A 61325-nucleotide genomic window follows, 5' to 3' on the forward strand; every position below is an offset into this window, starting at 1 on the left:
GCAGCAGTCCATATTTCCAAATTGGTACGCGCAATGTGTAGAGTTTCGAGATTAGGGAAGCCGCCGCTTTGAGTTTCCCAACGCCCTCCCTTGAACGCCATCTCCTTGAGCTTGAGCCCCTCCAGACTGTGCAGGCCTCCCAGTATGGTCATCTGGTTCCAAGCCAACTGAGTATTTGACAGCGTCAGCATCCTCAGATTCGATGGGAGATTGTGAAGTGGAGGGAATCGATGCAGCTCCTTCTTCTCCCCCATCATGGAGAACGGGTCGTGCACTAGCTTCAGCTTTTCAAGATGTTCCAGTTTCCCCAAGTAGGACGCATCCACTAGAGTGTTTAGGTTCCCTCGGATCCCCAAGTTCCTGAGGTTTAAGATCCTGCTGAACAGCTTTGCGGTGCAGGATTCGGCTGACAATCTGCTCAGTGTTTGTAGATTATCTCCGCCTCTTCCTTTCAATCTCATTTCCTTGAGACTGATAGCGGCTTTCGTCTTCAGATGCCTTAGCTGCACCATCTTGGAAATATCCACTCTGACCTCCAATTCACGTGACGTGGTGTCAATCTTGACGGTCTGTAGATTCCAGAGGTTGGAGATGCCTTCGGGTAGAGCCTTGAATTCGTTGCCGGAGAGAGCAATGTACCTCAAATGTATCAGCTTGGTGAGTTTAGCGGGGAATTTGGTGAATTTGAGTGGAGTGGCGTCTACAACCCGAAGTAAATCGAAAGCGTTGGTGATTGACTCAGTGTGCTCTGTTGGCAAGCCGATTGTATCCTTGGAGAAACAAACGAACGAGCGGACTCTAGGGCCCTTGGGTTTGTTGCGGAGGAATTCCATCATGACGTTGTAATGAATACAGAGGCGGCGGCGCTTCACTATCTCGGTTATTGCAGGATCCAACACCCCTTGCCTCGTCTTCTTCACCTCCTGGAACAGATTCTTGTTTGCAGGCGAGGCTTCGTTCTGGCAGAACTCGCGTATCATGTCGTGGACACGGCAAGTTTTGACGGCTCCATTGGCCTTGGTTGTCTCGGCCATGACTAGGTTCCTGGCTACGAGATCGCCCAGGTTGTCCTCCGCCACTTCCTCCAAGCTCCTCCCCTGCTTTTGTTGTATAAATCCTTCTGCAATCCACAAGCACGTGAGCTTCCATGCCGAGATCTCGGTGTCCTCAGGAAACATCCCTAGGTAGAGGAAGCAATCCTTCAAGTTATGTGGCAGTTTGTTATAACTCAATGAGATGATGTATGTTGTGCGCTGATCTTCTTGAACGAGAGTACTCACACTCTTGGACACCTTCTCCCATTCTCTCCTGTCAAGTTGTTTATCGGAAAGAGTTCCTCCGATCACCACCACAGCTAGAGGCACTCCCCCACACTGCTTGGCTATATGCTGTCCGGTCCCCTCCAACTCCTTAGGACAACTATTGCCCTTACCAAATGCCTCCAATTGGAGGAGCTCCCAACTTTCCTCGAACGACATGAAGCGTAGCTTGTGGGGTTCTCGGTTATGGTTTGTTTGTTTAGCTACTCTCTCGTAACGGCTGGTTATCAAAACCTTACCCAATTTATTGTTCTTTGGCAGGGCAGCTTCGATTTCCCTCCAGTCTTCGTTAGTCCACACGTCGTCCATGAAGAGTAAGAACCTCTCCTTCTCCAGATGAGACCGGACTAGTCGGGTCAGTTCGATGTTGTTATTGCCAGACATGTCTTGGCGGGTGAACTTCTTGAGAATGGTGAGGAGCACCTCTCTCACATTGAACTCCTGAGAAACATACACCCAAATCAGCACCGGGAATTCGAATTCGATTTCGGGGTGACGGTAGATTTTATAGGCAAGAGTGGTCTTGCCAAGACCAGGCATGCCCACAATGGAGATAACATCAAGTAGCTCAGTTTTTTCACTCAAATATTCGAGTAGAATGGCTTCTTGGTCTGCAAAACCAACTACATTGTCTTCTCTCAACACCAATGCAGTCTGCATACAAACCAATAAATAACCCATCAGCTTACAAACTCATCCTAGACAAGGAAAAGAGTTGGAAATGGAGTGAGTATTACCTTTTTGAGTATATTGTGATGGGATGTTCCGAGGGCGGAAGCAGATCCATCGGCGAGTGACTGGGCGGGGCCTTTCAAGTTGGACATGGCCATATCAAATGTAGGCTTGAGTTGGAGCCGAAGTTCCTTGACCTTCTTGGCCAAGTCAAGAGTCTTGAGGTTGGGAAGGCCACCGGGTTTGGATTTAGATTTGGCCTTGAGGGTGAGGCAGGTGTCGAGGGCGTCTTCGGCGTCGTAGATGGCCTCCCTGATCTGCTTCACCAACTCCATGAAGATGGGGCCATTGTCTCGATTGTCGGAATGCTCGATCAAGAAAGCATTCATCAGCGCCAGGTCGTTCTCCAGTTGCTTCAGCTCCCCCTCCGCTCCCTTTATCAGACTCGCCTGCTCCACCACCAGCTTCTTCACGTTCTCCAGCAGGAATGTTACTGCAGCATCCGCCATTTTTCACTATTCTCTCTCTTTCCTTTATTTTTCTACATTCATTCAAACTAAAACTACATATTTATAAAGCTCAAAGCCAGCAAGAAACTACACTTCCAGTGGTTCTACCGCGTCCAAAGTGATCACTCGTGCTTCCACGAAATTTCCTGACTGAATACTTTAGGCGACGACCCTAAAACCAAGTCTTCGTCGTCGGTAAGAACTAAGAACGTTTGCTGGGCCCATGCTGACACCATTGTTTGATTTAGCATTTCAATTTTGGTTCTCATTTTCGCTACATCCAAACATAAAAACCTTCTCTTACATTTAAATAAACTGAAAGCTATTTTAGTTGAAATGTCACCTCTACTCCAACCATTTACATTATACTCAAACTTAAAAGAATATTCTCTATATTATATTTTTATACTCATAAAATTTGTAAAACTTTTGGGTTTAGATTTAGTGTAAACCTATTTTTATTTTTTTCTCAAAAACTAAAAATGAGATTGGTTTTGGAGTACTATCGAAATAAATTACCTATCCCATTTTAGGTTTTAGTTGTACCCTTGAAGATGGTCTAACAGTCATACTCCAGTAGTCATTATTTTAGAATCAAAATCAAATTGAATAAAAAAATATATTTTTTTTTATTTCTATTTTTGTCTCAAGTTACTGCAGTTTTTTTCACCAAATTTAAGAAATTGATGTTTAATAAATAGAGAAAGATAAGGTATGATACGATGCGCTTATAAAAATTTCTGTAACTATAATTATTTTAGTTATTCATATTAGCAATATTTTTCTCTTCATTTGGTTTAATAAATTAACAAAGTCAGCAACTATAATTATTTTAGGCATGATAAGACGCGCTTACAAAAATTTCTCTCATTATTTTATGCCCTACTTCAATTTGGTTACTTCTGTTCTACGTAATTGATCATTTATACTAAAATCATTTTCGTTCCTTGTTAGAGTCGTTTCATTTTCTACGATTATTTTGTTACCTTCATTCCATAATAGAAGTTACATTTGGTGTGAGCACGAGTTTTAAGAAACATAAAAAATAGTGGGCTAAAAAGTTAGTGGAATATGAGGTCCACTTTTTTATATTAATTTTATAATAAAATGTGAGTAAAGTGGGTTAATGGAATGCGAGACATACTTACCAAAAGTGAAATGTGACTCTTACTGTGAGACGAAACAAAATGGAAAAATGTGACTTTTATTGTGGGACGGAGAAAGTAATAAATGCTAGTTAAAATGGAGAAAGAGTAAAGTAAAAGAGAGTACTTTTTCTCTATTTTAACTATTTATTCTTATTTTTTAGAAACTAGTGTAAAAAATAAAACGCTTCGATTAAGGCATAACAAATGGAATATTATTTTACTAAAATAACATTATTCATTATTTGCGAAAAAAATACTACTATATGGAACAATAATTAATGAAAAATTGAATAATTCCTTATAAATTAAAAATCTCTAACATCAACCAACTATTTGTTTTTTAATTTGAAAATCTGGAAAAAATCTTATTAATGTGGGACTTGGATCCCTTGTTGTAGCAAAATGGATGTTGTGCATATCATCACCCTCCATTTATTTTTATGAAATTATACAAATTTTTTTATTCACAAATCAATGGTAGTGATGTGCATAGCATCCCCTCATTTTGCCAGGGGATCCAAATCCAGAGCCTGGCCACTCGAAAACCTTTTTCTTGAATACAAAGTCATCTCATTTAAGAATAGATTCCAACATCAATCATGAATAGAGTGAACAAAAGAATAACAAAAGAAGGACCAAATCGACAACAATCGTTAGTTTATTGTGACCAATATAATAGCTGTCAGTCTGAATAATTTATAGAATTAAGATTGTAAACTTTCACCTCGAGATAATTCTATTCCGACCATCACCGCAACCTGAATAAGACTGATCCAAATTCGTAGTACTACTACAATTTAAAATTTTAAGCGGGCCGAACAGAATAATTTAAAGCCCACTGCCGTCTAATTTTAATAAAGCCCACTAAAGAATTAGGGCTCCCGTCTAATTTTACCCCAGATCTGCAACCATATAAACACCTTCATCCATTGTTTCGTCTCGAATTTTCCGTCCTTGCCTCACCAGAACAACTGGAGTTGCAGATATTTTTATTTCGTCCAGAGCTACTCAATAATCATTTCTATGCGCTCGTGTAATTCCTTTTCAATCATTTTGTCTTTTGCTGTTACCAAATGCTTACGGGAAATATTAAAAAGGCAATCGTATGTTTGACTGATGCGTTTAATAATCGATGAATCCATCAGCCCTTACTGTTGCCGAGATGTCTGGAGCATCATATGCTTGCGCGTGCTGCTCTTGCGGTTCGTGCACTAATGTGCTCCTACATTTCCAATGTTTTTCACTTTTTTTTTTAATTTTTATTATTATACTGAAATTTATTTATTTTTTTGATACGCTTTTATCGTCTTTACTCTTTACTGGGTATTTTTTCATTTTAAGTAATCCTTTCAGTGCATCATTTTGCCTTTGATTATGTTATTTTAAAAGATCGATTTAATTCAGATTAATTTTCTAGATTTTAATTTATTTTGCAAAAACTATAATATTGTTTTAATCACAGCTGGGGGTTTTCACTTTGGTCATTATTCCAAATGCAATGGAGGGACGCATTTGTAAAGCTGCCGATGATTTTTTTATTACAATTTTTATTGACTATCGAAAATCGATTTATAATTAACAAACTATAATTGACAATTATTAAATGCTAATTAAAAATCATAACTACTATAACTTGACAAAAAAAGAATTCACTGATTAAATGTTGATAGTGCAATCGCAGATTTGGGTAATTTTTTTAAGCATAATTGTCTTAATCGCGGCTTAATATTCATTCCCACTAAAATCTCAGTTATTATTGCAAAATTTTATGATGGTTTAATAATTTATACCCATAAAAGTTATAGCTCAATCTACAATTAATTAGCAATCATCTAATTGTTATCTTAAAAAAGTTGATTTGCAATCAGAAGAATCATAAGCTCTTCATATAGTAAAATTGTAACTTTCAATTTCAGAACTTGTCAATGTCAACTGTGATGGAGTACGTACTAAACAAGCCAGCACAAAGCCCAAGAAAGAGTATCAGTTCGGCATGACCAAAGAGTTCGGCCTCAGCCTACAGCTCAGTAAAAACCAACCAATCAAGCTCTGCCCTCAGGTCGGCATCAAGCTCTACTCTCAGATCGGCAAAAGCTGCTCGGCAATAGTTCAGCAGTTCGGTCTCAGCATCGGCAAAAGCTGCTCGGCAATACCGGACTGGGAGACACGATCTATCTAGTGGTGGACCCATGCAGGCTCTCATGACCTCCACGACATCCCCGACATAATTACTGATGATGTAAGCCACCGCCTAATTAGTGGCCATGCAGGATCTCATGACCTCCGTGACCTCCACGACTTAGGGTGGTGATGCAAGCCACGATCTCAGTTCTATATATAAACGGAACTTAGATCCGATAGAGGATTCACCAACTCTAGAGAGAGAATATCATATAGCAAGCTTGTATTTGTAAGCTGTAGAAAACAGATCAAGCAATACAACTCTGCCCTCTTTTCTTCCCGTGGACGTAGATTTACCTCAGTAAATCGAACCACGTAAATCTCTGTGTTGTGATTTCTACTTTCCTGCATTTACTACCACCAGAAATTCGCGGATTCATCACTGGCGCCGTCTGTGGGAAACAGAGAACCAAATCTGTGATAAAGCGAATTTTTGACCCTTTTTCCACTACAAAAAAAAAAAATGCATGCCAGATCGCGCAACTCCCGTGCCTCCGTCCGTGATGACCATGAGGAAACTAACCCAGCAGCCCATAGGCCTGGAAAGCAGCCTCGTGAGAAGTCTGTATCCAGTTCTCACGGTGAAGGAACAAGCCGCTCAAAAGGTCCACACACCGAGTCTTCCCAGCAGCCTGATTTGAATGAGGCTGTCAAGCTGTTCTTGGCTGAGAAGCAGGAGGAGTTCTTAACCTTCCTGCAGAAGAGCCAACAGCCGGAGAAGACAACGACGGATTCTCCCTCCTCGTCTAGGCATGAAAGTCACTACCGCAGTAGTGACGTGTCTTCCAGGAGAGAGAATCCTCAACCCCGACATGTTCCTGTTTCTCCTCGGCACCGGAATCACAGGAGAACTCCTTCTCCTCCGTACCGAAGAGATGTCGGGTTCGCCATGTACGGAGCGTTAAAGACTCCGTTCTCGGACGATATCATCCGAACTCCTTTGCCGCGGAACTACCGAACTCCGTCGATAACCTATGACGGACTCGTGGATCCTCATGACTTCTTGGGACGCTATCAGTATAATATGGCGAACCAGGGTCTCAATGAGGTCCACATGTGCAAGCTGTTCCCCGAGCTGCTCATCGGGAACGCCAGAAGGTGGTTCGACAGCCTTCCTCAAGGCAGCATTAGATCCTACCGAGATCTAATGGATGCTTTCCACAGGAGGTTCTTTCAGAAAGCGGAAGCCCGAATTACTTCGGCTCAGCTGCTTTCTATACGTCAAGGTCGCGACGAAAAGATCAGCGACTTCCTGACGAGATTCCACAAGGAATGCCTACAAGTAAATGATCTTAACGATCTACTTGTCATTTCGGCATTCCAAAATGGAATCCTGCCCGGAGCTCTCTACAGAAAGCTCGTGGAGTGCGGCCCGCAAACAGCTCAAGAAATGTGGGACATTGCGGACCAGTTTTCCCGTGCGGATGAGGCAGACCGTCGAAAACGGTCTTTAGACAGCTCATCCCACGAAGAGAAAAAGAAGCCCGATCAAAGCGGCCAGGTGCTTCCCTCGCCGAACTCCTTTTGAAAGAATTCAAAGGGCACCGGTACAAGGCAGATTGGGGCCACGGCTCAATCCTGAGAAGCCGCCCGCTCAGTTCGTACCATTAAACAAGTCAAGAACGGAAATTTTCGAACTACATTCCGATATGTTCGAAAAACCAAAGCGGATGACGAAATCAGCCGCGCGGCGACCTCAGGATCAATATTGCTCCTTCCATCAAGCCCACGGTCATGATACCGAGGAGTGCCGAAATTTGGCTGCAGGTATTGATGTTCTTGTGAAAACAGGAACGTTAAAAAAATACCAAAGCAAGCAGCCGAAAAAGAACAAAAAGCAGAGAGGTGCGAACTGCAATCCTCAGGATCCGAAAAGGCATGAAGATCCCGAAGACGACGACGAGCCGCAATATGATGGAGTAATCCAGACTATTGATGCTCTCCCTGCCGGGAAAACTAAGTCGTCCCTAAAAGCAGAACGCAGAGGTTCCAATCAAGAGGAGCCGACACATAAAAGGCTGAAGAAAGACGAAGTGATTACATTTTCAGATGCCGATCCCGTCCCAGCCATCTCTCCTCACCAAGACGCTATTGTCATTCAAGCCGGAGTGGCAAACAAACTGATCCACAGAGTATTTGTGGATACAGGAGCGTCAGTCAGCGTTCTTTTTAAAGAATGTTTTGATAAAATGGAAGTGGATCCAGCTCGGCTCAGTCCGGCTCCACTTCCTCTGAAAAGTTTCGCCCAGGAAGACACCCGCCCTGAAGGTATTATCAGCCTTCCGATCACGGTGGGAAAAGCGCCTACAAGCTCCAATACGATGATCGAGTTCTTTGTGGTAAAAGCTCGGTCCCCGTACAACATCATCCTGGGGAGAGACTGGCTCAACACAGTTCGGGCCGTTTGCTCTACTTATCACCTCACCATCAAGATCCCCACTAAAGGTGGGATAGCGGTCATCCGAGGTGATCAAAAGAGAGCAAAAGAATGTCTGCAGATTGCGCTTAAAAGTGCCGAGCAACCAGTTCGGCACCATCAAGCATAGCAATCACAGCAACCGGAGTCAGAGGCAAGCGAGATGACCGAAGTCACTTCAGAGCCGAACTCAATGACCGTTCAGTTATACGAAGATGATCCATCCAGAGTGGTCAAGATCGGCTTCGCAGGAACGCCTCTACTCCGGGAAAAAACCATCCAGCTCCTCAAGGAGTATAAAGACGTCTTTGCATGGTCTCCGTTGGACATGACCGGAGTGCCCCCCGAGGTAATCACTCATCGGTTAAATATTGATCCTTCGGTCCGGCCGATAAAACAGAAGCAAAGACTCTTTGCGGCAGAAAGAAGCCAAGTCATCCATGACGAAGTCCGCCAATTACTAAAAGCGGATGTACTATTCGAGGTAAAATATCCTTCCTGGGTGGCCAATCCTGTGATGATCAAGAAAAAAGGAGGAGGATGGCGGATGTGCATAGATTTTACCGATCTAAACAAGCACTGTCCTAAAGATTGCTATCCCCTTCCGAATATAGATAAAAAAGTAGAAGCTTTGATCGGCTTCGAAATTTTCTGTTTTCTTGATTTATACAAAGGATATCACCAAGTGTTGATGGATGAGAGTGACGCTCCGAAAACAGCTTTCATTACCGATTTCGGCATTTTCGCTTATAAAAAGATGCCATTCGGTTTAAAGAATGCCGGAGCCACTTATCAAAGGATGGTAGACAAGCTTTTTCGGCACCTAATCGGAAAGCAGGTTGAAGTGTATGTCGACGACATAGTTGTCAAAAGCAAAAGCACTTCGGAGTACGAAGACAACCTCAAGTCCACTCTCAACGTGCTCAAGAAAGCCAACCTCAAACTTAATCCCCAAAAGTGTACCTTTTTGGTAGATTCGGGAAAGTTTCTGGGTTGTTGGGTTTCAAAGGACGGACTCAAGGCAAACCCCTCCAAAGTTCAAGTCGTTCAGAACATGACAATGCCGAAGTCCATACATGACGTGCAAAGGCTAACTGGATGTCTAGCCGCACTGAATCGATTCCTTTCCCAAGCAGCCGAAAAGCAACTGCCGTTCTTCAAGGTGTTGAAAAAGGCACCAAAGTTCGAGTGGGGAGCCGAGCAGAAAAAGGCCTTTGACGAGCTCAAAAGTTATCTAGCCGAGCTTCCTATTCTCTCTGCTCCAACCGGAGCCGAAGTAATATTCTTATACTTAGCGGCATCAGATCAAACCATCAGTGCGGTGCTTGTACGAGAAGAAGGCCTAAAGCAGTTTCCCATCTACTTTACAAGCCGAGCATTAAGAGGTCCAGAAACAAGGTATCAACCTCTGGAAAAAATTGCTCTGGCGTTAGTAAATGCAGCAAGGAGACTGCGGCCATATTTCTATGCTCACAAGGTATGCGTCTTAACCGATCTGCCTCTTCGGCAAGTTTTGACCAAGCCAGAAGCATCAGGAAGAATCGCCAAATGGGCCATAGAGCTGGGAGAACACTCAATCGAGTACCTACCTCGGAAAGCCATCAAGGGACAAGCCTTGGCAGATTTTCTTACAGAGGCCAAGTTCGATCAAGCAATCCCTGTCATTGCCGAACAGAAAAAGTCTGCCAATGCCGAACTAGCACAGCCCTTGGAATCCGAAGTAGAGCCGCCAGACTGCTGGAGCGGATTCGTAGATGGAGCTTCAAACAAGATGGGAAGTGGAGCTGGTATTTTACTCGTCGCTCCCGACGGACACGAGGTAACCTACTCACTTCGGTTCCTATTCCCCACTACTAATAATGAAGCCGAGTACGAAGCCCTTCTTGCCGGACTCCAGTTAGCGCAAAGTCTGCTCGCCAAATCTCTCAAAGTCCATTGTGATTCACAAGTCATAGTAAATCACATGTTGGGTACAAGTGAAGCTCGTGACGAGAGAATGAAGAAGTATTTGGACAAAGCGCAAAGCATCAGCCGAAGTTTCTCCTATTTTCGGATAATCCGCGTTCCTAGAGCGGAAAATAGCCGAGCAGATACCTTAAGCAAGTTGGCCTCAGATCCGAGCTCAAAGGCGGAAGAATTAATGCATCGAAGCATTGATGAAGCCGAGGTACATTCGGTATCCAGCTCGCCGAACTGGATGACGCCGATCTTGCAGTATCTGGATCAAGGACAATTGCCCGAGGATAGGAGAGAAGCTCGGAAGATCACGTGCCGAGCACTTCGGTACGAACTTCATGAAGGAGTCCTCTTTAGAAAGTCTTACCTCCAGCCATTATTGCGGTGCGTAGGACCAGGAGAGACGGACTACATCCTCAGAGAAGTTCATGAAGGATCGTGCGGTAGCCACATCGGAGCCAGAGCTTTAGCTAAAAAAGTTCTGAGATGGGGATATTATTGGCCAACCTTGGTACAAGAAGCAGTGCAGCTCGTCAAGACCTGCCCGAAGTGCCAAATCCATGCAAATATCCCAAAGATGCCGCAGACCGATCTATCCACTATGCAGAGCCCTTGGCCTTTCATGCAATGGGGCATAGACATAGTGGGACCACTTCCTCAAGCTCCTCGGCAAATGAAATTCCTAATCGTTGCCGTGGACTACTTTACGAAGTGGGTGGAAGCTGAACCATTAGCTACGATAACGAGCTCGAAGGCATTGGATTTCGTCTGGAAGAACATAGTGTGCCGATTTGGCATACCCCACATCCTCATCTCGGATAACGGGACTCAGTTCACCGACAAGACGTTCAAGAATTGGTGCCAAGAGCTGAATATTCAACAGCGGTTCACTTCGGTCTCTCATCCACAAGCAAACGGACAAACGGAGGTAACAAATCGTATCCTGGTGAAAGGGTTAAAAGCTCGGTTAGAACAAGCCAAAGGACAATGGGTAGAAAATCTCCCTCAAGTCCTATGGTCCTACCGAACTACACCCACAACCTCCAGCGGTGAAACTCCGTACAGTCTGGTGTACGGCACTGAAGCCGTGATTCCGGTTGAGATCGGCGTACCCAGTCCACGAACTCTACATTTCTCCTCAGAAATGAATGATGACGGACTGCGAGCCGAGTTAGATCTGGCCGAAGAAAGAAGAGAATTGGCGTGCATAAAAGCAGCCAAGTACAAGGAGCAAGTAGCCCGGTATTACAACCAACGGGTGAAGAAGCTGCAATTTCAAGTGGGAGATCTCGTCTTGAGAAACAACGAAGTAAGCCGAGCAGAAAAGCTGGGCAAGCTCGAACCCACATGGGAAGGTCCGTATCGGGTGTCAGAAGTCCTCGGCAAAGGGTCTTACAGATTGGCTCACATGTCAGGAGAACAGGTACCCCGAACATGGCACATTTCCAACCTCAAGAAGTTCCATTTGTAAGAGACAGTCCGGTCGGTCAGTCAGTCTTATGTGCTTTCCTTGTTTTTTATTTTGCTCTCTTTGCCTATGTGCGTTTTTGTTTGTCTTACGTGCGTTGTGTCTGTCTATGTGAGTGTCGTCTCTTACAAATGTAACTGAGGTATCTTGTTCTTCGAAGGCTGATCCCCTTCTTAGAACGTGTACAAGCCAACGATTGTGAGTCAAAGCTTCTAAAGAGGATACAAGACCACAATTCAGCTTAAACAAGCAGTTCGTCTGAAACGAGCTGCAATAAGCCAACGATTGTGAAGTCCAAGCTTCTAAAGAGGATACAAGACCACAATTCGGCTTAAAAATCAAGCACTTCGTCTGAAACGAACTGCAACGAAAGTCCGATTCTCGCGATAAAACTTGCCTGAATTAGGACAAGGGAAAGTCCGATCCACGCGATAAAACTCGCCGAATTAGGACAAGGGAAAGTCCGATCCCCAAATTAGGACAACGGAAAGTCCGATCCGAGCGATAAAACTCGCCAAATTAGGACACAAGCTTAGTCCGGTCAAAGATGTTTATTTCATCAGACCAAAGACGAGTCCGGTCAAAGATGTTTATTTCATCAGGCCAAAGACGAGTCCGGTCAAAGATGTTTATTTCATCAAGACCAAGGACCAAGTCTGGTCAAAGAAGAGTTCACTTCATAAGACCGAGGACAAACATCAACTTACCCCGTACCATTATCCAGGATGCCGAAGTGATTCACTTCGCTTTTCGGGGGGGGGTAGTGATGGAGTACGTACTAAACAAGCCAGCACAAAGCCCAAGAAAGAGTATCAGTTCGGCATGACCAAAGAGTTCGGCCTCAGCCTACAGCTCAGTAAAAACCAACCAATCAAGCTCTGCCCTCAGGTCGGCATCAAGCTCTACTCTCAGATCGGCAAAAGCTGCTCGGCAATAGTTCAGCAGTTCGGTCTCAGCATCGGCAAAAGCTGCTCGGCAATACCGGACTGGGAGACACGATCTATCTAGTGGTGGACCCATGCAGGCTCTCATGACCTCCACGACATCCCCGACATAATTACTGATGATGTAAGCCACCGCCTAATTAGTGGCCATGCAGGATCTCATGACCTCCGTGACCTCCACGACTTAGGGTGGTGATGCAAGCCACGATCTCAGTTCTATATATAAACGGAACTTAGATCCGATAGAGGATTCACCAACTCTAGAGAGAGAATATCATATAGCAAGCTTGTATTTGTAAGCTGTAGAAAACAGATCAAGCAATACAACTCTGCCCTCTTTTCTTCCCGTGGACGTAGATTTACCTCAGTAAATCGAACCACGTAAATCTCTGTGTTGTGATTTCTACTTTCCTGCATTTACTACCACCAGAAATTCGCGGATTCATCAAACTGATTCAGTCAAAATCTTAGTTTGGCATTGCTAGAAAGAGTTTTTAATAACACACCGTTGCATAATGAGCACACATAAATATTCTTGGTACATGAAAGGGATAAGAGCTTAAAAGATAATTAGTTTGGCGGCACGAAAAGTATTGAGATAGTCGGTGGATTAGTTTGGTGTTGATGATGTGATGCATCCCCTGGAGAAGTTTTGAGCTTAAATCCACCTTTCTGAGCTCTTCCTTCCCCGCCTTGCATCTCATGTTTTTCCTTGTTGATTTTGTCGGCAGATTTAAGTAGCGACGCCGACACATGTTCGATTTCCATGAGCTGAAGGCTCTTCCCCTTCGCCACTGCAGATGGGATCTCTTGAAGCTTCTCGCAGTTCTTCAATATCAGATTCTTGATTTTGGGAAATGGATCACCAGAAGCAGTCCATGTTTGCAAATCACTGCGTGAAATGTGCAACGTTTCCAAGTTAGGAAAGCCGCCGCCCCACAACTAGAGCTGGCAAATCGTGCGGATTGGGTCATTATCGGGTCAACCTGATAATGACCCAACCCAATAAGGCCTAACCTGAACCCGACCTGTTAAGGAAACTGTAAATCCGAACACGAACCCGACATGCTACCTTCAAATCCGAACACGACCCGCACCCGACACGAACCCGTCATCGACACGATATAATATGGGTTGACACGACACGATAACAACCCGAACCTGATATTACACGATTAAAACCTAATATTACACGATTAAACCTTAATTTTTAACCTAATTTACACAATTAAAATTCATTTTATACTATTTAAACCTAATTTATAAGAAATTAAAAAATTAAAGTAATATATATATTTTTTAAATAATAATAAAAATAATAATATTATTTCTTAATGGGTTACCCGTATCCGACCCGCATCCGACCCGAACCCAACCCGAAATTATCGGGTTCTTAATGGGTCAACCCGATAAGGACACGGATCCAATAAGACTTGACCCTAACCCAATAATTTCGTGCGGATTCGTGTCGGATTATCGTGTCGTGTCGAAAATTGCCGGCCCTACCCACAACGCTCCCTTGAACGCCGTTTCCTTAAGCTTGAGCACCTCGAGTGTGTGCGGGCTTCCCAGTGTACTCATCTGCGTCCAAAGCAAATGTGTAGACGAAAGCGTCAGTATCCTCAGATTCGGCGAGAAACTTTGCTGATGAGGCACGCGATGTAGCGCATCGTCTGAAGTCGAGGGTAACATGTCGTGCACCAGCTTCAACTTTTCAAGATGTTCCAGCTTCGACCAGATTGGTTAGGTTCCCTCGGATCCCCAAGTTCTTGAGGTTTTTGGCCCTGTTGAACAGCTCCTCTTTGCAGCTTTCGGCTGATAATCTGCTCAGCGTCTGTAGATTCTCCCCGCCTCCGCCTTTCACTTCCTTGAGCTTGATGGCTGCTTTCGTCTTCAAATGCCTTAGCTGCAGCATCTTGGAGATATCCACTTTCACCTCAACGAGGTGTCTATCTTGACGGTCTGTAGATTCCAGAGCTTCGAGACGGATTCGGGTAGAGCCTTGAATTCATTGCCGGAGAGAGCAATGTACCTCAGATGTATCAGCTTCGTGAGTTTTGGGGGGAAATTGGTGAATTTGAGGGGAGTGACGTCTACAACCCGAAGCAAATCAAAAGCGTCGGGGATCGACCCTGTATGTTCTGCTGGCAACCCGATCGTTTCCTTGGAGAAACAAACGAACGAGCGGACTCCTTTGCCCTTGGGTTTCTTGCGGAAGAACTCTGCCACGTTGGAATGAATACACAGGCGGCGGCTCTTCACCATCTCGGATATTGCTGGCTCGAACACACCCTGCCTCGTCTTCTTCACCTCTTGGAACAGATTCTTGTTCGCAAAGGCGGCTTCATTCTGGCAGAACTCACGGATCATGTCGTGGACGCGGCATGTTTTGATGTCGCCGTTGGCCTTGGTTTTCTCAGCCATGACCAAGTTCCTGGCCACGAGGTCGTCAAGGTTGTCCTCTGCCACTTCCTCCAAGCTCCTTCCTCGCTTCTGCTGTATGAATCCTTCTGCAATCCACAAGAGTGTGAGCTTCCACGCCAGGATCTCGGTGTCCTCGGGAAATATCCCAAGGTAGAGGAAGCAATCCCTCAAGTTATGAGGCAGATTGTGATAACTCATGGAGAAAATGTTTTCAGTCCGCTTGTCATCCTGGACATAGCTACTGACACAATTCGACACCTCCCTCCTCCCATTCTCTCTTGTCTAGACGTTTTTCGATAAGAGTTCCCCCTATCACCACGACTGCCAGTGGCACTCCCCGACACTGAGTGGTGATGATTTAGCGAATTTTTGATGGGAATAAATGCAAGTAATAAATGAAGATCACAACACCGAAAATTACGTGGTTCGATTTACTGAAGTAAATCTACGTCCACGGGAAGAATAGAGGGCAAATTTGTATTGCTTGATCTAGCTTACAGATTACAATACTGACTTGCTATATGAGATTCAGGATCTAGAGAACTTAACCTTGGTCTATCTGACCTAAGTTCTATTTATACATTCGAACTAAGATCGTGGTTTGCAGCCCTGGTAGGGGGGTTGATAACTGCTTAATACCACTAAATAGATCGTGGGTGTAATGGAGGTCGTGGAGATCCTGCATGGGTCCACTATCTCCTTGTTCGGTCGAATACTGAGACCGAACTGCTGAACTTTGCCGATCAGCTTTTGTCGATCTGAGAGTTGAGCTCGATTGGTCGGCTTTTACCGAGCTATAGGCTGTGACCGAACTCTTTGGTTGTGCCGAACTGATACTCTTTCTTGGGTTTTGGGCTGATGGGCCGTCACTGCTTTTGGGCTCGCAATTATTGTTTAGTTGTTTAGTTCGTATCCCATCACCACCCCCCCCGAAAAGCGAAGTGAATCACTTCGGCATTTTGGATAAGTGTAAGGGGGAGGCTGACGTCAGGGGACGTGCTCTGCACGTGTCTGCATTAAATGTGACAGCAAATCCGGCCAGAGAATCCAGAAAAAGTGGGATTTGAAACGGTGCGACGAATTTGAAAAATATTTCCTTTCTTCATCATTGGAACACTTTTGCGATTATTTCTTCTGCATTCTCTCTCTTTTTCGTAAAATTTTCTTCCGCTTCTTCAAGAATTTCTTCAGAGACTTTCGACCATCAAAGAGTAAGAATCATGTCTTCTTCTTCTGAAACTGTTTCTGAATCAGGTAGTGGTAGGAAGGGGGTAAGGGATCTTCTGGCCGGAAAAAGTCCGGGGAGAAGACGGTAGAATATTTTCACAGCATTTTGAGTAAGGATACTGTGATATCCTTACAGAGAAAATATTTTCTTCCTGGGGGGTTAGTGGTGATTCCCGACGACACTCATAGGGCTAACTCGCCGCCGGAGGGTTATGCCACCGTTTACGAAGCCTGCTTAGAATGCGGACTTCGTTTCCCTCTTCCCCCCGCCTTTGTAGAGCTTCTTGATTTTTTCCAACTTCCTTTAGGTCAGGTGACTCTAAATTCTTGGAGGCACTTATCGGCCTTTGCTGCCGAGCTGCGTAGACTAGAAAAGGATCTGTCTCTGAGGGCAATCCTTAATTTCTTTCAGTTTAAGAGAAAGGGATCCTGGTTTTACTTGATCCCTTTACAGCCCTTTAGAGCCTTCTGTAAAACCAAATGGCCGATGTGGAAAAATCGCTTCTTTTTTTACAATAGGACAGCGGCTCCGGACTTTTCCTGGAGAGGGCCGAAGTCCGTAATTCCTCATCCTCGGGTAGAACCGTTGGACGAGCTCGAGGGCGGGCTCAATAAGATTCCCATGATTAGGAAACAGTATTTGGAATCTGAGCTCGTCAAGGGTGACTTCGTGTTCGACTCCTCGTCTTCGGACGAAGAGACTGAGGGTGAGGATTTCTTTTTTATGCTTTACTGCTTTAGCGGCGAAAACTAACTTTGTTTTCTTGCTTTTTGGCAGTGAACATGCTATGCAGGCTTGGTCGCAAATCCTCCGAATCAAAGGAGCCGGAGAAACAGAAAACCACCAGCTCGGCGTCTGATGCCGAGAAGAATCCGAAGAGGCAGAAGACCTCTTCGAGTCAGTCTTCGGATCCAAAAAAGCCGGGATCGACCTCGGCAAGGGGGAAGGCGAAGACTCAGAAACCCCCAAAAGCGCCAGAGAGAGACATTGTCCCGGGGGGTTATGGATCAGGAGTGGTTACGGCCACTTCGGAACATATCTCTGAGCCCTTTTTATGGCCAAAGGACTTTGTAGAGGTGAATTTTCTTCTTGATTTTCTGGCTTTGCTTCTTTCCTATATTTTTTTGTGGCCCCTCTGTTGACTTTTTCCTTTTTCCATTTTCAGAGGAACAATATGCTCTGCAAACTCGTCACAGTTGAACTCTCTAAAGCGTCCAGCGATTATGATGAGATGCAGAGGAATTTGAATGCTGCTCGTCACCAGGCCGAACAGGCTCGGGCAGACTTTGAGGGGGCAAGGGCCGCTATGATCTCGGCTCAGGATGAAGCCCAGCGTGCCAAAGACCAGCTCATCATCCAGAGAGAGCGGTCGAAACAGAGGGAGGCGGCTGCCGTGGTTGCTCAGGGGGAGGCTCTCCGTGTTTACACGGAGAAACTCTTTTTGAGCAATCAATTTTCGGCCCTTATCGGTGATCTGCTGAAATTGATGACCGATAATGTTGAGCAGGAACCCGAAGTCGTCTTGCCGCTGTATGGCCGAGAGATTGCAGCGCGTCTCCAGAGTCTGCCGCTCCTTGAGGAGCTTGCGTCTTCATCGGTCCTGCTTTCTGCTGAACGAGTCCGTAATTGCCGTGCTGACCGTGACGAGAACATGGAGGCCATCTTTGCCTCCTTGGGGCCTGTTTCACCCGCTTCAATTTTCAAAGAAGAGGGTGAGCAGGAAAATGAGGCCGGCAAGGAGACCGAGCAGAAGGATCAGCAGACCGGCGACGGGCACGCCGAGCAAGAGGTGCAGCAGATCGGCGATGGGGGCGCCGAGCAGGAGGGAGGGAGGAGGGAGGCCGAGGCTGAGACCGAGGTCGACAAGGAGAAAGAAGCTGAAACCCACAGGGAAGCCGGAGACGAAACTGGCGGAGTATGATTTCGTCTCCCTTCTCTTAGTTTAGTTTCTTTCTTTCTATTTGTAAAATGGCCTTGAAGCCCTCCTTGTGTAAATTTTTTCTTGTGAATGAAAAAAATTCTTCTTTCTACACTCGTGTCTTCCTTATAGCTTTTCTTAATCTCTTTTACTCCTATTGTGGTTTACTGCCTGCTCGGTAAACTGAAATGCCGAACTGACATAGCTGCTTCGTATTCTTAACTCTAAGGAGCTGGAGGTACTTCACTGGAAGCGGCTATACTCTTTGGCTTTAAATGAAGCTGAGAAAAAAGCTATAGATGACCAGATGAAGTATGATGAACTCTTGGCTCGTTTAGTGGAGCTGGAGTCCAACAATAAGGACTTAGAGTCCATAAAGAAAGATCTGGAGGCCGAGCTGAATACTGTCATCGCTGAGAGGACTGCATATGAAGATTTCATCTGCGGGCGCGGGGGAATGACTATATCTGAAGTTCAGAATCAAGTTGATGAACTGTGGGAGAAGCTTCATGTACTCCGGAAGAACAATGTGCTGGAGAGCTCGGCTTGCCAACAAGTTGTGAAATCGTTGCGGCGCTTGGCTTCTCTGTACGACATCATTCTTTCCCGGCGTCCCTCAATCGAGAGATTCCTTAGCCGTTTCCCGCTAACAGATGCTCACACTCCAACTCAAACCTCTAATCCACTTACTCAAAATTCTACTCCAAATCAGCAACAGACTCAGGAGCAACCGGAAACGTCAAGACAAGAACGCCCTGAAGTTCGTAGAGGAGTTGTGAATATGAGTGAGCAAGATCAGCGAATGCTTCGTGAAGAGACTCTTCGCCGCCGAGGTGCTAGAACTTCCCGGACTCAGGGAAGAGGCGGTAGGTCGATCAGAGCATCTCGTCCACCTACTTATTCTTCAACTGCTCGGAACGCCCGAACTCAGCATCATGAGGATTTTTCGGATAGGTGGCTCAACTTTAGCAATCGTAGACAGTAGAATAGTCCTTTGTAATGGTGTAACGCATTCTCGTAGGGCAGCGGAATTGTATGCCCCACAAGACTTGGTAAATGAAATTTTTTCATTTCGCTTCTATCACTGCGTATTTACAGTTCAGCGATTCCTTATTTCATTTATTGTACTCGTCCTCGGTCTTATGAAGTAAACTCTTCTTTGACCGGACTTAGTTAGTGTCCTTATTTGGCGAGTTTTATCGCTTGGATTGGACTTTCCCTAGTTAACCGGAGTGGTTTTCGGCTTATTGCAGTTCGTTTTAGACGAATTGCTTGTTTCTTAAGCTGAATTGTGGAATCTTGTATCTTCCTTAGAAGCTTGGACTCACAATTGTCTTTAATACATGATCTAAAAAAAGGGGATCAGCCTTTAAGGAACAATATACCTCAGTAACATTTATAAGAGACAAAACGCACATAACCCTAGGACCGAACTAGACACAAGAACAATAAAAATATGAAAGCACATAACCCTAGGACCGAACTAGACACAAGAACAATAAAAATATGAAAGCACATAACCCTAGGACCGAACTAGACACAAGACTGACCGGACCTTGTCTCTTACAAATAGAACTTCTTGAGGTTGGAAATATGCCATGTTCGGGGTACTTGTTCTCCTGACATGTGAGTTAATTTATAAGACCCTTTTCCCAGGACTTCTGACACCCGATACGGACCTTCCCATGTGGGTTCAAGTTTGCCCAGCTTTTCTGCTCGGCTTACTTCATTGTTTCTCAATACGAGATCTCCCACTTGAAACTGCAGCTTTTTCACCCTTTGGTTATAATACCGGGTTACTTGCTCCTTGTACTTGGCTTCTTTTATGAAGGCCAATTCTCTTCTTTCTTCGGCAAGATCTAGTTCGGCTCTCAGTCCGTCGTCATTCAGTTCTGTTGAGAAATTAAGGGTTCGGGGGCTGGGTATGCCGATCTCAACCGGAATTACGGCTTCAGTGCCGTACACTAGACTGTACGGAGTTTCACCGTTGGAGGTTTTTGGTGTAGTTCGGTAAGACCATAGGACTTGAGGAAGATTTTCTACCCATTGTCCTTTGGCTTGTTCTAACCGAGTTTTTAATCCTTTCACCAAAGTACGGTTTGTTACTTCCGTTTGTCCGTTTGCTTGTGGGTGAGAGACTGAAGTGAACCGCTGTTGAATATTCAACTCTTGGCACCAATTCTTGAATGTTTTGTCAGTAAACTGAGTCCCATTATCTGAAATGAGGATATGGGGTATGCCAAATCGGCAAACTATGTTCTTCCAGACAAAATCTAATGCCTTTGAGCTTGTTATCGTAGCTAATGGTTCAGCCTCCACCCACTTTGTGAAGTAATCCACGGCAACGATCAAGAATTTCATTTGCCGGGGAGCTTGTGGTAGTGGTCCTACTATGTCTATGCCCCATTGCATAAAAGGCCAAGGGCTTTGCATAGCACATAGATCAGTCTGCGGCGTCCTTGGGATATTTGCATGGATTTGGCATTTCGTACATTTCTTAACTAGCTGTACTGCTTCTTGTACCAAAGTTGGCCAATAATATCCCCATCTCAGAACTTTTTTAGCTAATGCTCTAGCTCCGATGTGGCTACCGCAAGATCCTTCATGAACTTCTCTAAGGATGTAATCCGTCTCTTCTGGTCCTACACATCGCAATAACGGTTGAAGGTAGGACTTTCTATATAGGACTCCTTCATGAAGTTCATACCGACGTGCTCGGCATGTGATTTTCCTTGTTTCTCTCTTATCCTCGGGCAGTTGTCCTTGATCTAGATACTTTAATATTGGCGTCATCCAGTTTGGTGAACTGGTTACTGAGTGTACTTCAGCTTCATCAATGCTTCTGTGCGGTAATTCCTCCACCTTTGAGCTCGGATATGAGGCCAACTTACTTAAAGTATCTGCTCGGCTATTTCCCGCTCTGGGAATGCGGATTATCCCAAAATAAGAGAAATTTCGGCTAATACTTTGCGCTTTGTCCAAGTATTTTTTCATCCTTTCACCACGGGCTTCACTTGTACCCAGCATGTGATTCACTATGACTTGTGAATCACAATGAATTTTGAGAGATTTGACAAGTAGACGTTGCGCTAACTGAAGTCCGGCAAGAAGGGCTTCGTATTCGGCTTCGTTATTAGTGGTTGGGAATAAGAACCGAAGTGAATAAGTTACTTCGTGTCCGTCGGGAACGATAAGTAGAATACCAGCTCCACTTCCTGTCTTATTCGAAGCTCCATCTACGAATCCAATCCAACAGTCCGGCGGCTCTACTTCGGGTTTCTGGGGCTGTGTTAGTTCATCATTGGTAGGATTTTTCTGTTCGGCAATAATAGGGATTGCCTGATCGAACTTTGCCTCTACAAGAAAATCTGCCAAGGCTTGTCCCTTGATGGCTTTCCGAGGTAGATATTCTATTGAATGTTCTCCCAACTCTATGGCCCACTTGGCAATTCTGCCTGATGCTTCTGGCTTAGTCAAAACTTGCCGAAGTGGAAGATCGGTTAAGACGCATACTTTGTGAGCATAGAAATATGACCGCAGTCTCCTTGCTGCATTTACTAATGCCAGAGCAATTTTTTCCAGAGGTTGATACCTTGTTTCGGGACCTCTTAATGCTCGGCTTGTAAAGTAGATAGGACGCTGTTTTAGGCCTTCTTCTCGTACAAGCACCGCGCTAATGGTTTGATCTGATGCTGCTAAATATAAGAATATCACTTCGGCATCTGTTGGAGCAGAGAGAATAGGAAGTTCGGTTAAATAACTTTTGAGTTCGTCAAAAGCCTTTTTCTGTTCGGCTCCCCACTCAAACTTTGGTGCCTTCTTCAAAACATTGAAGAACGGCATTTGCTTTTCGACTGCTTGGGAAAGGAATCTATTCAGTGCGGCTAGACATCCAGTTAGCCTTTGCACATCATGTATGGACTTCGGCATTGCCATGTTCTGAACAACTTGAACCTTTAGGGGATTTGCCTTGAGTCCTTCCTTTGAAACCCAACAACTCAGAAATTTTCCCGAATCTACCAAAAAGGTACATTTTTGAGGATTGAGTTTGAGGTTGGCTTTTTTGAGCACGTCGAGAGTGGATTTGAGATTGTTTTCGTACTCCGAAGTGCTTCTGCTTTTAACAACTATGTCATCAACATATACTTCAACCTCTTTTCCGATCAGGTGCCGAAATAGCTTATCTACCATCCTTTGATATGTGGCTCCGGCATTCTTTAAACCAAATGGCATCTTTTTATAAGCAAAAATACCGAAGTCAGTAATGAAAGCCGTTTTTGAAGCATCATTCTCATCCATTAAAACTTGGTGGTATCCTTTATACAAATCAAGAAAACAGAAAATTTCGAAGCCTATCAGAGCTTCTACTTTTTTATCTATGTTGGGAAGGGGGTAGCAATCTTTAGGACAGTGCTTATTTAGATCCGTAAAATCTATGCACATCCGCCATCCTCCTTCTTTTTTCTTGATCATCACAGGATTGGCCACCCAAGAAGGATATTTTACTTCAAATAATACATCCGCTTTCAGTAATTGGCGGACTTCGTCATGGATGACTTGATTTCTTTCTGCCGCAAAGAGTCTTTGCTTCTGTTTTATAGGCCGGACTGAAGGATCAATATTTAACCGATGTGTAATTACCTCGGGAGACACTCCAGTCATGTCCAACGGAGACCACGCAAAGACATCTTTGTACTCTTTGAGGAGCTGGATGGTCTTTTCCCGGAGTAGAGGTGTTCCCGCGAAACCGATCTTGACCGTTCTGGATGGATCATCTTCGTATAACTGAACTTTCATCGAGTTCGGCTCCGGTGTGACTTCGTTCATTTCGTCTGCCTCTGACTCCGGCTGCTGTGATTGCTATGCTTGATGGTGCCGATCTGATTGTTCGGCACTTTTAAGCGCAATCTGCAGACATTCTTTTGCTCTCTTTTGATCACCTCGGATGACTGCTATCCCTCCTTTAGTGGGGATCTTGATTGTGAGGTGATAAGTAGAGCAAATGGCCCGAACTGTGTTGAGCCAGTCTCTTCCCAGTATAATGTTATACGGGGATCGAGCTTTTACCACAAAAAACTCGATCACCGTACTGGAGCTAGTAGGCGCTCTTCCTACCGTAATCGGAAGGCTGATAATACCTTCAGGGCGGGTGTCCTCCTGGGCGAAACTTTTCAGAGGAAGTGGGGCCGGACTGAGCCGAGCTGGATCCACTTCCAGTTTATCAAAACATTCTTTAAAAAGAATGCTAACCGAAGCTCCTGTATCCACAAACACTCTGTGGATCAGTTTGTTTGCCACTCCAGCTTGAATGACAATAGCGTCTTGATGAGGAGAAATGGCCGGGACGGGATCTGCATCTGAAAATGTAATTACTTCCTCCTTCTTCAGCCTTTTATGTGTTGGCTCCTCTCGATTGAAGCCTCTGCGCTCTGATTTTAGAGACGATTTAGTCTTCCCGGCTGGGAGAGCGTCAATAGTCTGGATCACTCCATCATATTGCGGCTCGTCATCGTCTTCGGGATCCTGTTGCCTTTTAGGATCCTGAGGAGCGCAGTTCGCACTTCTCTGTTTCTTATTCTTTTTCGGCGGCTTGCTTTGGTATTTTTTTAACGTCCCTGCTTTCACAAGAACATCAATATCTGCTGCCAAATTTCGGCACTCCTCGGTATCGTGACCGTGGTCTTGATGGAAGGAGCAATATTTATCCTGACTTCGGCGCGTGGCCGATTTCGTCATCGGCTTTGGTTTTTCGAACATATCAGAATGCAGTTCGAAAATTTCCGCTCTCGACTTGTTCAATGGTACGAACTGAGCGGGTGGTTTCTCAGGATTGAGACGTGGTCCCAATCTGTCTTGTACCGGTGCCCTTTGAATTCTTTCAAAAGGAGTTCGGCGAGGATGTCCCTGATCGCTATGATCGGGCTTCCTCTTGTCTCCTCTGGAAGAGCTGTCTAAAGACCGTTTTCGACGGTCTGCCTCATCAGCACGAGAAAACTGGTCCGCAATGTCCCACATCTCTTGAGCTGTTTGCGGACTGCATTCAACGAGCTTTCTGTAGAGAGCTCCTGGCAGAATTCCATTTTGGAATGCCGAAATGACAAGTAGATCATTGAGATCATCTACTTGTAGGCATTCCTTGTGGAATCTTGTCATGAAGTCGCTAATCTTTTCATCGCGACTTTGACGTATAGAAAGCAGCTGAGCCGAAGTGATTCGGGTTTCAGCTTTCTGGAAGAACCTCCTATGAAAAGCATCCATTAGATCTCTGTAAGATCTAATGCTGCCTTGAGGGAGGCTATCAAACCACCTTCTTGCGTTCCCGATGAGCAGCTCGGGAAACAGCTTACACATATGAACCTCATTGAGACCTTGGTTCGCCATATTATACTGATAGCGTCCCAGGAAATCATGAGGATCCACTAACCCGTCATAAGTCACTGACGGAGTTCGGTAATTCTGTGGCAACGGAGTTCTGGTGATATCATCCGAAAATGGAGTCTTCAGCGCTCCATACATAGCGAATCCGACATCTCTACGGTATGGTGGAGATGGAGTTCTCCTGTGATTTCGGTAACAAGGAGGAGAAGGAACATATCGGTGGTGAGGATTCTTTCTCCTGGAAGATACGACACTACTGCGGTAGTGACTTTCATGTCTGGAGGGGGAGGGAGAATCCGCCGTTTTCTTCTCCGGCTTCTGGCTCTTTTGCAGGAATGTTAAGAACTCATCCTGCTTCTCAGCCAAGAACAACTTGACAGCCTCATTCAAAGCGAGCTGCTGGGGAGGCTCGGTGCGATGACTTTTTGAGTGGTTTGTTCTTTCACCGTGAGAACTGGAGGCAGATTTCTCCAGAGGCTGTTTTCCAGACCTACGGGCTGGACTAGCTTCCTCACGTTCATCACGGACGGAAGTATGGGTATTATGTGATCTGGTACGCATTTTTTGGTGGAAGAGGATCAAAAACTCGCTTTTATCACAGTTTTGGTTTTCTGTGTTCCCACAGACGGCGCCAGTGATGATTTAGCGAATTTTTGATGGGAATAAATGCAAGTAATAAATGAAGATCACAACACCGAAAATTACGTGGTTCGATTTACTGAGGTAAATCTACGTCCACGGGAAGAATAGAGGGCAAATTTGTATTGCTTGATCTAGCTTACAGATTACAATACTGACTTGCTATATGAGATTCAGGATCTAGAGAACTTAACCTTGGTCTATCTGACCTAAGTTCTATTTATACATTCGAACTAAGATCGTGGTTTGCAGCCCTGGTAGGGGGGTTGATAACTGCTTAATACCACTAAATAGATCGTGGGTGTAATGGAGGTCGTGGAGATCCTGCATGGGTCCACTATCTCCTTGTTCGGTCGAATACTGAGACCGAACTGCTGAACTTTGCCGATCAGCTTTTGCCGATCTGAGAGTTGAGCTCGATTGGTCGGCTTTTACCGAGCTATAGGCTGTGACCGAACTCTTTGGTTGTGCCGAACTGATACTCTTTCTTGGGTTTTGGGCTGATGGGCCGTCACTGCTATTGGGCTCGCAATTATTGTTTAGTTGTTTAGTTCGTATCCCATCAAGTGGCTATATGCTTTCCAACACCCTCCAAATCTCCTGGACATTTATTGTTGTTACCAAATACCTCCAACTGGAGCAACTCCCAACTTTCCTCAGTATGCAAGAACCGCAGCTTGTGAGGTTCTCTGTTGAGGTTTTGCTTAGTTACTCTCTCATGACGGCTCGTTATCAGAACTTTACCTGACTTATTGTTCCTTGGCAGGGCAGGTTCGATTCGTCTCCAGTCTTCCACAGTCCACACATCATCCATGAAGAGTAAGAATCTTCCCCTATCCAGATGAGACCGGACTAGTGGGGCAAGTTCCCAATCTTCCTTGACAGACATGTCTTCGCGGGTGAACTTCTTGAGAATGGTGAGAAACACCTCTCTCATATTGAATTCTTGAGAAACATACACCCAAATCTACGTGGGAAATTTGAACTGGATTTTGGGGTCCCGGTAGATTTTCCAGGCAAGAGTGGTTTTGCCAAGACCAGGCATGCCCCCAATGGAGATAACATCAAGTTGCTCTGTTTTTTCATACAAATATTTGATCAGAGTGGCTTCCACGCGGAGCGTAGTAGAGCATCAGCAATGGAGGTGTCAAAGATGAAGGTGTACAACTGACTGATTGGGCCAATGACGATGATGAAGCTGGTCCAATCCACGGCGTCGCCGCCGCCAACGTACGAGGTGGGGTACCTCACGATGAAGAAGCCCTCCTCCAAGCACATGCCGACATGCGTCAGACGGAGGCTCATATTCGACTCCAAAAGGATTTAATTGAAGAGTTGTGGGTGCGGATGATTGGAAGGCATTAGTTTTTATTTAAATTTATGTAATTTTTTTAAATGTATTTTTTTTAAATTATTGTACTTTTTGAAATTTTAATAGTATTATTCAATTTTCATGTATTTATGTCGTAAATTAAATTCCGTATGTTGCTACAATTGTAAATTAAATTTATATAATTGTTATTAATTATGTGGATAGGCTATGTGAAGGCTATTTGATATCCAGTTGTATGTCCAGATAATATGACAGGAGGATTTTAGTGCTGGATGATGTGGCAGTGGGAAGGTTATGTGAGGGCTATGGGAGGTCTTAGACCATTTTGTATGCTGTTAAATAAGTCTTTGTCTATACTAGTATTATCTACTTTGGTGGGTCCACGCGGACAGTGGCATTGCTTCCAGCTCTATGTAATCGACAAAGTTGCCACTTGCCAACAATTACTTTTATACTAGTCTTTTTCCATATTAAATAATATACGTGAAATTTTGTAAATGTATTTGATTTTGAATGAGAATATTAATGGTAAATCATCAAGTTTCAAAAATTGTCAACTGTTTCACGTTGATATTTTCAAGGAAAATGTGAAGTTAAATTGTTGCCCATATCTAAAATTTTGATGATGACAACGAATAATAACGTATTATCGTGTCAATACATGAACGACCAAACAACATCATTCTAAGCCTAAGAAACTATCAAACCCGTAGAGTAAAGCAAAAGATACTCCCTCTGTCTCGGAATATGAGTCATATTTAGTTATGACACGCGTTTTAAGAAATGTAAAAAAAATAGGTTGAATAAGTTAGTGGAATATGAGTCTTACTTACATATATTAGTTTTATAACAAAATGCGAGTGGAATAAATTTGTAGGGTCTACTTACTATTTATGGTAAAAATGAAATAGGACTGTTATTGTGTGACGTACCGAAATGACAAAATATGACTCTTATTGTGTGACGAATGGAGTATAAATTAATAAAAGCTCTAACCATTAAAACACCAAATAGTTAGAACAAACTGCTATTTGAATTCTGCATAATCATTCCCATCACTATTTCAGAAAGTAAGTATCACTATTATAATAAAACACGTTACGTGCCTTTAGGCTCTAGCCATTCGAAAATTATTCAATTTGCACAATCATGTTTCCACGAGATTTCTTTAACTAAGAGGAAGAGACGAGACGACCAAGACCAACAGCAAGGAGTCGAATTATTGTCATCTATTTTCTTTTATTCCAACTTATAAGTTTATTGATGACTCCATAAGTTAATAATGTAGTGTTTCCAATATAAATTTACTTTTGGTATGAATTTCCCATGTGTTGCAAACCTTTCTTCGTGTTCCTTGTCGAAGCCTTTCTACGAAATTTCACAATATATTTACATATATAGAATTGGTGGGAACACAAAATTGTGTACGAACAATACTCTATGTATTATAATTAGAAAAGAATCAAATGGAGTAGTTAGAAAAGAATCAGTAAAATAAAAGAAAATTACAACGAAAAGAACAAACACTATCTCCAAAACTGATGCATAATATTTTTTAAAAACTACTGCACATTTTATTAATTCAAAACTGACGCATAAAATTTTTTTTAAAGCAAAGCATACCATTCTTGATAAACTATAATTGAAACAAAACTAATTTTATCCGCTCGCTTTGCCTTTTTTTTACAATATCATAACTATTTCTATCTGTTCGGTGACTGTGATTTGCATATGTTCACCCTTTTTAGATGAGTGGACAAAAGTCTCCCTGAATTTGATTTTTGGAGGGATAAATTAGTCATTTGCGCCACCAATTCTAAATCAACAGTTTTACTTTTAATACTACTTGGAAATTGTGGAATGAATAGCGAGGGTTGGACGTGGACCCCATATCTTGGGCATGGCAGAAATGGATCATGAACACTGAACACATGATTTTGCAAAGAAATAACCCAAAAACATGGCATATCAATTATCAGGGAAGCTGAACAGTACACGTTAGAGTAAGTAAGATTATATTATCAATAATTCTATTGTAACAACTTCGGAAAATCGAGATATATTCATAAAAATAAAAATGAAAATGATTTAGAATTAAATAAAAGTGCCTAAAAAGATTACATTTTATTTACGATTAACCAATTTTTACTGATTAAAAGTATCGGGCCGGGATTGTCCGACATGTATACCCGTCGAGCCGATCGATCCAATCTCGTTTGAAAACCATTGGTTTTATTTTACCTCAGCCTCACTCGTTAAGCACTTACTCCAATGAAGCTGATGTTAGCTAGTTTGAGATTCAACATACTTCTATATTTATCATATAATCAAAAAAAATATTTAGTTTAATATTTATTAGAATCAAATCACTATTTCCCCACCTAAAAAGATCAGAATTTAACAATAGTCACTTTCTTAATTGAAATAGCCAATCAAATGAATTTTAACTATATACTCCTCTATATTAGTAAAGTGAAATTAAAGTTGATTAGGTAGCAAAAAGTTGGGTAAGATCGAGTAATTGAGAGAGAGAATTGGAGAAGAGAAATGCGCGCTTACTAACTAACCAATTCTCTATTGTTAAAAATATCTCTAAAATAGCGAAACAATAATGCCGAGCAACAATAAAGAGACTCCAACATGAGATAGAGTGCCTGTGCCTGTGCCTGCATTTTGATTTGGCGGCCCGCTCGTTTCCGAACCTACACATAATTTATACAGATTTATTGCTTACCAAACCTAGTTTTGTAGTACCATTTCTTACTGTAAATAAATATAAGCATCATTTTTTCCATGGAGCAAATCCTAGCTAGTAACAAATACTCCTAATTGCCATCAATTTGCGATTGTAGAAATATATGAATCCTCTTAACAAATTACTTTAAAACTTACTATTTGAAGAAGGTGCAGATGGAATAGATGATGGTGGACCAGAAGATGCAGCAGCCTCTGCCAATATCACAATAAAAGGAAGTGAAAATATTGTTCTAGTAAGTGAACTCAACTTCACAAGATAATGATTCACTTAATGACATTAAAAATTGTAAAAGTTCCCTATGACATAAAAATATTTTAGGTAAGAACCACAAGTTTAGCAATTTGGTGATGTTATTCACATTCATACAAAAATGAAAGCAAATTTTTGAGTAAATTGTCATGAAAACGGGAAAAAAAACCTTTAGAGCAAATGGATATATCAGCATTGGCACCACAAGATTTAACAAGATTGAGAGCATCCTCCTGCGTGACATTGAGGTTTTTCAAGAAGGCCTGATTGTTGAAGACGGCGCAGAGGCAATGGGCGTCGCTGCTTGCCATCTCTTTCAGTGGCACGCAGCACGCCACCGCCGGCGACAGAGACGCCGATCCCTTCAGATACGCCTGGCACGGCAACAGTTTCTGAATGCATGGCAGCTGCTCTCCGCCGCCGCTCACTTCACAATATCCCCTCAAACCTAAACAACATATCACCAAAAAGTTTAACAATAATAATTTAGAAATTTCCATCGAAATTAATACTATCTGTATATTTGGATTGTGGGGGTTAAGAGAATTTGGAGTCTATATATATAGGGTAATTATATGTGAATTTTTTATTCGAAAAATCCTTCTTAATCTATTTTAATACGTATTTTTTTTTAATTTTATGGAGTATATATACATCATAAATTATTTTTGGGATTGTTAAATCTACAAATTACATATATAATGACAAAAGCTCGGTTTATTAATCATATTTTACTTTAACTTAGAAGAGATAAATAAAAGAATGAATCAAGCTTGAATTACTAGAATTTACAAATTTGATGATTGCCGTAAATGGATGGTTGTTAATTATAATAGCGTATATATTTGTTATGAAAGTGCATATTATATATATCTGCGTATCAAGAGTTTTGGGAAATAATTGATCGCAAACGTAATTACAACCCTGTTTGAGTTAGCAGTTACGAATCTTTATTTGGAGCCTTTTTTGTAAATCTAATTTTCAACAGAATTCTCCGAGCCAAACTTCTTTTTAATTCTAGAAATTTGATGTGAAATTTAGGGGTGTCGATAGATTAAGCGAAATGGTCTTCTACATTTCGTTGCGATTTGCTTTATTGGATGATCTAAATATGGGGAAAATAATGATTATATATATGGGGATTGATTGAGACTCCTACATTAATATTGGTCATTCATTTTAATAAAACCAAGTATACTATAGGCCATAATGTTCGAATGCCATTGTTGCAAACATTGTCATTTCTAGCTTTATTATATGTATATTAAATGTAATAATAATACTCCATAAGGATGTCAATTCACCTGAAATTTACATCCTACTATTAACCTAAATAAATAAAAATATTACTCCGCAGTATAATTAATTTTTATAACCCAAAATCATAACCGGAATATTTGCCGGATTGCAGACCATTCTGATGAATTGGTGGTGCTTTATTTTATACAGAGTAAATTAAATGACAAGTCTTTATATTATAATGGAGAATTGTTTTTGCTTGGGATTAGGATTTTGGGTTGACCTAGATATATGTGTACCTTTTAAATTTCAGTAAAGATAAAATTATCAATATAGATTTAAACATTAGTTTTCAGTAATCTTATCAACACAGATGCAATGCTATCTTGGTCTTCTATCTTATTTATCAAATAATGTTAATAATAGTGAATCAATAGTGAATGACCACTCAACATTTTGTTTCACTCAACGCGATGACCACTTGTTAAGCTCGACACACAACAAGTCCTACCACTGACCAAAAACAATTCATCTGACATATTTCTTGTGGCTACAGTCTACGCCAAACCCAACCATCTGTAGTGATCTGAAAACTCTAGTAATCCGGTGATGGCTGCTGCTTACGCAGCTTTAGTTTCTCTCTACACCAAATTCTGCATCCACCTCCTCTCAATCAGATTATCATTCCTACAGACCAGATCGAGTCTCTACAGTACAAAGTTTGTTTCTTGTTGGATTCTCTTCAAACTTATTCCAGGGAAGTAGGAATTCAAGATTTGGAGAAGAAGATTGCAGAAGCTGCTAATGAAGCTGAAGATATCCTTGAATCTCATGTGGTCACCCAAATCCGAGACAAGTAGCCCATCCATAGAGCAGAGAGTAGTTCCGCGCTTTCACATCGATACCGTGGCCTGAATGGAGTTAAAGGTCTCCATGCCATGGTGAAAAAGTTGGGGAAGATCAACTACAAGAATCAGATACCAAGGGTGATAAAGAAGTTTCATTCACTCGAGAAAGAGGTGGTCAGGATCAGAGACAAGAAAGGCGTCGAAGATTTGCATTCGAATAACTCCAGCATGGCTACCTCATTCCCCACGGCCTCCCTCGATTACGGAGGAGACAATGGTTGGATTCAATGAGCAGTTGTTGCAAGTTATGAGTGCAATCACCACGTACGAACTGAATCGCCTGATCATCCCGATTGTTGGAATGGGAGGCATTGGTAAGACCACTCTGGCTACAAATGTATTCAACAATCCTACTATCAGAGATTACTTCCCTATACGTGCTTGGATAACGGTGTCCCAGGTTTATACTGCAAGAGAGATTCTTCTAGGCCTTCTGCATCACATTTGTAATATTTATGCAGATGAGCAGAAGAGGAGTGATGAGCAACTAGGAGAGTTACTGTATAAAGAGCTATTTGGGAGGAAGCATTTGATAGTTATGGATGATGTGTGGGATATTGAGGCTTGGGACAGCATAAAGAGGTTCCTTCCACCAAGTAATGATGGAAGTCGAGTCTTGATAACCACAAGGCTGTCGAACTTGGCGGCAGATTTTGGGAGTTGCAGCCCTTATGAAATGAAGTTTCTAGATGACGCACAAAGCTGGGATTTACTTTGTGAAAAGATGTTTGCAAAATATGGCTGCCCTGTTGAAATGGAGGAAGTTGGGAAAAGTATTGCTAAAAAATGTGGAGGACTACCCCTAGCCATAGTTGTTATTGGTGGGCTTCTTGCAAACTCTAAAATGACTAGAGAATATTGGGAATCTGTTGATGCAGATGTGGCTTCTGCCATAAACCATGGAAATGATGACCAATGCATGAAGATATTATCGTTGAGTTATAGTCACTTGCCTATATATATAAAGCCATGCTTTCTCTCTCTCTGTGTTTCCAGCTGATTTGGCAGTTAAAGTGTCCAAGCTTGTCAAACTGTGGGTTGCTGAAGGATTCATTAGAGCGACTAGCAATAAAACCTTAGAGGAGACCGCAAAGGAGTATTTGGAGGAGTTAATTAACAGAAATCTTGTTTTGGTTTGTCAGCATGGAAGTAGCGGAAAGTTGAAGAGCTGCAGCATTCATCATATGATATGGGACCTCTGCACGAGGGAAGCTCACAAAGACAACTTTCTGCATATTGAAAAGTTTGACAAACTGAAAATCTCACCACATATTGAAAGAGAGCGCCGCATCAGTATTCAGCCCTGTAGAAGGAAAGAGAAGTTAAATGTTCCCTTGCTACTGGCACCTCTTAACAGATCATTGTTAAGCAGCTTATATTGGGAATCCAGAAAAATTACTCGTAAGTTTCATTTGCTGCGGGTACTTGATGTAGTTGACTTCTACTCCATTGATGAGGTTTTACACCTGATCAACACAAGATATGTTGCTTGTGCCATGGATATGTCATTAAGGAATTTTTCTCTTTGGAAATCTATATCCCGACTTTGGAATCTGGAAACTTTAGTTATTGATAGAGAAGTCTTTCTACCTCCTCAATTCTGGCAGATGGCACAGCTTAGACATCTGAAGATGGAAAGAATCATCCCCAATGACCCTCCAAATGCCCAAATGGATGACCAAAGCTTTGTAGTTCTTGAGAACCTACAGACACTTTCGACAGTCCTAAACTTCAGATGCACTGACCAGATAATTCAACGAATCCCAAATTTGAAGAAACTGAGGGTTACTTATGGTTATAGAACCAATGGCTTTGAAACACATTACCTGTGCAATCTTGTCCATCTCGATAGACTCGAATCACTTGGCATCAGAGGTCATGAGAAGTTATCTGGGAACATTGACTTCCCGGGTTCCCTTAGAAAGTTGACTCTGGAAAATTGCTTCATTCCCTGGGAAGATATGTCCATGATTGGTTTGTTGCCTAATCTTGAAGTTCTCAAGTTGAGGACTAATGCTGCTAAGGGCCAAGAGTGGAATCCAGTTGAAGGAGAGTTTTGTCGACTGAAGTTCCTATCGGTTCATGGATGTGAGTTAGAGATTTGGGAAGCAGAACATACCCATTTTCCAGTTCTTCAGCATTTACATCTCAGAAGCTTGAAGCTGAAGGAGATTCCAATGGCTTTTGCATATTAACTCTTCGAATTATTGACTTGAAATACTGTAGTAGTTTTCTGGAGATATCAGCAGAAAAAATATCAGAGGAACGGGAGAGCCTTGGATATGATGACTTTCAACTTCGATTAAATCCTTCAGAGGTGAGAAAGATGAAAAACATATACTTGAGTACAGCTTTTGCTTGTCACTTTTCTTTTTTCATTTCAGTACAATAGGTGTAGGTGACAATCAGTTACATTAGTTTCTGACATATGATTCTGCTTCTTACATAGATTTCCTGGAGCCAAGAAAATGTAGTTGGTTTTGAAGATGAGGCCGACACTCTCATCAGATATCTCAATGAAGAATCGGAGAAGCTTGAAGTTATATCTATCACTGGCATGCCTGGTTTCGGGAAGACAACTCTCGCATGGAAGATTTATCAGGATCCAAGAATTCAGTATAAGTTCTCAACTCTGATTTGGGTTAACGTTTCCCAAAAGTTCAGCATGAAGAAAGTGTTTCTTACCATTCTAGAAAGGTTCACTGAGCTAGACATGTCTATTTTAACTGAAGGTGAGTTAGCTCAGACGGTGCAGTTCTATCTCGAGAAGAAAAATTTCTTGTTGTTCATGGATGATGTTTGGACAGCTGAGATCTGGAAAACTATTGAAAATTCATTGCCAAGGAGTAATAGAATGGGAAAAGTTTTGATAACAAGTCGAGATGAGAAAGTAGCAAGGCAAGCAAATCACTTGAGGGAACCCCACAAGCTACGCGTCCAAGATTCCAATGAAAGTTGGGAGCTTCTCCAGCTAAAAGTGTTTGGTAAGCTTGATGAATGCCCACCAGAGTTGGAAGAGATTGGGAGTATTATAGCCAAGCAATGTGAAGGAATCCCGCTTGCAATAATCGTGATAGCAGGAATTCTTGTTGAAAAATACCCGAAAACTAGTGATATGAAAATTCAGTGGGGGAATATATCAGCTAGTTTGAGTATGTACTTCAAGTATGACAGTATTGTTGAGAATATCATTGCATTGAGTTACGATCAGCTACCTCATTACTTGAGAAATTGCTTTCTCTATTTAGGTATGTTTCCTGAAAATGCAGAGATCCCGACCTGGAAACTCATTCGTCTGTGGGTTGCAGAAGGATTCATACAGAAAAATGCGGAGGAGACCTTGGAAGAATTGGCAGAGGACAATCTTAAGGACCTTATAAAGAGAAACTTAGTCATTGTTGATAAGACAGCGGCCAATGGCGATGTCAAAACATGTCGTGTTCATGATATGATACGTGAGTTCTGCAAAAATGAGGCTGCTGTTACCAAACACAATTTGTTTCTAGAGGTTCAAAAATCAAGTGGAGTCTTCTATCCATCTGTTTCTGAAATAAGGAACTATCATCGTCTCTGTATCCATTCCAATGTGGTCGACTTCCTCCGTAAAAGGCCAAAGGGTCCATGGGTTGTGTCATTTTTGTGTTTTTCCAAGGAAACTATCACGTTACCACCAGAGTACGCTTCATCAATTCCCGATTCATTCAATCTGCTGAGGGTGTTAGATGTGAACCCCATCAAGTTCACCAAATTTCCCTTTAAGCTTACTCAGCTTACTCAATAAGGTACATTTCTCTATGTGGTGACAACTTCACTGCACTTCCTAGTGCTGTGTTTGAGCTTTGGAATCTACAAACTATAAGAGTCGATACAGTGTCGCGTACACTTGAGATAGAAGCAGACATATGGAATATGATGCAGCTAAGGCATTTGAAGACGAAAGCAGCCATTGTTATTGATAAGGAAGTAAAAGGTGAAGCTGGAAAGAATCTACAGACACTCAGTCCGTTGTCGGCCCAATGTTGCACAGAGGATGTGGTCAACAGGGCCTTAAACCTGAAGGATTTGGGGATTCGTGGGCAACTAAGCATTGTTTTAGACACTAATCTAAAACAGTTAACTTGTCTTCAAAAGTTGAGGCTGGTACGTGATGTTTATCCTGAGATGAACTATTTGAAACCATTGCCTCGTCTTCCTCGAGCAGACAGATTCCTTCCTAATCTAAAATTCTTGAAATTGTCATCCACATTTCTGGATTGGAAGCATATGTCCACTTTGGGGGAGCTTCGTTATCTTGAGGTGCTCAAGTTGAAAGAAAATGCATTCGTGGGTAAGTTGTGGGATGTAGTTGGCGGCAGCTTCCCTTCTCTTCAATTCTTGCACATTCAACACACGGATTTAGAGGTTTGGACAGCGTCAGGCAATCCTCTTCCTAAGCTCAAATGCCTCGTGCTTAAGAAGTGCAAGGAGCTTGAAGAAATTCCATATGTGCTGGTGAAAAGCCTTGAGGTACTGGAGATTGATCGTGTTTCTGAATCTGTGGTTTCCATTGCCCGGAAAATGGAGCTGGAGAAGCAACGACAACTACGGGACAAAAATGATCGATTTAAGCTCATAATTAATCCCGGCGCAGAGTGATAGCTGTTGGATGTGCTTCTCCTTCTCTAGATTCCTCTCAACTAGGGAAGTAGCTTTTGCTATTACAAATACAATCTGCTATTAATCTCCCTCTCTTCTTTCTAAGTTACACTGAACTTGAATTCAATTTTCTATTTTTGTTTTCTTGTTTATCGAATTAATTAGTCTTTCTTTTTTCGAAGAAATTAGTCTTTCTTCTTAGATGAATAGATCTGTGGAATATTCCAATGTCACCCCTTAAGGATTTCCAAGATCTATGGTCACAACTAGTTATTTGAGGGTAAAAAAGACAAGAATAATGATACACTTCTAGCGAAATGGAGTCTAGAGTAACAACTTTTGCCCAGCCAAGGATACTTATACTTCGATGAGCCCATTTCTTACATACAGAAGGCATATCAACAATAATACAGACGAAAGATGGATATGCCAGAATTATTGGTCAAATAAATGCACCTAGGAAAAAGGAATCATATTCCAACATTAGAAACCATGTTCTAGTCCAGTATCTATACAAGCCATGTCTCCTCTCCATTCCCTTGTCTGTGAAAGGTAGAAAGACCATTCCAGCATTATCTCAATCCAAATACAAAATTCTTAGTTCCATGCCCTTTCATACCAATATCATGACATGAACATAAGACAGATTTCGCACATTTAGCACAAGTAATTAGTTGCAAAGATAGAGACTTTATCATCACATATGTGAAAACAACTTCGCATGAGTTTGCTTAAAAACAATAAGCTTCACATAAGCAACCAGAACAACATTCACAAACATTGCTACAATATCCATGTTAAATCAACTACAGGATACAAGAAGTTAGATGTAAGTGACGTTAGGTCGAAGGCTTCCCATTTGAAGTACTAGTTGTTGGAGTTTCTGCTGAAGAACTTGACCCTTTGTTTATCATTTCATCAAAAGTCGCAGGATCGAGATAAGATTGGTATGGTGGCAACCTACACCCCAGACAATAAACTTAGCAAATAATCAACATAAATTAAGGTATTGGGATGGGAAAGACAGTCCTTTCTACCTGCTAGCAGTAATAGTTTGTCCATCTATATTCATCTTCACATCGAATATATTGCCTGCAAGACAACAAACTGATTACTTGTAGCACTAATAATCAGGTCAATAATATTCCAACAATGAAATCACTTTCGGACTTTACTGCATCTGCAAAACAGTATGTATACAAATGATTTTTCTTCCTTAAGATTAAAACTTCCACACCATTCATGAAATGAAATAGATTATGTACAGAAAGAACCCAGTTAACATAGAAGATATCATGGGCCTTCTACATCATTCTGCATTCATGTCTTCTTTTAACCATCACCCTGTCGATGTGCTTATATTTTAACTACCTGAAGTATATTTTGAAGTCTAGCACTTAAAATTCCAAGAGGTTAAATATAAGGGACGACAATCATGAAATCAAAAAACGTAAACAGAGAGCTAGAGAAACACTTAACATAACAAGAAAATGAAGGTTGTGATAGGTATCGGTAAAGTCCTTCTCGCCTCTTTTATTATGTGAATAGGAAATTTAGCAGATAAGATCAAGTGTATAAGAGCAGACATTGCAACAAAAAGCATTGAGTGGCTTCCTCTACTATTTCTAATTGTATCTTATGCATACTTCCATTCACAATCAAGTTCTCTATCTATTATTAGTTGCATCAATATTTACCTCCAAAAATAGTCTTGTCTGAGAAGTATTTTGACATCAAATATTGCTTAGATTCAGCTTCATACTTCTTAAACTTCTCAATATGCTCTTTGTTGTCCATGAATCTGAAGGCGAAATATGAAAAGAGTTATAAAGCATGTCAGGTACACAAATGAAACTAAAGCAGAACTGTAACAAATTAATCAACTTAGAAAACCATTAACCATAATAAAGTGTAGTAAACTATAGCATAGTAACTCGATATGACTTTACAACGTTAAGTCGGCTATACATCACTACACAAATGAAACCAAAGAATAATTAACATAAATAAATAACTAATAAAATAATCAACTTTGTAAACCATATAAAGAAGTAAAATAAAGTGTAAAACTCATGGCTGTAGGTCAGCTTCTTTGATTTATTACACATTTCAGACTCCCAGACTGCTTCTTAACTAATGATATAAGGAAAGAGTTTTCCTTATGCAAACCAATGAATGATGGAATGCAAATCAAGTGTGAATTCTAGCTCCAAAACTTTACAGCACCTAAAGGCGTAACTACTTTCTAAGTGTAAATTGGAGCTTGTCCTTGAAAATTAATACTCCCTCTGTCCCAAGATAAGCGACTCGCTTCTTTTTCGCACTCGTTTTGGAAAAAATAATATAAAATAGTTGAAGTGGAGAAAAAGTAAAGTAAGAGTAAGAATTATGTAGAGAAGACTCTCTTCTACATAATTCTCTCTCTTACTTTACTCTGTCTCCACTCTAACTATTTTATACCATTTTTCCAAAACGAGGGCAAAAAAGAAGCGAGTCGCTTATCTTGGGACGGAGGGAGTAGTAAGTACTAATTTCTTTCAAACAAAAGAAGTTAAAAGACATGGTAGTGTATCTTCCTATGCATCCCTAACAAAACTAATTGCGATTTTAATTGCAAAATCTATAAATAAACTCAGCCAAATACCAAATCTGCATGCAGAAAAGAAACTGAATCAATTATAAGAAGACTTCGAAACTAAAAAACAAATTAGAACATTTACAATTCAATCATTTTAAGTCAATAATTCTTTCACGAAACCGGACATGCAATAAGGACCAGCAGACAGAGGTGACAAAAGACCATGGTCAACTAAAACTAACTCAAAACACATGGAGCCAAAAAATAAGAGTTTAAAACATTCATGAACCCGGAGTCTGGGCATTTTCAGAAAGCAATAATACATGGTATACACAATATAACTAAGAGCCAGAAAAAAAAAATACAAAAACAGCTTTTGTGTGATGCATCTGATGAAGCAAAAGTGAAGGGATACAAAGGAAAACATATGGCATAGAAGAGGAAAATTCAGATTAAGGTACAACCATCATATTGACCACTATGGCCTGCATTTTGGTATCAATGTAAACGTCCAGAAATGGATTCTTATCCAATGAAAGGTGTGTCAAGCCCACAGATGTGGCCACAACATGTCAAAAGGAAAATTCAGATTAAGGTATGTCAAGTAACAACTATTGTGTGTTTGTCCTTGCTTTGAGAAATGGCCAACCCACGTTTCTTAAGGAGTCAATCATACTAACATTTAAACCATTTGCACAAAATCACAAAATGAGATACTGAAATTTGATTTAACATCAAATCTATATCACTCCCCACAGTTTTGTGAACTAAAATTTAGTTGCCCTAATGTGCATCACTATATTTGGTGTTTACTTTCACTGAATTACAGTTATCTTAGGCAAAAAAAACTTATCGACAAATATACTTCGGTTTTGAAAAATATATGCAATTTTCAATTACTCCTATTGAGCATAACTATTCCTTTGCCTATGATAAGGGAGATTATGTTTTTCAATTTTCAATTATCAAGCAGAATTATGCCTTCAATTATTAACAAGAGTTTTCAGGCTTGCCCCAAATTATACCTAAAAAGTACTATAAGATGTTGGAACCTGCTGCTTGATAACTAAACTATTTCTGATAAGTCATGGGAGATTATGTTTTTCTTTGTTTTGAATAAGATGCCAGTTCTACTATCTAGCCTATCAACAAGTAGTTCAAGCAAAATCACGATGAGTCCATCTATCTAGGTGATTCCCAGTATCAGTTATCAAATTTAAACATTAAGGTTAAGATACTTCCACTTTCTAATAAGTTTAGGTATAGTTTTCTAACAACATCTCCAGGCCTTCTCAATTGAGTAAAGAAGTTTCGAGATGAGACGATAACAAACATTGATATGTTTCACGAATCAAGACAACACTCAGCAGAAGCTTAAATCTTTCCACATTTTCTCACTAACAAACACACTAACTTGAAAAACAAAATGAATGAACAGTACCGAATCGATAAGAACGGGGCGGAGGGCGGCGCCACGACAGAGAAAGTGCAGGGATGTGGGCTTCAATGGAGCAGCGACTTCGGGGCGGCGTCGCCCGCCGGAGAAAGTGCAGGCGATGAGGTAGAGTGGCGACTGGCGACTGGCGACTTCTACCAAATACTGTGTCTAAATCAGTCGGGTTTGGATTCAATCCGAACCAAAATTGAAAACCCAACTGAATTTGGAGGTTACAATACTCAGAGATTAAATTCGATGTTAACGAGTTAAACTATAATTTCATGTGAAATTACAGCATAAAATAAACTTCAATATTTGCACTTGCATTCCCTCAAAACACTATCGCAGTCATTAAATTTTGCATTTTTTTAATAATTTTTAGATGATTTTAGAAAATAGAAATTATTTCTTTCTTTTTTTTGTCTATTTCTTAAAAATTAAATCTTTTATTTTAAGAAAATTCTTTCTCTTTAACGAGATAATCAATTTTCTACTAAAATACATTTTCTTTTTATCTCTTACTTTACCGATTTTACATTAAAACTAGTGTCAGTTTCAAAGGTTCCTATTTTTAGGAAACGCATCGAGTACGGTACACTAATGAGTACGACTAACCATTGGAAGGCATTTCTGCACTCTCTCCTCACTTTCTTAAAAATCGAGTAAGGGTCAAATGTAGTCTCAAATATATGACGATTTTGGTCACAAACATTGCGTGTTGAATTATTGCATCCACACATTTAAACACAGGCCGGACTCAGCCCAAAATGGACGGAGCCATAAAAAAACAGACGGTCAATGTCTTTTAAACCAGTTTTGACCCAATTAAAGTTCAAAGTCATCCTTTTCTTCTCTAAACTTAATTTTAGTTTCTGTGCATTTTTGCGATGATAAACCGTAGTCCGAACGCCGAATAATAAAATGGCTACGGATTTAATTTATGGTTAAACTAGTTTAGCTTTGGAATTATTAAGATTGCATGCCATCTACATGAAGCTTAAGTTCTAAATTTGAGTAATCTACTTTACGAAAAAGAAAAAGCACCTTTTAGAGTTATTTTTAGTTTTGGATTACAAGAGATAACCGGACGTAATATAACCCAAAAGAAAAAATACAAAATGGAAAAAACTGAAACGAAATTACAACGGAAAATGAAAAGGAATACAAAATGGAAAAAATTGAAACGAAATTACAACGGAAAATGAAATAGTAATCAAAGCCAACATGTATAATAAAATTGTAATGAGACTCCTAATGACAGACAGAGAAAGTAGTAATTAAAGTCAACATGTATAATAATACACTCTTATATGCAAATGCCTTTTTAAGTGTTTTACTATTTAATAGAATAAAAAATTATTTAAAATAAACATGAAAAGAGTTGGCAGAAATGTTGCATTCAGTTTGTAAACTTGTGCGTTTTAGGCACCGCACACCCTGCAAACGCAACATTTCTGCCAATTGTTTTCATGTTTGTTTTAAACAATTTTTTATTCTATTAAATAGTAAAACACTTAAAAAGGCGTTTGCATATAAGAGTATTTTATTATACATATTGACTTTAATTACTACTTCATCCGTCCGTCATTAGGAGTCTCATTTCTTAATGATACGAGTTTTAAGAAATATTAAGAAAAGTAGATGGAAAATAGTTAGTGAAATAGGGGTCTCACTTGTATTGTATATATTAGTTTTATATGAAATGTGAGTGGAATGAGTTAGTGAAAGGTGATACCCTATTACTATTTATGATAAAAGTGAACCGGGACTCCTATTCGCTGACAGACTAAAATGGAAAAACGGGACTCCTATTCGCGGACAGAGGGAGTAATGAATTTAAATGCTAGAATTATAGTTAACTTTTTTTTTAATATTCACATTTTTTTAGATACTCTCACCACCCCAACTCAAGTGATTGATTGTTTTTTGGTACATGTTTAACGAAAATTGTACTAATAAATAGTTAAAGTAAAAAAAAGTAAAGTAAAAGAGATAATAATGTGGAAGAGATTTATTATTGCTTTCTCAAAACAACGGCCAAAAATGAATCAATCACATGAGCCGAGAGTATACCCAACTAAGTTGAGCCAAAACTTTTGTACGGAGAATAAGAAATTATGTTGAAAAGTAGAAGAGTTGGATAAAGTAGGAAAGATAAAAAGAGAGTAAAATATGTGATAAAATAAACTAATGATTGGATGTTTTGTTTTTTATAAAAAGTAAATGATTTAACTTAGTTGGAATATTAAAAAGAGGAGTATACGTCGTAACTTAGTTAGGACGAAGAGAGTATTATTTTAAATCCTTAGATACTTTGCACTTGAAATATTTGTATAAGCTTTTTTTAATAATTATGTTCTTTTAATTTTTTAAGATTAATAATTTCAGACGAGCTACACTTAGTGTTATAATTTGGTTGAAATTATTTTATACCTAATCCTTTTATTTGAGGAATGATGGTTCTAATTAGTTATTATTAGTAGTTTGTCACTTATAAATAGAATTTCTATATTTTTAATTGAGTTATATACTAGTATCATGAGTGTTCAAAAGAATAAAAAAGATGTGCCAAAATATTCAACAATCCTATATGATTCAATTAACAAAAATATAGGAACTCTAAATTCGTGGTTTTTAAGCACCGCTTATTAACTACTCCATAATTCTTTAATTTCACTAGTAATTAAAGTCTATGTATAATAAAATACTTTCATATTTTACTATTTAATAAAATAAAAAATTGTTTAAAACAAAGATGAAAAGAGTTGGCAGAAATGTTGCGTTTAGTTTGTACTTTGTGCGTCTTACGCACAGCATAACCAACCACACAGGGATCCTCCCCTAATACAAAATAACACTACTTTTTCAAGAGAGTATATATAAAGATTAGTTAAAAAAAATAAAAAATAAATAAAATTTAAAAAAAGCTTAGTTAATACTCTATTTAGTTGGGAATTAGTGACACGTAATGTCTCACAACCTCTGGAATTAACCTATAAAACCTCAAATTGTGTTTAATTATTATACCCATAAAACCAGAAAATTAAAAAGAGTATTTTCACACTATAGAATTCATTGCCTATATGTGAAGAGAGAGAAGAAAGTGGAGCTTTAGTCTCTTCTTCCATTAAAGGCTGAAGCTCTCCGTCCCCAGTCAGTAAATACTGTACTCCACACTCATAATTCCGTTCTCACTCGGTTTATTGACTTTTCTAGATCATTTCATCACTTGAATTGGAGCGAGAGGCGTTTGATCCAGGGTTTGACATGCGGAGGGGCCACCATGGCTGAATCACCGCCATCAACCTCTGAAAAACCCCCAATCCAGAAGGTGGGGTTAGGGTTTTTGCTCGAAGATAAGCCTCTGTCCGATCCGATCAATCCCGAGCCCGAATTTCCTGAACATGCCCCTGGTGGAGGGAGTGATCCGCCTAAGGCGGAGCTCGAGGAGGTGCTCGGCGAAACCGCCGTCCTCGATGAAGAGATGGAATATCTGAATGCAATTGAGAGAGAGCTGTGTGAGCTTACTATCCAGCAGGCCCACATCGAGGGGGTTAGCGAGATATTGTTGAGCATCGACAAGGAGGAAGGGGATGATGCTGGAAAACAAAATGATGGCAACGATTCGGAGAGCTTCGAAGGTGGAAATGATATTGATGAAGGTGATGCGGATAAGGAGGGTAATGTAGCTGTTAATTTTGGTGATGGAGCGTCCAAGTTTGGGAGATTTAATCAGAACAATAGCCGAAGGAGGATTAACTATCCTATGAGGCCGGATGCAGAGGATTGCGCCTTTTACATGAAATTCGGCTCGTGTAAATTTGGGTTGAATTGCAAGTTTAATCATCCTCCTAGGAGAAAAAACCAGGTCTGTTTGTGTAGTTGGATTGGACTAGATCACGCCAATAATGTTTAATGTACCGTTCATTATATTGTTCATCGTCGATATTTTAAATCATAAAAATGTTTGCTTTTTGCAGAATGTTAAGGAGAGAACAAATCACAGGGAAGAGAACTCAGGGAGGGGAGGGCAAACTGAGTGCAAGGTTATTAAAAGTTATTCTTTTGTCTTTTTTACTTTTGTGGGAAATGCTTTATTTGCTTTTCAAGTGGATGTGATCTTAATTCTTGATAGGGCCCATGTAAATTTGATTTCTTTAATATGGCTCCTGATAACTTATTGCTATTTGGACACTAGATGTATTGTGATAGTCTGAGTTTTTCATCTTGCTACCAAGACAAAGCTCTTTTTCGAATAATATCCTGCATTGGGTTTGGTTCATTTATAATCCAACATAAAATTTTCTCTTAGCCATTATCTATTTTCTTCCCTGATGCATGAGGCTTAATATTTCCATTATACACAGGTTGAGTTTTCCCTGTGATTTGTTATCTGATGTGGCAGTTTATTTGTATATAATGCAGTATTATCTGACATCGGCGGGTTGCAAATATGGAAAGGACTGTAAATACTCTCATGGTTCAGACAGAAGCTCCACAAGCCAAACGCCAGAGTTCAACTTCTTAGGGTTACCAATTCGAATTGTATGACTCTTCTGCAGAATTTGAAGTTTTCTTCATGCATATTTGGATTTTGTTCCCTTAATCTAGGCTTTGGTTTGATTTAAACGAATTAGTGGCATTTGATTGGTTCATAGATATATTCAGGATCAATAGTGAATGCAGCTAATTAAAGCTGAAAATGATGAGTTTTGTAAAATTAGGCACTTAAAAATTTAGAGTTCACTGTTAGTTCCAAGTAGCTACACACGGGAAAAAATCGACTGTCATATCTAGTTGTGACGCTACGGAGAACTTTAAACAATATCCAAAGCAAAGTTTGACTAGTTTCTTTTGGCTCGACTCACTCTGTTGGTAATAATAATCTTCATTACAGGGAGAAAAGGAGTGTCCCTACTACATGCGCACTGGGTCGTGCAAATATGGATTGAATTGCAGATTTCATCATCCTGAACCAGTCACTGTTGGTGATTCCTCTTCTGGATATGGGAATGGGGGTTCTTTTCCATCACAATTTGTTTCCTCGCCATCTCCCACTTCATGGTCTTCACCAAGAGCATTTAATGAGAATTCTCCATTCGTACCAGTTATGTTTCCACCATCCCCAGGTGCTCCTACTTCAAATCAGGATTGGAACGGGTATCAGGTAATTTTTGCTTATCATCCTACGGCATGGTTCAGTATTTTGGTATATGTCTTCTATTTTCTTTAAACCGTGCGCAGATACTATTTTCAGATAACCACCCACTACTTTTGTTTGAATTATTTGGTAAGATCTTTATTGTTTAGGTGGTAGTGTAAAATTTGTAGTTCTTGTTAAGGTCAGGGAGTGTAAAACTCTCTGTTACTGTGTCTGTTGTGGATGTGTTCTTTAAACTCACAAAGTAATCCGTCCTTCTAATCATTAAACAAGTGGTACTTGGTTCGTAACTGACCTCATTGATTTCTTAAAAAAAAGACCCGTTTCTTGGATAGTCGAAGTCATGTACTATTGAATATTATTGTTGCTCTTTGGTTGAATTGCTGGAGACATTTGAGGCAGGTGGGATTGATATTCCCAATGCTACTTGTTCTATCAGCAAGAGTTTAGTATATAGTGTATTCTACTTCATTAAGGAGCTACGAATATATCCGGATGTCCTTTTTGTAAGCGATAATTTATGCGAAAGTTGGGAATCTGCTGTGTCGCCTTCATTCTTCGTAGATATGCATACTCTGGGTGGTCTGCTTTTGTATCTGTTATTGTGTCGTAACGTTCTAGCAAATGAGTGGCATCACTTAGCTCCAAAAAACGCCAAGCTGCTGTATTTAGCAAAGTAGAGATTGTCAAGATGGTGGTCCATTTGTGGAATCTAGAAATTATACTAGCTAAATGGAAATGATTTAGTTTCAGTTCTGCTTGATCTAGTTTGCTTAGTTAGTTCCAATACATATACCGGTATTTTATTTATGAAGAATTGAGTGCATAAAAGTAATGTAAGTTATTTTTATGAATAGTATGAAAGTCTACCGGAAAGTAGGTTTGGTTCACAAAAACCAGAATTGCTATCCATATGTTTTGTTATTTTAGCTTCTCCTAAGATCTCTAATTTCATTATTGTTGAATTGAAACAAGATTGTTAATACATTTGTTAGTACTACTAGTACATGGTTAGTTTGGTAGAATATGGCAATATTCTCTAGCAAAGTACACACAAGTGAGTCTTCCTAGAGTCTCTGAAATGTAGTCAGCAAAATAGGGAATAACAAAGTGAATATGTTTATTAGCCTATTAGGTAGTACTACAATTTAGTGGAAATACAGTTCTTGTGGTTGATTCATTGGTGAATTCTATATAGTCTTGTTGTCTTTCATGCTCTCAGTAAACACTAAGCTCATGCCTATAAGCCTATTGTAAAGGTTGATGGATGAATTTGAGACTTAAGCATTGTGTCAGATTTCTTTATTTTGATTATTTTGTCATTTTGTGTCACCCGGATTTCAGTGAAAATACCTTCTGAGTTAGATTTGAAAATGGTGTTAACTGAAGAGTCCACAATTAGGTAAAAGATATGTAAAACAGAGGGCCATTTGTTAGATGAAAATTTAATTAATGATTCTTCAATAAATGGTCTTAACTTAGGAGTTCACTCCACAATATTATGATATATTGATAAAGATTAGATGGTATATGTTGTACTCCTAATCTCTCCCTTGAAGGTGATAGGATTATTGACTGACTGATAATTTTGATGTGTTAAGTTTTATAGCTTATCCGTATGATACCCACTTTAGCTCTGTCTTATCTGCTTCCATTTCATTCTTGATTTGTTTGAGGCTGCAACCTACTCCGCATCTGAGGGCCTGCCAACACCCCCAGCCTTTTCCCTGAACAATCTACCAGCTGAGATAAACTTCCCCATGCGTCGTCAGCCTGATATTCTAGTTGAAGAATATCCAGAGCGTCCTGGTGAACCAGAATGCAGTTTCTTCATAAAAACTGGCGACTGCAAATTCCGATCAAATTGCAAATTTCATCACCCAAAAAGCTGTGTGTTCAAGGGAAAACCAAACACTTACACTCTCAGCGACAAAGGCTTGCCTCTTAGACCTGTAAGATTTTTTATGTTCAATTAAATTTTCCATTTAGGGGCACACTAAGCAAAGCTTTCTTGTGCCTTTAGACAACCATCATCCAAGATGAAAAATAGAAGTTAGGTTTTGTTGGAAGCATCTTTCTCATTATCTCCAACTGATGAACGGAGCTTGCTGATAATATCATTATCTGTAAATACTTTTGATTGCACTTGTTAACAATGCAGGATCAGCCCATCTGCACGCACTATCACCGCTACGGGATTTGCAAGTACGGACCAGCTTGTAAATATGATCACCCATCAAACTTTGCCATCTTGCCGACTCCCTTTGATCAACCGGCTGTAATGCTGGAGCAAGGAAATGAAAGCTTAGAAGCTTGAACTAACTTAGAGAACTATTCACTCTTTTTGTCACGTTTTAATTTACTCCTTTCATGTCTCACTAGATTTTAAACTTTGGACATGCAACTTCTGCTTGACTCTGTTATTACCTAGATACAGTTTTGTATTTTAGCCTTATGAGATTATGAACCGACCCCAAGTACGCTAAATGTTTGCAGTTAATGATGATTTGGCCTGAATCCAAAAGATAAGAAAGATGTGGCGGAAATGAGAAATGTAGATTTTGTTTTTCGAATAACCTGATAAAATTATAGCTTGAAACCAATGGGTCAACCCGAGTAACCTGATAAAATTATAGGATTAGGATTGTCCCTAAAAATTATACTCTATGAGTATATATTTGATGTCCCTCGGAAGTTAGCATTTTTTCATTTTAAATCATTGCCTAATACTTCCTCCGTCCCCGATTAAGAGTCACTTTTTTCCATTTCGGTCAATCCCCGATTAAGAGTCATTCTTCCTACTTACTATATTTGGACATCAAAAATACCCTAAAAGTAAAAGAGGTCTCACATTCTACTACCTAACTCCATTTATTACACCACACATTCAAACACTTTCTTAAAACCTGTGCCCGGTCAAAGAGTGACTCCTAATTGGGGACAGAGGGAGTACTTGAGTATTTTAAAGTCTTGAGTATTTTAACTTTAAAAGCATCTCTTGTTTTAAAAAAAACCACTCATTTTCTATATAGCGAGACTCTTCTCTTGCTAATATTCTTTAACCACTCAAAACATATCCATCAACTATTTTCTTAAAACGTGTGTACGACAAATGTGTAAGTTTTGGAGGATGGTGGGTGTGGATTGGAATTTTGAGATATGCAAAGACTGTTGATAAACATTCCCTTATTGTAACGAAGTCATTTTGCCACTTTGATACGTTCCATAATAACCGAGTCATTTTCCTTTTTATTAAAAGTCAACACATTTCTTCTCACTTATTTTACTCTTTTACTTTATTCTTACTTATTTTCATTTCTTACTTTATTCTTTCTTTATTTTTGTACCTTTTTCATTTCTTACTTTATTCTTCCTTTACTTAACTCACTTAATACATTTTTTTCTTAAATCGCGTGCCAAAAAGAAACGTTTACGCGGTACCGCGGAACGGAGGGAGCACCATCTTGAGCTTATTTTGCTTAATTTAAATCTTATTTAAAGAATATGATTAGTAATGATGATAAAACTGTTGTCTTATCACAATTTGGAAAAGCAAGTACACTTCTTCGCAAGTTATACGCTAAATGCTAATGATAATAAGCTAATAAAGGCACTTTAAACTTTATTTAAATTTTTCATGATTTTACATGCAAGAAACATTCAATTCACAAAAAAAAAACTCTGTTGATGGGTTATTGTAAATATATATTCTTTCTCCAAATAAAAAAAGAACTAAAATTTTCTTCAACATAAGCTTAGCTATTCAATTCTTCAAAGACAGAGAAAAAATTAGGTATCTTAGTACACCTTCATCATCGATTTATTTATAAGTGATACTTGAATCAACTTAAAACAGTTGTGTGCATCTTCTCAATTTAAGCACACGTAATATTTGAGAAAAAAGTTACAATACCACAGTTTAAGCACATGCAATATTTGAGAAAGAAGATACTACAATACCAAATAAAAACATAATGATCATCTAATCAACACAACCAAGAATTGCTCGAGAATATGTATGTTCACATCGCGATTGAGTCAACTTGGCCAGCTACGTGACTTGAGTAAACGAACCTGCAGTAGTTCATTGCCATAGCTTTCTTGCTCTTCTTTGATACATTCTGCAGATTCCACCATTGTTGAGTTGCTGATATCAACTTCAATCAAATCCAGCGTTGGGTGAGCTCCAAAACCACATGGGATCTCCCTCAAATTATCGCATTCATACAGAGTTAGGCGCTCAAGCCTGGGGAAATGGGAGCTCTGTGTGATCCATTGAAGGAGATCAGTGCTGTCTACTAATAGCACCTTCAGTTGGCAGAATTCCCCTTCGGTTGTTTCCCATTCAGTTCCATAGCAGGCTCGTCGTTTCAGTTTGAGCACTTGAAGATTAGGCAGCAGCACTCCAATCATTCTCATATCCTCCCATGGAAATCTGCAGCCACTCAAGCTCAACTTGTTCAATGTCAATGGGAAAGCAATGTTCTGAGACAGATCATCCTTCAAATTTGGATACGGCTCTGCATACAAACTCAACTTTTCAAGCCTATGCAGATGAACAAGATTGTCCAACCCATGTTCTGACCATCCCGCTTCATATGAGTAAATGATTCCCAGCTTCTTCAAGTTTGGTATCAATTCAAGTAATCTTTTCGAGCACTTGAGATCTTTGATGCGGGAGAGTGTATGCAGGTTGTACATAGAAGGCAAACTCTCTGCAGATGGCTCAGGCAAAAAGCCATCCAATAGTATAACGTGCCTCAACTCTCCAAATTTCAAATTTCATATACCACTGATTCAAGTGTTCATCATCCAAACTTGAGAATTGCATCCCAACGCCACTCAAAATCCTAACTATTAGGGTTTGAAGATTGTGAAGCTGGTACAAGGACTCAGATACAAGTCTCAGCGGCTTTCTAATTGGTTCATGTGTCAAACTAAGGTATCTCAAGTGAACTAGCTCACCAACATATGTAACACAGCTGGGTGATATAAGTTTTACACTTAATCCATCCAAAACCTTGAGAAGTCTAAACTTTTTCCAAGAATCAAAGGCCCAGTGCTTGAAAAGAAGGATGGTATGCAAAGGTGAAGTCTCCATGTTTGGAATGCAACCGAAGACATTACAAACTATACTTAGGCGGTTTGAATTCTCAATACCTTGAGGAAAGCTGCCGGAGAATTCAGTAATGGTGCAAGAAAAATCATGATCCCGACATTTTCTTATGCAGAGGTCTCGCAAGAGATCATGGATCTTCACCGTTCTGATCTTGCCAGTGGATCCTTTCTCATGGATCAAAACAAGGCTTCTTGCAGCTAAATCTTCCAAATACTCATATCCCAACTCTTCCATGTCTTTTGATCCATTTGGTGTCAGAAAACCCTCGGCCACCCATAACCTGATGAGCTTTGACACATTGATCTCGTAATCTTCTGGGAAACACCCCATGTCCAGAAAACAAGGCCTCAGACAATTAGGCAAGTACATATAACTCAAAGACAATATTTCAATGTAATGCTCATCATTTGAGGAAACAAGCTTATGTACATTCCCAGCAATCTTTTCCCAAGAATCTTTCCTCTGGATAACCTCACGAGACACAACTCCAGCTATTACAATGATTGCAAGTGGAAGCCCTCGACATTTCTCTGCAACCACTTGTCCAATTTTCTCAATCTCGAGAGGGCAACTTTCCTTTCCAAAAACCCTCTCTTTCAGTAAACTCCAGCTCTGATCTACAGACATCAAACGCATTTGGTATGGATGGATGACAGAGATGATGTAAGAAGCTACATTCATCTCCCTCGTAGTTATTATAATCCGGCTCCCATTAATATCATCTGGACACATCCTTCGTAGATCGTCCCACACATTTGTATCCCACATCTCATCCATCACCACAAGATATCTCCTCCCTTTCAAGTGTTTATACACTCGTTCTTTCAGTAACTCCTTGTCCGAATACTCATATACTTCCTCATCATCCTCATCATCCTCATCCTCCTCCTCCTCCTCCTCCTCATCATCATCATCCTCCTCATCCTCATCATATTCATCCTCCTCATCCTCATCCTCACCATCATCATCATCATCATCATCATCATCACCATCCCCATCCCCATCCACATGCTCATATTCTTCCAGTTCCTCAACCGCGTTCTTGAATTCACTGTCGAGTGAACTCAGTGCATTAACAAGAATTTCCCTTAAATGACAGGTTTGGGATATTGTGAACCAAACACACAGATCAAAGTGAAAAACAGTCAAAGGGTCGTCGTATGCATACCTAGCGAGAGTGGTCTTCCCAATCCCTCCCATCCCAACAATTGGGATGATTCCAAGTTGAGATGATCCTCACAAAGCCGACTTTTTATCTCCAGTAAATCTTCATCCATCCCAACAACCGTCGTTGGATTTTTCTTGCTACTTTGGATTTGCATTGCTATTAACTTTTGCAGCACGTGGAAAAAAGTTTTGGTTTTTGGTGAACAGTGTTGTGATCAACTTCGCAATGACTTAACCTCAGAAAATTATTACTCCGTCGCTTTGCAAACACAATACTCGTTGTCATGCTTGGTATAATAAAATATTCCCGCCATCATTAATTAAATGTCTCATATCTAAATCTGCATGAGTTATAAGAAAATTATTTGATTTTATAAAGTAAAGTGAGTAGGAAATATTAGTGGTGGGATCTATTTTTATATATTTATTTTATAATAAAATGTGAGTGAAATAAGTCAGTGGAATGTAAGGTCCAATTATCAAATATAATTAAAGTGAAATGAGACATTTATTGACGAACGGATGAAAAAGGAAAATGAGACATTTAATGACGGACGTATAGAGTAGAATAAAGAGTGAATGAAATGGAGATTGACAATTTCATTCAATTATTGTTAAGCACGAGAAATACAAATATAATGGAATTTTATTTATTTGTTTATTGTATTCATATGTTTGATAACTACAAATAATATAGGAATATAGGAATAGATTGAAATATGAATAATAAATTATTTTTTAAAATTTAATTAATTGTTAGTATTATACACACTCATTAAATGCGAACACACATACATACATAACTTATTACATATACACTACACCACACACAATACGCACATTGCATGTAGTGTGTGTATGAGTGTGTTTGTGTGCACCGTGTGTGTACAATGTGGGAAATGTGTGTGTGGTGTTTGGAATTTTACTTTTCAATTGTTAAAATTTTTAAATTTTATTTTATTATAAAACTTTAAAATTATAATCAGATAATATTGAATTGAAATATAATATAATATGTTGTGTAATTTCGTTAAAATCTAAAATAAGAAGAAAGGAGAACATGGAATGATCATTCTTTAGTTAAATAGAAGGAATGAATATTCCTATGAGAAATAGAATGGTGATTCATAAAGAAAAAATATAATACCAAATAAAAGAATGAAACGAAACTAGGAATATCATTTCATTTCCATATTTCATGATTCATTATATCAAGAAGCGCCTTATATTTGTGCAAAATATTATAAAGGGACAAAAAAGAAAAACTAGATAAAAATAAAGAGAAGAAAAGAAAAAGGAAATAAATGAAAAAAATTCTATAAATAAAATAAGACCAACTTCACTGGACATAATGGAAGTACTACTTCGTCAGTCCGCTTAGGGCTGGCAAATCGTGCGGATTGGGTCGTTATCGGGTCAACCTGATAATGACCCAATCCAATAAGGCATAACCTGAACCCGACCTGTTAAGGAAACTGTAAATCCGAACACGAACCCGACCTGCTACCTTCAAATCCGAACACGACCCGCACCCGACACGAACCCGTTATCGACACGATATAATATGGGTTGACACGACACGATAACACCCTAACCTGATATTACACGATTAAAACCTAATATTACACGATTAAACCTTAATTTTTAACCTAATTTACACAATTAAAATTCGTTTTATACTATTTAAACCTAATTTATAAGAAATTAAAAATTAAAGTAATATATATTTTTAAATAATAATAAAAATAATAATATTATTTATTAATGGGTTACCCGCATCCGACCCGAACCCAACCCGAAATTATCGGGTTCTTAATGGGTCAACCCGATAAGGACACGAATCCAATAAGACTTGACCCAACCCAATAATTTCGTGCGGATTCGTGTCAGATTATCGTGTCGTGTCGAAAATTGCCAGCCCTAAGTCCGCTATTCCATTTTTGAACGATTTGAGTTTTTTAAGAAATTATTTTGTAAAAGAAAGTGAGTATAAAAAATTATTAGAATGTAGATTATAATTTTATATATTAATTTTATAATAAATTACGAGTAGAATATGAAATCTATTTATCAAAAATAGTAAAATTAAAATAAAATAATTATTGAAGAAATAATAAAATGAGAAAAATGTGACATTTAATAATAAACAGATAAAATATTACTAGTATCTAACTTCAATTATTTAACAAGACTGAGGAATAATTTGGACATGCAATAAATGAGTGACACAGACTGCTAACCAAGTAGCAGTAGCAATAAATTGTGTGATAATAAATTTGATCGGGATAGTGGCGAGTCCTAGGATGGACTTGGACGTAAATTTTTCATGTCCACCCTTCCGTTTGATTCCTACTATCACTTTGAGGAATAAGGGAAGGGATATTCATATTATTATTAGTGTTTAATAATGGCATAGTTTGTACCTTGATGTATATTAATACTAATAAATTGGGATAACTTTTCATAAATGGAAATGTCCATATTTTTATGGGACCGACGAATATAAAAAGTGCTCAAATTTTTATGGAATTGATGAAGTATAATTTTGGACGCGCAATAATGAGTTGTAAATAGTACTCCCTCTGTCCCAACTAAGTTGAGACATAACTTTTGGGCACGAAGATTAAGAAATTGTGTTGAAAAATAGGAGAGAGGAATAAAGTAGGAAAGATAAAGAAAGAGTAAAGTAGAAGATGAAATAAAGTAAGATTGATTAGATATTTTGTTTTTTGTTAAAAATGAAATAACTCAACTTAGTTGGGACATCACAAAGAGGAATACGACTCAACTTAGTTGGGACGGAGGGAGTAGCAATAAATGGTGTGATAATCAATTTTATCATGATGGAATATTAGTACTCCCTCCGTTCCAAAAAAATATGTGCATTTGGGACGGCATGAAAATTAATGAATAATTGGTAAAGTAATAGAGAGGATGAGAAGGATAGTTAAAGTAGTGTTAGTGGATAATGAGACTCATATTATTATTAATGTTTAATAGTGGATTCAAGTAGTATAAAGTAAATAAATTAATGTATATGGGTAAAAAGTTGAGGTTAATTTCCATAAATGGAATGCATATGAAAAGTACATATATTTTCATATATATATTTGTAGGACGGAAGAAAATGAAAAGTGCATATATTTTTATAGGACGAAAGGAAATGAGTATATAATTTCAGTTACACGACAAGAATCAAGATTTAGTTTTTTTTTTATAATTTTATACATGCAACAAATGAGCGAGATAGACTGCTAACCAAGTAATCAATAGCAATAAATTGTGTGATAATCAATTTAATCAAGATGCAATGAATTACTGAGACAGGCACCTAACCAACAACAATAATTTGTGTGATAATCAATTTGTATGCGACGAACCCCTCATATGGAATTAAAGTCGGACAAAAATTGTAGAGAGTTGCACATTTCAAATAAAGATAAAATGAAGTGATAAAACATGATAAAACGAAGTGATAATTAAAACATACTCTATGAATTGATTTAGTGATAGAGTAGTTAATGTTTGAAATTAAAGATTTTAGGTTCGATAGTGCTTAACATGGAGTACTAATTTTTAAATCTCTACTCATTTGCATATAAAATAGAAACAAATGATAAAACATATAATCATATTAATACACAGTGAAACACAATGTAGAAAGAGAGTTAGACCATCAACAATTCTGTCAATAAAATCATTTCTTCATTAACTGGACCTCCGGTTCAGCGTTGAACCAGAATCGTCGGTTACGATTACAAACTGAACTATCGTCCAATGTTTCAAACAGAACCAAGCTATAGATTTTCGCGGATTGGTTACAATTTGGAAAATATTTAAACATAAATTTACAATTAATCGGGGTTCAAATTATTGGTTCAGCCAATTAATCGTCGATTTGGATAAATATAAAAATTATTTTGTTATAAAACTTAATTTTATAAATAAATGAATACTAGAATCTTATAATAATCTATACTTATGAAATAGTTAAATTCAAAACCGCAAACTCAATTGTATCAATACATCATATATCAAATTTTAATATTAGCATGTTATAGTGAAATGAGCTAAGAAGTCTAATATTTTATAAATTAAAAGAAAAAATATTAACCACATATTTTTAAAATATTATATTTCGTGTTAAGAACATATAATTAATTTTTCGATCGAATTTTGACTTTAACGTTCCAAGAATAAGAATTCAAAAAAAATTGGATCATAAAGAATTAAAATCAAAATTATAATTTTTTTAAATCAAACCAAAAACTCAATTAGTATTAATATATCGTATATCAAATTTTAATTTAATGCATGTTATGTTATAGTAAATTGAGCTAAAACTTTATACTTTTAAAAAGAATTCTGTAAATCAAAAATGAAAAAGAACAAATATATATTAAATTACAATTTAATCATAAAATATTGTTGTTGTCAATATGTTCTAAATCCGATGGTTACATTTTATAAAAGTTAGATAACAAATTTTCAATACTACATATAGCTAATTGTTTTTATTAAATTGTTGAAGCTAAAATTTATAGACTAGTATGATGAAAATTCGTCACTAGTCATTTGCTACATCATTATTTTATTTGGTAGACAAAATATAATCTAAATATATAAAGCCAATGAAAGTACAAAATTTTAAAGTTATATTCTTAAATAGAAGCAATAAAGACAGGGAAATAAAATTAATTATCCATCATAACTAAGCCGGTCCCATATTGCCAAATAAATTACTCTTGTGCATGCCTAATCTAATTGTAAAACATGTCTTTTAATATAGTACATACATAAAACATAAATTTAACTAAAAATAAAACACAATATAAAATTATTATTTAAACTCCATTATGACATTATCATTATGTCAAACAACCATTTTCTATAAATTAATTAGGAGAAACCATGATACATGTTATTGTCATCATCTTATCTAGTTGAAATATGAATTATCTATTAAACGAGCTCGATGTGTATTACTCCATTAAACAACAAAAAAAAAGAAAGTGATTGAATTTAAGTATAAAACGATACGCTCCTATAATTATATCAAGGGAAAATTGTCAGATCAATAACAACTTTTGGTTGAGTTTAGGTCAATTCCATAATTTATAAAAATAACTAATTAAATCATAACTTTTGCATATATCTTAATTGTCCAATATAGTTAACATTTTGATAAAATTTGTTATAACTTTTATACTATTATAATTTCATAAATCACATAATAATTACTAATTTAAATGATAAATTTCATTAAAATTTTAATTGTATAAAATCATTAAGAAATATGCAAAATTATAATTTACTATATAAATTAGTGTATGTGATTAATCAGAAGTCAACTAAAAGTTATTATTATAATTTAAATGATAATTTTTCTTTATATCAAACAATATATAGAGAGGTATGTACAAAATTTGATTCCTAAAAAAATATTCTACTATCTATAGAGTACATGATGAATCATGAAATATATAATCCTCCATGCTCTTGACATTTGAATTATCTCGATTTATAAAATAAAAATGAAACCATTATTTATGCGATAAAACGTTTGATTTGACAATGACCATCTCCAATCATACTTCAAAAATGAGTTTTGGTGTAAAAATCTTCTGCAATCATACACCAAACTCAAACTCATTTTTAGTGTTTTTTGTGAAACAACATGTGTTACTGCAAAAATTTTGTAAGACAAAAACTAAACAATGGTGCAGATTTTGAATTTAGTGTAAATTGTTAGAGTAAGACTACTTTTTGGTGTGACGTATACTTAAAAAATAGGTTTGAGTTTGGTGTAAATGATTAGAGATGGATACCTAAATTTTATAAGGTCATCGTTCACGCACTGGGCCGGGCTGCAAAACGCGAGTCCCGGCCCGTCCTAAGCATTGGAGGGGCGGAAGTTCCAGCCCAGGCCGGTCCCGGGGACGCATTTGCGGCCCGGTGACGCTCCCGGGGTCCGGCCTGGCCCGCGTTAATCGGGGAGGGCCGCAACACGCGAGTCCCGGCCCGGGAGCAAGTCCCCAATTTTTTTTTCGATTTCGTCTCTATAAATACGGAATTATGGTGCACCATTCTTACGTACATTATCCATTTCAATCCTATTTTATTCCCTTTCTTTCGTCGTCAATGGATTGGTTTAACAGCCGATAAACGTCAGATAGACGAGTTCGTCAACGAGAACAATTGGTACATGCCGGCATCACCACCATCGCAGCCGACGCCTAGTCCGGGAGTCAGTAGCAACATCGACGTAACATCGCCGGTCAACACCGATGAGTTCGAGATCAGTGAGATGGAGCCCGCTCAAGGGCGGGGCAAGGGCAAGGTCGGCGAGGATGATGGGCCGAAAAAGTACAGTCCGCAAGAGACAATGTGGCTTGCCAGGAACTACATCGACGTCGTCGAGGATCCTATCATCGGCAACCAGCAGTCCGGCAAGGTGTTCTGGGAGCGAATTGCTGAGAAGTATAATGTTGGGCGTCCTAAAGGGTCGTTCGAACGTAGCTACGTGAAGCTGAGCAAGCATTGGGGTCGGATCCAGGCGGATATGAGCAAGTGGAATGGAAAGTGGCCGAGAGGGCACAACGAGGTGGACCTCGTCGAGAAGGCGAATGAGGCATTCTTCGCTGACGGGAAGAAGCACTTCAAGTACTTCGACGTTTGGAAGCTCGTCGAGAAGATCCCGAAGTACACCAGTGGTGCCGAACCGACGGCAACCGGGGCGGCGAAGAGAACCAAAGTTTCCGCCTCCGGAAACTACTCTTCGAGCGAAGGAGGTCCGGCGATCGACCTCAACATGACGGACGACGACGTCTTCATCTCATCTCCTAGCGTTCACAGCCGCCCGATGGGAACAAAGGCGGCAAAGAGGAAAGCAAAGGAGAAGGCAACTGCGAGCAACTCCGCTATGGCGCCACCGCCAATCAATCAGTCTCTGGATAAGATGTCCGACTCTTTGTCGGAGATGAGTATTACATGGCGGATGAGCCAGCTGACGGAGTTGACATCGAGGGATACCTCGACCATGTCGGAGTTCGATCTCGAGTTGCACCGTGAGATGATCGCCTACCTTCGCGCCCAAATGAAGAAGTAGTTTTTCTAGGATTTGTAATTTTTTTTTCTAGGATTTTTTTAATTTTTTTCTAGGATTTGTATTTTTTTTTAGGATTTGTAATTTCTTTTTTCGAATGAATAATTTATTTTCATGGTTTGAGTTGTTCAACGTATTGCATTTACGAGTAAAATATGTTGAAGTTGTGAATAATGTCATGTGGCCTGGGTTGGGGTGTGCAGGGTTAGAGCAGTTGGGGCCTAGGCCGCAACTGTAGGGGAATGATGACGTGGAGAGGACTTGGGGCCTGAAATGGGGACGGGTTAATGATGCCCTAAACGCCTAAAATTAACTTTTCACTCTTTTACCGCAATTTAACTTTTAGTGACAAGAGCTGTACACTCCCCCATTTCAATCCACCTGTCACCGGCGCAGGCGGAGCAGAAGTCGTCGCAACACCGCCGGATAACGGTGAGTCTGTTGAGATTTTTGTTATACTTTCCGACTTTGCTGTGCTAAAAGCACGGTGTTGGATGGGAGTGTCGTAGTTAACAATTGAACAATGTGTTATAACAGATTAGTTTAAGAAGAAGATGGTTTCAAGAGGCATAGCATGTGTTGACTGCACCATCAAATCCGAGAGATCTCACGGGAAGCAGCCAAGACTTTTCGACCGATTCTTTAAAATCATGTTCGGCGAAGACTGCTCACAATTTCTGGTACTAATAACACACACACACACACACACTTACGTCTCTCTTTCATTTTTTTTTGCTTCGGATTATTCTGTTTCGCCTTTTTTTCTAATCAATATGTCTCTTTCACTTTGATTCTGTTTTAAGAAATGTAAATTAAAAGTGGATGGATAAAATTGTTGAACTTTGAGTACGATTTTAGGGGGAAAAAAGAAAGTGCGATTTTAGATAACAGAAAGAAAGTAAGTGGAAAAAAAAATTGAAGCTTGAGCTCTATTTTTATACTCCCTCTATCCCATTTAAAGTGGATCATTTCTTTTGTCAGCACAAGATTTTATTGGTGTATAAGTATTAAGTGGAGAGAATAAATTACTAGAGGATAAAGTGGGGAAATTGATGTTTCTATTTTTTTGAAATGTTTCACTTTGAATGTGATATACTTGTTGGTAGATTGTGATGGCTCAAGCACCAAGCTCGGCAAGCTCGGCAAGCTCGGCAGCTCGGCAGCTCGGCAGCTCGGCTGTTATGACAACTCGTTTCAGCAGCCGTTAGATCTGTTTGTTAGTCAAGTTTTAATCCTAGCCGTAGGATTGAAACTAGCCGTTAGTTTCTGTTAAATAGCTAATTCATTAGTTAGTTTTACACTGTAGCTCATCTTCTCTCTCTCGTTTTTCTCATTCCAGTGAATAAAATTTCCTTTACAATTTCATTTCAATCTTCAACCGATTGTTCTTGCTACTCAAATCGTTCCTCAATTGTTTACAAATTGGCGCCGTCTGTGGGAATCGGGAGGCGCGATTGATTTCTGATTTGTTCTTTCGGTGGTGAGATTGGAGGGTGTTATGGCTTCTAGGTTTGAGGCCGAGAAATTCACGGGTAGGAATGATTTCGGCTTATGGCGGATGAAGATGCGGGCTATGCTGATTCATCAAGGCCTTGCTTCGGCGTTGGAGGACAAGTCGGAGGAAGGGGAGAAGGTGGATCTTGACGAAAAGGAGATCCTTAAACGAGCTGAGATCGAGGCGAAAGCTCATAGTGCAATTGTGCTATGCCTCGGGGATAAAGTTCTTCGAGAGGTTGCAAGAGAAAAGACTGCAGCCGGAATAATCGCGAAGCTCGAAGACTTGTACATGGCTAAGTCCTTGGCCAATAGGCTGCTCATGAAGCAGCGGTTATACTCCTATCGATTCTTGGATGATAAAGGGATATTGGAGCAACTTGAAGACTTCAATAAGGCGGTCGATGATCTTGAAAATATCGACGCCTCGATAGGGGATGAAGATAAGGCAATATTACTTTTGAATGCTCTGCCGAAGTCATTTGATCAGCTACGAGATGCCATATTGTATGGCCGAGAGGGTACTATCACCCTTGTTGAAGTTCAGTCGGCCATAAGAGCAAAAGAAATTCAGAAGTCAGGCTCTAAGAATCCAGAGGCTATGGCTGAGAGCCTAAATGTCAAGAAGTTCAAGGGAGTCAAGAGGTTTCAGAAGCCGAGCCAAGAAAATCAGAAAACTCCATCAAATGATCAAAAGGAAACCCGCTCATGTCATTGGTGCAAGAAGCCGGGTCACCTCAAAAAGGATTGCTTCGCATGGAAAAGAAGGCAAGCAAATGGTGGTGGAAACCGTGTTCCATCCACTGACTGTGTTGAGGAAACTGATGTGCCAGAAATTCTGAATGTGATGGAGGGTGGTCTGGGAGGATCTTGGATCATGGACTCGGGGTGTAGTCTGCATATGAGTCCGAATCTTGGCTGGTTTGAGGAGATCCAAGAGA

At 39.7% G+C, this 61325-nt stretch overlaps 6 protein-coding genes and 1 pseudogene across 6 annotated transcripts in view; 2 read left to right on the forward strand and 5 right to left on the reverse strand.

Annotated features, from left to right (window-relative positions):
• Positions 1-2668, reverse strand: part of LOC121747288 (putative disease resistance RPP13-like protein 3) — a 3067-nt gene extending 399 nt beyond the window's left edge. The window contains exons 1-2 of the mRNA XM_042141299.1: positions 2057-2668; positions 1-1973 (exon numbers count right to left, since the gene is read on the reverse strand). The exon at positions 1-1973 is cut by the window's left edge and continues 399 nt beyond it. Of these exons, the coding sequence (XP_041997233.1) occupies positions 1-1973; positions 2057-2500 (2417 nt within the window). The 5' untranslated portion in view covers positions 2501-2668. The remainder of the gene's footprint in view (positions 1974-2056) is intronic.
• Positions 2669-25762: 23094 nt separating this feature from the next.
• On the reverse strand, positions 25763-26137 carry LOC121749155 (putative late blight resistance protein homolog R1A-3). Its single transcript, XM_042143751.1, has one exon. The coding sequence runs from the start codon at positions 26135-26137 to the stop codon at positions 25763-25765; it is 375 nt and encodes a 124-aa protein (XP_041999685.1).
• Positions 26138-29036: 2899 nt separating this feature from the next.
• On the reverse strand, positions 29037-30040 carry LOC121747670 (non-specific lipid transfer protein GPI-anchored 3-like). Its single transcript, XM_042141751.1, has 3 exons — positions 29710-30040; positions 29426-29482; positions 29037-29235 (listed from the first exon to the last, which is right to left on the reverse strand). Exons 1-3 carry the CDS (start codon positions 30038-30040, stop codon positions 29126-29128), a joined length of 498 nt encoding a protein of 165 aa, XP_041997685.1. The 3' UTR covers positions 29037-29125.
• A 1861-nt stretch (positions 30041-31901) lies between these two features.
• On the forward strand, positions 31902-36504 carry LOC121749156 (annotated as a pseudogene).
• Positions 36505-43382: 6878 nt separating this feature from the next.
• On the forward strand, positions 43383-48028 carry LOC121748426 (zinc finger CCCH domain-containing protein 67-like). The gene is made up of 6 exons (XM_042142781.1): positions 43383-44206; positions 44319-44384; positions 44764-44883; positions 45236-45505; positions 47176-47451; positions 47661-48028. The coding sequence occupies exons 1-6, from the start codon at positions 43622-43624 to the stop codon at positions 47814-47816; spliced, it is 1473 nt and encodes a 490-aa protein (XP_041998715.1). The 5' UTR covers positions 43383-43621; the 3' UTR covers positions 47817-48028.
• Positions 48029-49376: 1348 nt separating this feature from the next.
• LOC121747398 (putative late blight resistance protein homolog R1B-13) lies at positions 49377-50200 on the reverse strand. The gene has a single exon (XM_042141431.1). It carries the CDS (start codon positions 50198-50200, stop codon positions 49538-49540), a length of 663 nt encoding a protein of 220 aa, XP_041997365.1. The 3' UTR covers positions 49377-49537.
• A 25-nt stretch (positions 50201-50225) lies between these two features.
• LOC121747397 (putative disease resistance RPP13-like protein 3) lies at positions 50226-51874 on the reverse strand. Its single transcript, XM_042141429.1, has 2 exons — positions 51787-51874; positions 50226-51669 (listed from the first exon to the last, which is right to left on the reverse strand). The coding sequence occupies exons 1-2, from the start codon at positions 51816-51818 to the stop codon at positions 50226-50228; spliced, it is 1476 nt and encodes a 491-aa protein (XP_041997363.1). The 5' UTR covers positions 51819-51874.
• Positions 51875-61325: the final 9451 nt, after the last annotated feature.

The sequence above is a fragment of the Salvia splendens genome, chromosome 9 (genome assembly GCF_004379255.2).
Source record: "Salvia splendens isolate huo1 chromosome 9, SspV2, whole genome shotgun sequence".
Lineage (NCBI taxonomy): Eukaryota > Viridiplantae > Streptophyta > Magnoliopsida > Lamiales > Lamiaceae > Salvia > Salvia splendens.

Bases quoted from the DNA above. Each gene is read 5' to 3' on its own strand.
- LOC121747670 (XM_042141751.1), bottom strand. From the start codon at position 30,040: ATGGAAATTTCTAAATTATTATTGTTAAACTTTTTGGTGATATGTTGT. The intron at 29,483-29,709 runs GTTTTTTTTCCC...TGATATTGGCAG, and splicing joins TATATCCATTTGCTCTAAAG to AGGCTGCTGCATCTTCTGGT. The intron at 29,236-29,425 runs GTAAGTTTTAAA...AATTATGTGTAG, and splicing joins ATCTGCACCTTCTTCAAATA to GTTCGGAAACGAGCGGGCCG.
- LOC121747397 (XM_042141429.1), bottom strand. From the start codon at position 51,818: ATGGGAGGGATTGGGAAGACCACTCTCGCTAG. The intron at 51,670-51,786 runs GTATGCATACGA...TTCACTCGACAG, and splicing joins GGGAAGACCACTCTCGCTAG to TGAATTCAAGAACGCGGTTG.
- LOC121749155 (XM_042143751.1), bottom strand. From the start codon at position 26,137: ATGAGAGAGGTGTTTCTCACCATTCTCAAGAAGTTCACCCGCGAAGAC.
- LOC121748426 (XM_042142781.1), top strand. From the start codon at position 43,622: ATGGCTGAATCACCGCCATCAACCTCTGAAAAACCCCCAATCCAGAAG. The intron at 44,207-44,318 runs GTCTGTTTGTGT...TGCTTTTTGCAG, and splicing joins CTCCTAGGAGAAAAAACCAG to AATGTTAAGGAGAGAACAAA. The intron at 44,385-44,763 runs GTTATTAAAAGT...TATATAATGCAG, and splicing joins GAGGGCAAACTGAGTGCAAG to TATTATCTGACATCGGCGGG.
- LOC121747398 (XM_042141431.1), bottom strand. From the start codon at position 50,200: ATGTACAACCTGCATACACTCTCCCGCATCAAAGATCTCAAGTGCTCG.